This window comes from Bubalus kerabau, chromosome 8, assembly GCF_029407905.1.
Source record: "Bubalus kerabau isolate K-KA32 ecotype Philippines breed swamp buffalo chromosome 8, PCC_UOA_SB_1v2, whole genome shotgun sequence".
Taxonomy (NCBI): domain Eukaryota; kingdom Metazoa; phylum Chordata; class Mammalia; order Artiodactyla; family Bovidae; genus Bubalus; species Bubalus kerabau.
Genome location: NC_073631.1, coordinates 14,616,692 through 14,688,780, shown reverse-complemented (window position 1 = coordinate 14,688,780; position 72,089 = coordinate 14,616,692). Strand labels below are relative to the sequence as shown.

The following is a 72,089-nucleotide window of genomic DNA, read 5'->3' as shown; positions in this document are numbered from 1 at the left end:
CAACCACCAGTAATTTTATGCAATCAAAGAACTATTTTAATTGACCTGTCTTTTGAACCCTTCTCATGAGACATGTATTTTTTTCAATCACTGAAATAGCCTTACTAGAGTGATATATGTGTTTTAGTGAGAAATTTCCTTTATTACATTAATGAATCTGTGCATCTTTTGTGAATGAAGGAAAGTATTGTGTAATAGGTATTTTAATGATATTTTAAGGAAACGCATAAAGGGTAGGAATTTATGGACACTTCTGAGGTAATATACTGTAGACTATGTGTATTTATATAATCCATGTCTAGATAAAATCTTTCTTTTCCTTTGACAGGTATGTTTAAATGTCCAGTTCAATGTAAGGAGGCTGTTTTCGTGTTCAGTAGTCCCTAATAGCCCTGCTTTACTGAGGTAACCTAATAGAATTCTGTTGATTGAAATTCCTGCCTTATAAATGTGTCCGTGTGTTTCAGTCATGTTTAGCAGTAGTTTGTTTAACTAAATGCTTGTTCCCTAGACACAGAAATTACACACCAAAAACTACATATCGTTAAGCATTTGTAATAAAGCTTAGTTTTAAAGATATCATCTATATTTTTTAATATCACTTAAAATAATCAGTTTTCTTCTGGTAATAGAAATATTAAATGTTCACTTACATTTTTTTTTTGGAAAATTAAGAAGGATACAGGAAAGAAACCTGACAATACTCATTTCCCATTAAAGGTGATGGTTATTAAAATTTTTACATAGATCCTTTTTGGATTTTTTATGCATATGTTTGTAAAATTAAAAAATTTAAACAAACTTGAACTTTTATAATGATTTATGTAGACAGACATTACTTTTAACTTATGTGAATTTTATTCTGCATGTGTGTGTGTGAGAGAGAACAGTTTAAATAGATTTTTTAAATTTCCTGTTCATTTAGTTTGTGAGTACATGGAATAAGCATGAGAAAGGGGATAGGTATCTGCTGTTTCTTCAGTGCGTCTCAGTTTCTCTGTCTCTTATAGTATGTGCATCTTGCTACACTGACTATGATTCTAATGGTAAAAACACATATTTTTCCTACAACATGGTCAAAACTTAAGCCAACAGCTTTGATGCTCAGTCACAGAAACAGCTATCTATTCTAATACTAAAAAGAAAACCTGTCTTGAAGTTATGGTATTTGGTGTCCAAACTGGAGATTTTCATGGGCAGTCTTAGACATATGAGATTTTTTAAATCATGTGCTGATTTTAAAATCCAGTGCATGAGATGCAACTTCACTGTAATCAACGTGTTGTATCTAGTTATGAATTTTTTCTCATATCATTAAGTACTCTTTGAGAACATAACTGCTTTAACCAATCCACTATTTTTTAGATACTTGATTGCTTTCCAATGCTTGGCGTTAAGTAAGGCTAGGACAGCTGTTGCACCCAAGATATGACGTGATGATCAACCATTATTTTTGTACATGGTTGTCCAAGATGCTGTTGTGGTATCTTTCCTTCAGGCAATTTTTGACATTTCATACTCTTAAAGTATAGAAGCTAGGGGAATGTGACTTCACAATAACCAATGGGAGATTGCCTTTAATGGAAGAGGAGGCAATATGACATATATTTTAAATGCAATCTTTGATATTTTGGGGGGACTTCTTGCCACAACACCTCCTGTTCAAAGAGATTAGCACTTAGTCACATGAGCCGGTTCACAGAGTGTATTTGCTGTGACGTTTTTTGAGAGCTGCGGTGTTCTGGTTCTTTCTGTTGGCTTAATTCTGCAAACATCCTGGCATTTTCTCAGACTTCTGTGATTCACGTGCTTGTCCTTCAGACTGGCATGGCTGTCCTTCAAAGCTTAGGTTGCTCTAAACAGTTTCATTGGAGGATAGCTGTGTGTTGCTGTGACTTGGGCAGTAGAAAGAAAACCTGGGTTTCACAGCTTTTTGGGAAACTCTTCATGTAGACACTCATCCAAAAATGTTTAGGAAAATCAAGGATTCATCTCCTAGGATACATTCCTAGGTGAGGAATAGTAACTTGTCAAAAGTATAAACATTTTAAATTCTTTTGATACATACTGATCAACTGCCTTCCAGAAATTTTGTACCCATTTATGTATGAGACTATATGTCATAGTTATATAATGTCACTACACACACACACACACACACACACACACACACACACATCATGCCAACTATATATGGGGCTGATCTTTTGTCTAAAACATTATTTTCAAAAGAAGCCTAGCCATAGACTAGGTGAAGTTTTACTTCATATTTCTTTAATTGTTAGAGGAATTGAACTGTTTTTTGTCTGTTTAATGACCTTTCATTTTGTATTTTTTAATTTGTGTTCTTTGTCCCCTCTCTCACAAGGTTTTTGGTGCAAGCATTTTTAAAATAAAAGCTCATGTGTAAGAGCACTTGGTATTTAAAAATAATGCTCAAACCTGGTGAAATAAGACATGTATTTATCAAGAGAAAGATGGGATAGGAAGAGCGTGAGGACGAAGACAACATACATTTAGACGGAATGGCCTTTCATGGCCTTTAGGCTCTCACCCTCTTTAAAAATTGCCCCATCCATGGCTTCTGATGTCTAGGTGGCCACGTGTTATACCACATGACTTTAATGATCAGAGCTGATGGGATGTCGACTCAAAGGTCATGAGTTAATAGGCTGCCAAGGGATTTATGACTGCATTGCAAGGTCTCCCTAGGGAACTAGAATAGCAAGTTAAAAAAAAAAAGATTGCCAATTAATAGTAGATCTGAAAGGACAAACATGCAGAATATGAATGAACCAGATTAGTGGTGGAGCTGTAGAGAAAAGAGTCACAAATTCCTACTCCTGAGATCTCTAAATCCACCTTAAATAGCCACATTCCAGCTGCAGTTTCAGCAAAGCTGTTTACCTTTCCTGCTCTTATTCCCCTATACACCTCCCTGTCTCTTAAGCTTGCTTGAATGGACCTCTATTATTTACATTTAAGTGACCCTGAAGAAACAGAATGATTGAGGAAAAGTAACACAGATTTTAAAACTATCTTATTTCCTACAACTCTATATTTGTCCCAGCAGAGTTATTTGAATAGTCAACAATTCTTTCATTTAACAATTTGTTCAACATAAAATCATTGAGCACGCTGTCTATATCAGGTGTTGGGCTAGGTGGTAAAGGAGATGCAGAGACGAATCAGGCAATCTGTCGCCTAGAAGCACATAGTTCAATCATGCTTTTCTTTGTAGCATGCTCTTTCATTACTACAGATTGTCAGATCAGTGCTGACCAACTAGTTGCTAGGCAACTTGAAATACAGGAATATAGAACGGATGCAGCTTCATTATGATATGAATTCATCTCTGAAATGTTTGTCAAGAATTGTGAAGGGTCTGAAATTTTCCTCTCCTTTAAAGCTATGATATTACCCTGCCACAGTTTAATAGATGCTGGCAGAAGACACGTGACTTCTGAGTCAGAAAAGGACTTTATTACTCACATCAAGGCAAGTCACATGAGCTTTCTGTTTCCTTCTGGTCCTCTTGCCCCCAGGTCTCATGGGGGCATTGAGGGCAACTCCGTGAATGTGTCACAAATGAGGAACACCAAGTATAGGGAACCCCAATCTTTTACAGTGAATTGTAATCAAACCTGCCTGACATTTACCCTGTAGGGAAACATCTTTATTATACTGGACAGTAGCTTGCCCTCCACTGTGGAGGGAGACACTACCTCTGTCTTCCAAGGCTACTAAACAAACATCCTTGAAAAGATAGCCCAAAACATAGATAGTCAGTGTATGGCAACCCACTCCAGGATTCTTGCCATGGACAGAGTAGCCTGGCAGGTTACAGTCCAACAGGTCGCAAAGTGGCGGACACTACTGAGTGACTAACGTACTTTTGCTTGCAAGACATTTTACAGAAATTTTATAAATCCATAGAGAATTGTGTTCCAACAATATTCTTTCTCTGGATACTTTATAAAACAGTTCAAATGTTTGGTTCTTATTTCTGTTAACTCTAAGTATCTACTTATTCTGAAATTGTCCTGTATTTCCCCATTTTTAGTATATTCTTTGAAGTACGTGTATTTACCAAAACTGTATTTTTTTTTCGCTTCTTTTATTTAACAGAAACCAATTTTCTCTAACTTAAAAAAGAAAATTAGTAGAAGGACACTGGATTATTTCATAATTCAAAGAACAACCCCTAAGTAGTGCTATTCTGGCACCTCATCAACAGAAGTTCATTGTTGTCTCTGGAGTATTGTCATCAGCATGCCTCGACTTCAGTGGCTCTCAGTCTCTGTCATTCTCCACTCCAAGTTTTAAATTCTCAGAGGAGAGGAGTGGAATGGCCCAGCTTGGCTAAGACTGTGCCTCTATCTTTTCAATTATGCCCAAGGGGGAGGGACCTAAAAAAGCACACAAACCTAGTAAAATTTTGTTGTTCCCAAATCAGGAGAGAATTTTTTGGCAGCTTTGGAAACCTCCCGATTGCTTTCTTCTATATCTGAATTTGTTTTGATTGATATTCCACTGCTCATAGAAAAATACAGTTATTGTTTTATACCAGTTTTATACTAGTCATTGTTTTATTCTAGTTTTTAATCAAATATATTTTTGCTTTATTTTTGTCATTTTCTTGGTCATCTCCTGACGTTTCTCAATTTTGGGGACTGATCTAAGCCAATTTAGTGATTCAAGAGTTTGGAGTAAGTATAGATAGCGTTTGGTGGTTGAAAATAGATTGGACTAGATGTCTTTTCTTATCAATCTTCTTGTCAAGTGGTATGCAATAAGCAGAGCAAGGTTTAGCCCGAATTTTGTTAATATTAAATATTTATTAGTCAAAATATCAAGACCATTATGTCAACTATGAAAATTTATTTTTAACATCTTTCATGTTAATTAATATATATATTCTGGTGTCGATTTCAATAATGCTGTTTGAAATACCAGAGTAGCCACTCTCCAACTGTGAATTTTCATAATTAGGGTAATTCCAAGATTACTTATTTGGGCCTGGAATGTGGAGTAATGTTACCTTATTACATATATGCATATATATACATGAGCCCTCCTGTAGAAGTATTTTTAAAATAAATTAGCAGACAGACAATACAATAAGGTCAAGATATAGGCATTTAGTCATGCACTCGTGCTAATTTCCAAACTCCTTTGTAATTAACATTCTTCCTGACCAGATTAATTGGGTTTGCAATAAGTAATCACATTTGTAATATTGCAACTGTTCCCAAATTAATTGCTCGTGTGTTCAATGAGCCATTACATGTTCTCATTTAAAGCAGCTTAAAGAGCCCATGATTTTAAAGCTGTAGTCCTAAACATTCTGGGGAGAGGGGAACAGAATCATCTAAGAATACATCAATAATATGATGAGAGCAATAAACCAGTGGTTCCCGAACTTTGAGAGGACATGAGAATCACCTCACTACTCATTGAAAATACAGATACCTTGGCTTCACCCCCAGCAGTTCTGATTAGGGAGTTATTATGTGGGGTCTGGAAAAAACTTGGAGGAGCATTGCACACTTTCTTTCTAGAAAAAAGCACTTCCAACTTTACCAGTGATTTTACTGTGACTTTAGTACAAATTTTCTGGAGACTCATTACATATTACAATCACTGAGGGAGTTTTAAAACAATATTTCAGACCAATTAAATCATAATATGAGTGGTGTAGGGTGACTAAACTGTCTGCGTGGTTTTTTTTTTCCCAACTGAGAATGGAGACTAGAGATTTTCCCCAACATATTAATTTGTTTTGCTGAATTAGACTCACTTGACAGATACCTAGCAAAAATGATAATAAAAAGAGCTCAGTTATCCTATAAATCTTACAAAATACAGAGTTTAATTTGTGTATTGGTGAGAAGGCACATCATTTTTGGCATTGATTTGTCTTTCTCTCTTCACAGGTTCAAAGGATTTAGTGGGCTTTGTCGTCTGTTTTGATAGATAGTCTTCCTGAGCTTGAGAGAACAGCACAGCTCTTTTTATAATTTATGATGGCAAGGTGAGTGTTTATTGTATTATTTTAGTTGAAGAAAAAGCTAAGAAAACATATGGTGCTTCAAATTGACCGTAAGTTCACTGTATTTTAATAACATGCCCAAGGTAAATATTTGTTGTGAAAAATCTAGAAAAATGGTTAAATGGGCAATTTTCTAGATGTTATCTGAAGAGGGTTTTTAACAATTTTTTTTTTAATTAGGAGCATATCATAATGAACAAAGTGGTAGATGGAAACTTTAGCTACATTGATAAAGGTCTTGAAATTATTTTAGACTTCTGTATTACAAAGGAAAGGAGACTGATAATCAGTAATAGAAAAACCATGTTGGAAATAACTCTAATCAAAGCTTCTTCTATGTTTCTTTGAAGTGGATCTACTTATGATATTACTCACATAGACATTCAAAGCACTGGCAATAATAGGTGATTTGATGATGTTTAAAACCCTTGAATAAATTTATATAGGACAAGAAATTTCCCAGAGGACATGAATTTAATAATTACGATCATTTCTTGTACTGATTACTCTTGAGATAGGATTACTAGTGCCAGAGACAAAATTTTAAAAAATCAAATTGTGAAAATTAAGTATCAGAAGTCTAGATTATTCAAAATGTATGAATTATAGCCCATTTGTATAGAAAAACTGGCTTCCAAGTAAGCAAAAGGACCATTGCTATGCTCAGAAACTTTCTCTCAAAAGTTGGAAGCTCCTAATGGCATAGGGCAGAGACCAGTTAAGTGCAAATTTGTTCTATTTGTCAGAAATTTTCTTTTTTTTTTAACTGTCAAGGTGGAATCATTATTGTTTTTTGTTGTAAAAAATTGAAAAGATTTCCAAGCTTTTAATAAAAGCACTTCTTAAAGTTGGATTGTGGAGTGGTATTCACCAAAATTGTGAGGGTTTGGAAGTTTGCCAGAATCCATTTGTGGTAGAAAAAATGAAAGTGCAGTTGTACTGTTGTTTTAGGCTGCTGCTGTCACAGAAGATGGTACCTGTAGAAAGGTGATTGCTTTTGTTAGCAGTGTAGTTAAGGGCTTTCAGAGAAGATCCAGCCTTGTAGGATAACGGTAACAGTGGTTGCTGGGAACTTGCTCTACACCAACCTTACAAGCTGCTCTGCATTCGTATTTCCAACCCTGACAGTCCAGTGGGTGGTATCATCATTATCACCATTTTACGGATGATGAAATGGTGGAAACAGGATTTAAATCCAGACAGCTCTGCTTATGAAGCCCCTGTTCTTTCTCTCATACCATCTTCTCTCTGTCCATATAATCTTTAAACCCTCTTGCTTAAACCCTGAAGGGTTACTCACTGTACTGGGGGCAGAATTTGTAGCGTGGGACAGCTCTGCTTACCTAAAAGACCATTCTCCTTTTGAGCTTTATGTTTGTCTCCTTGGGATTTCCACTTATTAGCTCCAAGGGAGAGAGATTAAGGATAGATTAGAGGGGTAAATTGAATTTTATGCCAGCTTTTTCACTCTCCTCTTTTACCTTCATCAGGAGGCTCTTTAGATCCTCTTCATTTTCTGCCATTAGGGAGGCATCATCTGCATATCTGAAGTTATTGATATTTCTCCCAGCAATCTTGATTCCAGCTTGTGCTTCATCCAGCCCGGCATTTTGCATGATGTACTCTGCATATAAGTTAAATAAACAGGGTAACAATATACAGCCTTGACGTACTCCTTTCCCAGTTTTGAACTAGTCCATTGTTCCATGTCTAGTTCTAAGTGTTGCTTCTTGACTTGCAGACAGATTTCTCAGGAGGCAGGTAAGGTGGTCTGGTATTCCCATCTCTTTAAGATAGAGGGGAAGAAGGAAAAGAGAGCATTAAGGACATAAAGGTAGACCCCTATGGACACTGTCTCTCCACCATCTAGAGAGAAGGTTATGTGTCTGGGGCAGGCAGGAAATAAGTGCAGGAAGTTGTTCTATTTTCTCCCAAATCTGAGTGTTCATTCTCTGCTGATGTCCATGTGGCAGTGTTAAAAGGTTGGGATGTTCTGTTATCCCGTCAGCAGGGGGAGCAGCGAACTTGAAGTGACATCCCGTAGGGAGAGAAAGGCAATCCACTTAGCACAGTGGTGTGAATTAAGTGTTCTTATCCTGCCTGGCATTAATAGATTCCATGAAAAAAATTACTTCCATTTTCTTCCATGCTGTTTATGGGTAATTAAGTCATTGGACACCAACATCAATGCTGCAGCAGAAAAAAAAATTTGCTTTAGTAGAAAAATACATTTCATGTGTATGTTCAGTAGTAGAGAACATCTATAAATATGTAGTGAATTGCAGTTTTAAAGATATCTTTCTAGAATCCATTAGGATTGTTAATTCTGTCCAAGATTATTCTTATACCTTGGACTCAGAATAATATATCTGCTTGCGGACAGCCAGATGAAGAAGAGATATTTGGTTCTATGAGGTGACTTGAGGGTCCCTGAAAATCATGTTCCTATTATTGTCTTTACAACCTCTAACAGTGGCCAGGTTTTAATCCCTTTTAGGTTAAAACTTCTTTTTTTAAAAAAAATATATATAACCAGCATCTGCATATTTTACATAAAGAGAATAGCTCATTAATTGTTCTCCATGATTGACTTTGTTCTCATTTGAAGAGGTTTTGTGGACTGGTATATTCTGATGTTGCAGAGTATAAGGTAGGTCATAAAGCATATGCTGAGACTTGTTGAACATAGGCTAGAGGGTCTATAGGAGGAAAGCGGAAGAGTGAATGAAAAACCTCCATTTTAATTTGGGCCATTGGTTTGTTCTTTTGGGTCTTAGGATAGGAGAAGCAGCATGTTGAGTATGAGACCCAAGATGATATATGAAAGTCATAGTTCAGAAAAGTCCAAGTTTAATGAAGTGAGTAGTATTTCGTCTGGTTGGTGGTTTATGACATCATTTTAGGTCTTAGACCCCTTGGAGTAGCTGAAGAAAGTTGTGGACCCTTTTCCAATAAATATGCATATGTGCACAAAATTTAGCCCTCTGTTTCAGGAATTTATTGATATTCTGCCCTCCCCTAGAGCCTACCACAAATCCTTGTTTAGAACAATGGTCTCAGAGATGTGGAGTGGATAGGTGGTGCACACCAAGGGGTGTGCCAAATGATCTAGAGAAGTGTGGAATTTTCTCTTTGTTTTTATTTTTTCTCTAAAAATTTTTTCCATTTAGGTTTTACATTGCACATAATGTATTAGTACACATAATGTTATAGTATATATATAACAGTATATAAAGAGGCTAACAAAATTAATTGTAAGAACTTACATTTTTACCAATAGGAAGGCACAACTCAAAATTGATCGACTACCAATTTAGAGAATGGTGCTAACTAAATTTAAATTCTAATCTCTGCTCCCCCTAAATTGGAGGGCCACAGATAGGATCTTAAATCAAGAGGTGACTGCAAGTGACTGGAAGTTTTGAACATAATGATGACAAGTACTGTTCGTCTACACTTCATTAAACAGTTTCACACTTGCTCCGTTTGCTTCTCCCAGTGGTCCTGTGAGACAGGCAGAGTAGGTATGCTCATGGAAATCTCTGAGAGCAGAGATTCGTTAACCAAGTTCTCAGAAAACTTTAGAGACTCTCCAAAGGGCCCTTGGCTAGTCAGTAGTGGAACTGGTGCTCATGACCTTGGCTGCTGACTGCAAATTATGTGCTTGTTTGACTGAACTGTGGGGATAAGCCAGTCATTTGGGCTGCCTGTGGCCCCCTTGCTGCTGTTACTGGTGCTCCCTGAGGACACTGAGTTGTTGGCTCCCTGGCTGATCCAGGCATAGGCACACAAAGCCTATTTTAGTTGCTTGATCAGAGGGCCAGGAAGCTGAGCTCACAATTCAGCATTAGCTCTCTCCTGTTGGTATTGTAATACCAACATATTTCAAAACGGATAGAGGGCTCTGCAAGGGTTTAGATACATCTATGTACAAAGAAGATTTATGATGGGTTATTAAATGGGGGTTTTGAGGCTGGCTTCATGGGAAGTGCCAACCACTCTTTCTCCCAAATTTCCCCAGATGCCACTGTCAAAGGCAAAGCACTCATGTAGATGGATCATAGTTCTGACCCCAAATGACATTTCCAACTTTCCTTATATATAATTCAATTTCTGAACTTCCTTTTCAGTGATATTAAGTGGAATAGGTTAAAAAAGTCTTTGGGCATTAAAGATATAGATGTGTTCAGCATTGCTCAGGTGTCTCTGCTTTTTGCCCGTGCATTAGCTGTATTGATTTTAGAATTTTAAATGACACTTTTTACCAGACTTGATTAATATCTCTTCCCCTCTTCTTAGCTACCTAGCTCCTTCACTCTCTCCTGTGCCATCTTCTTTCCTCTCATACTGGCACAAATTTGAGGCGGCTGACCTTCGTATGACCAAAGGTCAGGAGATGTTGTGAGGAGGGTCCCTGGAGTCTGGTGATTAGCCTTTAAAGAGGCGATCTACTATCCAAGGGCCAAGCCTTCCGGACATTGCCCAGCACTGGGAACAGAAACAGTGGACCTCCTGGCTTGGTAAGTACCAGACTGTTCTACGGTGTGGCCTCCAGAGAAGAAACGTTTAGCCAGGCAGAGGCTAGAAGGTGAAGTGAGATCTCTGGCAAGAGCTAGCCGGCCAGTCCCAGTACCACTGTTGTTGCATGAGGCTAGGGTCAGTTTCTTGACACTTCATCTCATTAATTAATGGAGTCCTCTGCTACTGTTGGAGGACACTTCATTTAAAACTGTGTGCACACGTTATTTTATTCTCTCTCTGCAACTGAACTGCGAGATCCCTGAGGACGCTGCTGTGGTATGGCTTTGTACTCCTCTTCCCAGTGTCCCCCAGAGTGGCTGGGATGTGATGAATAATGACACTGTAGGTCAGGATTTTCCTTCTTTTTCAGAAGGTGGGGGGTGAGGGGGAAGATGACCACCCTTCCCCTGGGGTTGGTCACTCCTCAACCAGGATTGTTTTCACTTGTGACTGTGTATTTCTTTTCATGATATTTTAAATATGTTGTAAATGACAAAAGTGATATATAACTACATTGCAGCAAATTTGGATAATTTATAAATAAAATCATTTCTATTGTTAATACATGAATATACCTACTGTTAGTATTTTTATATGCATTTAAAATATTTTTAATGACAGTGTACCTGAATATATTTTAAAGACTGTGAAATTTTATTATCTTTTTACTTTTAATTATCCTCATAAATGTTACTGAGATATAAAATTTTATTTCACTATTTTCTTATTATTATCTGTTAGATATATCATTTTTTCCTCATTGGTATTTATTAGATATGCCATCATTTGTTTCCTTATTGTTATCTATCAGGTATACCATTATTTAACTATTTCACTATGCTAGTCACAGATAGATGAGTAAATGACTATTAAGTCATTAGGAAATCTCCTTATTTGGATATAGTTTGACCAGTCATTATCATATAGCGTAGTTTAGGCTCATAGTTGGTAGTCAATAAATGTTGGTTTTATTCCTGCTTCTTTCTCCCTTCTTTATGCTATCTTTATGGTTGTTTCTTATACTGCAAGCCTGAGCATAGCGTATTTTTAATCCAGAGATTTCTAACTGGTTATTATGTAAATTTACCTTTGTTATTTCAATTAGCAATTTGTGGGGAGTACTCATACTATGATCCCAAAGGTTCAGTTTTTCTTTATGTTACTTGGTCAAGGGTATTGATTCTTTCTTGCCAGACATAAAATGTTAAAGCTACAAAGGATTGTTTGAAATCACCTTATCCAATGGTATCCCAATTGGTGCACTGTCAGAAGTTTTCAAGGTGCTTAAAAGAATACTAATTCCTTACTAAGTCTTAATTTGGTGGCTGAGGATTGGGAATCTGCATTTCAATAAGCATCCCAGGGATCTGATTTTGGTGGTAGAGGGACCATAATTTGAAATTATCATTTGGTTAGTAGACCTTGCTAACTTTCCAGAGTTAATTTTAGATTTTTATCATGTTCAGTCTTTTGCTTTTAAAACTAATTGAATCTTGATGATTTTATAGCAGGAGGCAAATATTACAATCACAATTATGTTCTGCAACAGGAAATAAGTTCTAAATGAATCTTAACATTTTCCTTGACACGCTACTATGTTTAAGTGTATTAAAGATGTCATTGAAAGGTGCAGGGGAGGAGAACGAACTTGATTTGGCAGGTGGGTGTTCACGGTACTATTATCCACAAGTGTCTGTGCTGATTGAGAGCACACACGTTACCTCTTAACAGGCACTGTACTCAGCTGCAGCAGATTTAAGTGTATGGCATTTTTCACTGAATATTTGAAACTGTTTTAGTTAATAGTATTAATTGTGCATAGACCAACTTGCAGCCACTGTTTCAAAGTGCTTAATGGATAATAAACCAAAAGGTTCTATGGAGCTCTACTTAGCATAAACGTGGGTCAACCTCTGCCATGTTGCTTAAGTATTATGTATTTTGAGTAGGGCAAATGTTAGTTCAGAGAAGGAATCTTCCCTATACTATAGACAAATAGCGAAACTCAGAAAGGTGAAATGCCCAAGGTCAGTTACCTGGAAGGAGCTGAGCCAGAATTGGAGCTCAGATCTCCAGGGTCCTTGTTCTCTGCTCTTTCTACCATACCAAACTGCCCTTTTTGCAGAGTTTCTACCTAATGAGAAACACTTGGTATTATGGCTGGTGGAGCTGCTATAATCTATATTTATATTGAGAAGAGCACTGAAGCAAGGAATTCTACTCAATATTTTCTTTGGAAAACCAAACATGCTTTATTTCATTTTTTTCACAATTTATTTAAACATCTCACATATACAAAATAGGTACAATTTAATTTTTCTGCTTGTCCGAGAAACAAGACTTCTTTGGAACCGTGGGAGAGGATGAAAATGAGACTGGCAAAGAACAAATGCTGAATTTAAAGAAGAGGACAATGTTGGGCAAATGATCCACTTACTTTGTGGGAATACGATGTAAAGTACTGATGTTAAGTCAAATGAAAAAAAATACACAATACAGCTCAACAGCAGAGGAGTATCTCTCCTCAAATTCTCCTAGCACCATCAACATTCTTCAAGTATCTGAAATACTGTTAATTAGCACCTTCGTATTTTGAACAAAAAAACACAAATACCTCAGCTCATCTCTGGTCAGCACCTCACGGTGTGGATCACACTCACAGGACAGTGTTTTGAGGTAGTTTAAACCTTTGGAAGTTTGGGTTTTAAACTTCCCTCCGTGGAAGATATTCAAAGGCCACAAGTGGTGCAAATGTTCATGGTTTTTATTTTTCAATTTTTATTTTGGTTTTCTTACAAAGGTTGACATTTTCCACAACAGGTGTAAGAGTGTTGGAAAAAAAAAATTCCAAATCTTTTGGAGAGGGGGAAAGGGAGGGGGAGTGAATTAAATTGTATTGCACAATGCTCTGATCAATCCTTCTCCTCTTTTGCCCACAATTTAAGCAAGTAGATGTGCAGAAGAAACGGAAGGATTCAGCTTTCAGTTAGGAAAGAAGAAAAAGAAATGGCCAAGAGAAATGTTTCAGATTTCCTTTTTCTTTAATTTAGGTTGAGTTCGTTTATTTGAAACAGACTGGGCCAATGTTCAATCTGATTTCTTGGTCGGCGCCACCGATGTCCAAAGGTGCAATATCAAGGATAGGCAGGCGAGATGGCTTGTTTGTTTTATATTCAATGATTGTCTTCTTCCATTCATTTGTCTTTTTCTGTTTAAAAAGAGAAGACAGGAATATACATAAAGCAGCACTGTTATGGAATCTAATCATCTTGTATCATATTATAATTAGATATATTACATACAATTATATTGTATAATATATAACTATATAGAACACATATTTATATAGAAATATATATCAGATATTATTCATATAGAATTATTTTATTATGCATATGTGCTAAGTTGCTTCAGTCATGTCTGACTCTTTGCAACTCTATGGACCGTAGCCCTCCAGGCTCCTCTAGGTAAGAATACTGGAGTGGGTTGCCATGCCCTTCTCCGGGGATCTTCCCGACCCAGGGATCAAACCCACATCTCTTATGTCTCCTGCATAGGCAAGTGGGTTCTTTACCAGTAGCACCACCTGGGAAGCCCATTATGTACTATATTATAAATTACAGCCTGGGCCTTCTTAACCTCAAGTAATTGTAAGTTATGGCTTTATGTCATCATTTAAAAAACATGTTAAAAGAAAAATAATACATGGAACATAGTATATAGTTCAGTATTTCAGAGAATTTCAGAAGGCAAGATCTGATAAGAATGCTCTGGATTTACCATCTGAATTTAAACAAATGTATTTATGACAGATAAATAAGTTAGGTCTCTCATTCATCTGTTCATTAATGGTCTAAGCTCCACTATCCCACTTCCCAAATTAATGTTATTCCCATATTCCACTATTACTTACAGAGCAGCCATCTACAAGAACAGTGTAAGTGAATCTGCTGTTGCCCTCGGCAACAAGTTCGACATCATTGGATCCTTGCAGAATGACAGCCTTTTTCAGGTTGCCAGTTTCCTCATCCATGTATGCAATGCTGTTCTTGCAATGGTAGGTGATGTTCTGAGAGGCATGGTTGGCCAGCAGACGCATGAAGGCAAGTTGGGTAGCCATTTCCTTGGTGGTTACTCCTTCAACATTATATTCAAACTACAGAGAGTAAGATGGGAATTCCAGTTAAATGAAGAAGGACTCAGATATTAAAAGTCAAATTAAAATAGAGAAGAATAATGGACTCAGGTATGAACCTGAACTTTTAAAGGAGACTAAATTCACTTGTCTTTGAAGTAGCAGCTACCTAGAAGGAACACAGGAACTACCATGCCGAGGCAAGTCATCTCAAAAAGTGACCTATTTCAGATAAAGCTCCTCTCTCTCTACATATATGTTTCCTTTTAAAAATAACAGAGCAAGAAGGTAGAGATTTAGACCCTTTTATTTTCCACCAATAAAGTTAATGAAAACTTTTAATTAGAAATTCAGAAAAGCTCACATCTTGAAAACATGTTCATGGATACTGGACTAGATGATGGCTTGTACTCCTTCACACTATGTGACATTGTCACCTTCTCCATGACTACCAGTTAAGTCATATCTGAGTAATAACTTTTGGATTGTATGGACATGTCCAATCAATCTATCCATAATATGCAATCCAGGAAGTAACAGAACCCAAGAACAGAGCAGGTTCTTTTAAAAAGCCCATTTTGGTAAAAGGACAAAATGAAGATAATTAAAAAGCAAATAGTGCTAGATAGTATTTAGTAGGAAAAGGAATGTTTGTAAAATTCCTTACCTGGGTACCACCGTTGATAGTTTCTCCTACCCAGACATGCTTCTTGGCCTTGGAATTTCTGTACCAGTTCTTGACTGGGATGTCTTCAGGTTGAGCCCGGATGCAGGTTTCGCCAGTAGAGAAATCACAGTATACTTTGATAGCATCCATAGTACATCCTTGGTTAGGGTCAATCCAGTAGTAACCTTAAAAAGAAAAAGACCTAGATCATAAAACCTCTCATTGAGTGAGAGGAGCATAGGTTCTAAAAATTACTACTGAGAAATTCTGATTCCCAAAAGTAGCATTTTTGATCATACTGTTATATTGTCTACTCCACATCAATAGGAAGAGGGTGACTATTTTCAAAATTAGACAGTTCTTCCTCTCCTCTCCATGAAAATCAAAATCAGGGTTATGTATTACCATGAAAAGGGGAGAAATACGAATCAATACAATCTTGAAAATGGATGCTGGTTGGAAAAAGAAAATACTTTATTAACTGGGTAGGATTTCACATAATGCCATTTTGACTCAAATACCCTTTCATATCAGTGGGAGATGGCTTTGAAAGGCCTAACTTGTGAGAAGGGTCATTCTGATTGGATATCTCAACCTACCACTGCTCCATTCTGGGTGGCTGAGTCTCAAGTCTCGGCATGTGCGAGCTGGGTTCTTCCTAGAGCCTTCTGGAGTAAGAAGGGTCTCAATCTGGTTGTTGAGAGATTTCAGAGTAGCATCAACTTCATAATCCTTGGGTCTGAGAGAAGTTGGTGAGCGAGGCTGGTCAGCCCTGTAGAAGTCTCCATCAAAACCAAAGTCGTAACCACCACCACTTGGGCCAGGAGGTCCAGGAGGGCCGGGGGGACCAGGAGGGCCCTGCAGAGGTGGAAGTGAGAGACAAGAGGCTCTGGATTTGGTCACAGTGAGGGACACCAATGATAACAGGTTTTCCATGGAGATTCACACAAAAGCATGCCCTAACAAGTAAAACAGAATCAAATTCATGTAATAACAACTTGCTCCAAGGCATACTTGCAGGGATGGGCTTAAAGAGTTCATCAGGTACAGATAATTTGTATACATTTTAGAAAGCAGGGAAATGGGGGACTACTTTAATGTGTTGTTATCACTGTCTTGTATGCTTAGTCACTCAGTTGTTTCTGACTCTTTGCAACCACGTGGACTGTAGCTCATCAGGCTCCTCTGTCCAGGGAATTCTCCAGTCAAGAATGCTGGAGTGAGTTGCCATTTCCTCCTCCAGGGGATCTTCCCAATCCAGGGATCGAACCTAGGTCTCCTGCATTGCAGGCAGATTCTTTACCGCTCTGAGCCACCAAGGAAGCCCTTCAGTGTCTTGGTTTGGTCTAAAGAAGATATTCCCCTAGGTCAGTGATGTCCTTTATTATTTCCCCAAATCATACTTACAGCAGGACCTTGGCTACCCTGAGAGCCACGAATGCCAGCAGGTCCGACTGCACCAGGCTGTCCAATGCGACCGTCTTTGCCAGCGGGGCCAGAAGGACCAGCAGGGCCCTAGGAAAGAAGGACACCAAGTCTGTGTGTGCCAGTGAACACCCCACAAGGGAGAAGCGGTCTGGGACTCACTGTCTGCCATAGGGTCTTTTCAGAGATAAATATGTCTTAGATTTACCTACCCTGGGACCAGCGGGACCCACAGCACCAGGAGCACCTTGATCGCCATGATGACCCTTTAAAGAGAGAACAGGAAAATCACACCTTTAGAACATGTGTTGATGAACAGATTTTAAAAAACTGAACAGTAAATTTTACTTTCAGTGGACTCTGGATTGAGAAAATTTAAAATGTAAAATGGGCCTCTTTTCTTTCATTATGTCTATTCAATTATTTTTTTTTTCTACAAGCTATTTCACAGTGCAGTATTAGTCATTCCTCTAATTATATTTATTTAAGTGGGGCTGAAGGACATTGTTGCCAGGAGACCTTAGTATATGTACATTTCTACCTCCTCTAACCCCCACCTTTCCATGTTGGGATGAAACAGCATTATCTCTGAGCTATGGAGTTGGCCAGAGAACAGGAAATGAATACGATGTAGGACATTTTAGAACAATATCAGTGAACTTCAGAGGAAGTTCATTCTTAGCTGAAGGGCTTTAAGATCTGTACAGATATAAGCTGCTTCTCCATACTGTACTTACAGCAAGACCCGGGAGACCTTGCAACCCATTGTGTCCCTTTAAGCCAGGAAGACCTCTGGGACCCTTATCACCAGGCTCTCCCTTGTCACCTCGAATACCTTGTGGGCCCTATGAGGAAAAAGGACAGACAGGACATTTACCGTTAAAAAACAACGCTCAGGTCTTCACAAATATTGTTCAGTCTATTCACAAACATAACTCAATATGTGAAAGGTCTGAAAGCCGGGGGGTGATACTCCCACCGCTTTCCTTAGTCTTCTTTAGTTCAGCTGTCTGTTAAGTGGCTCATCTTTGTGACTGAAAGTCAAAGTGTTAGTCACTCAGTCATGTCCAACTCTTTGCGACCCTATGGACTGTAGCCCACCAGGCTTCTCTGTCCATGGAATTCTCCAGGCAAGAGCACTGGAGTGGCTGCCATTCCCGTCTCCAGGGTGATCTTCCCTGACCTAGGGATCGAACCCGGGTCTCCTGCAATGCAGGTGGATTCTTTACCCTCTGGGCCACTGAGGAAGTCCAATCTTTGTGATTATTTAATACCAATAAGAAGAGATTTGAAATACAAGAGATTAAAAGCTGTCTGTAGCAACTCTCAACATGGACTAAATTTTAAAAATATATATATAGTCTATGTATTATCTGTCTTCTTAATGGACAGTCTAGACTGATCCTCCCTAAACGCTGCACGGAAACCATCTCCATGTACATACACTGGGACCTCTTGGGCCAACGGCACCAGCAGGACCAACAGCACCGGCAGGACCCTGTGAACCAGAAAAGAAAAACACAGCTTAGCAGCCAAGCCCGAGATCCTCCTCCCCCGGCGCCCCTCCGCAGCTCCCAGGCGTGGGGAGGCCAGGGGTGGAGCCCGATAAGGATGGCAGCATTACGGGGTGTTGGCACACTTACCGGTTCACCACGGTTTCCGTGTTTACCAACGGGACCCACGGGGCCTTGAGGGCCAGGAGCACCGGCAGCACCAACAGGACCCGCGTTACCGGGGTAACCACGCTCCCCCTATGCAAGGCAAACAGGAAGCTCAGCATCAATCTGGCGTGTACTGTAGTCCCCTTTGAAGTCACAGAACAATGACGAGGCATACTGACCTTGTGCCCGGGTTGACCATCGCGGCCTGGGGGACCGTCATTCCCAGGGTTGCCCTGTGAAGACATCACACCAGCTAAGGCACTTAGAGAGACTGTAGCCCACCGGCCCCTTACAGTTGGGCTACCTGCCTTCATTACTCCCAGTGCCCAGTAGACAACCTGCTTTCAGGCTGTTCAAAAACCGGAACAAGAAACTTGCAAACCTAGATTTTTTTTTTTAGAGGTGTTTTAAATCTTTCGGCCACCTTGAAGTATGCTACTTAAACACTCATTCCAAGTTATCTTTAGTATTTTCAGTCCTGACAGTGGTTAGTACAACTAGACTTCAGCTCAGGCTACAAAGGTGCACACAGTGATGTACTGCTAAGTTCGATTTTACAAACCAAACGTTGGACTCACGTCACGACCGGCTTCACCAGGAGCACCATTGACGCCAGGATTACCGACATTACCAGGGGGACCACGGGCCCCAGGTGGGCCTGCGATGCCGAGGGGGCCAGGTTCACCCTAAAGAGGCAGAGAAGACAAAATTCTTTTCACTGCACGGAGGGCTAGTCTCACTCTCCCAAAGCCGTCCTAGTCAGGGGATTCCAGTTTTGAGAGAGGAGGTAAATGGAAAGTGAGGGCCACCTAATGGTAAGAAGTATCATTAGTGTTATCCTTGCCCTCTTCCTATACACTGAGATGGTCAGTTGTATGTACTTTGGGAATGTCCTAAACAAAGTGGGCATCATTTCATCTGATACTCCAGATACAATGAATTCATCAAGGTGAGAGAGTTTATGGAGATTAGATGGTTCCTAGTTACTGTCACATACTAGGTTTAATGGAATGACTCAGAACTTGCAGAGTTTCATTCTTGCTCCAGGATAAATGATGCTAGCATTTCGTACTACAAAGGAGTAAATGCAATTAGAGCTTATATTGTTGTTAAGCATGTTAAAAAGAACAAAAATTGTTCTGCATAACGTTAAGCTGTGTCTTTCTAACATGTGTCTAAAGGAGGTAGTATTAAAGCGTCTCAGTTAAGTGACATGTGATCTGTATAAAGACATGCCATGAATAAAAAATCTTAAGTGGAGTTATTCAGTGATCAATCTGTCACAGTTGAAGTGGCAGCTTTTAACATCTTTTATTATGTTAACGAGGATAAGAATGGTGTCAAACACTTACCACAGATCCAGCGACACCTGGTAGACCACGCTCACCTCTAGAGCCTGGGAGACCCAGAAAACCAGGAAGACCAAGAAGACCTTGTGGACCTGGGGTTCCAGGAGGCCCCTAAACAACAATAAAAATACTGAGTATTACTGTAAGACCCTACAGGATAATACAGGTTGGTTTGAGATTCTGAGAATGGGTTTATCCTTAGTGTAGAAAAAGGCTGTGCGCGTGCGAAGTCACTTCAGTCCTGTCTGACTCTTTGTGACCCCATGGAGTGTAAACCACCAGGCTCCTCTATCCATGGGATTCTCCAGGCAAGAATACTGGAGTGGGCTGCCATGCTCTCCTCCAGGGTATCTTCCCGACCCAGGGATCGAACCCATGTCTTTTAAGTCTCCTGCATATTGGCAGGTAGGTTCTTTACCCCTAGTGCCACCTGGGAAACCCAGAAAAAAGGCTAGTGACCTCCTATTAGTAGGACATATCTTTGGCTATCTTTTCTCTAGTGATGACAATTAGTTTCCATTTTGGCATGTGTATTTCTTTGTACCTGGTTTCTCCTTGAGACCAGTGGAATGACATTTAAAAACACGTGGTTGGGATTAATGAAGTCATCATAGAGTGAGGGAATAGAGTCATAGAATTTATGTTGGGAAGCAAAATTTTTGACCTTGGCCTCTAACTAAACCAGGTCTAGTAAAAATCACATTTCAGAGGTGGCAATAATACTGCACACTGCATGTTTTAAAAAATTGGTAGCTTACTGAGATTGATTAATTTACAGTAGGATGACCACAGCAATAGAATTTTGCTCTAATCCCAGTACCAGTAAGGTACCCTCAACAGCTTAAAAGGCTCTATTGATAAAACAGTGAGTTCACTCACTCATTGTTACCTCCACCCAGTGCCTTTTGAGTATCTACTGAAGCCCTGACACCTCAGTATCTGTTGGACAGATTTCCTGGCTCAACTGAGTTCTACTTGAGAACCTGCAATACTCATCAACCAATATATGCCATGTGAAGATTTGTATATGGGACTTATTTTAATTCAACATAAGGTATTAAGAAAGAAGAGTCTGAAATCACTTACAGCAGTACCAGGCTCTCCAGAGGGACCCTTCTCACCAACAAAGCCAGGAGGGCCAGAGGCACCTGTCTCTCCAGTGCGACCAACTGGACCTTGGTCACCACGAGGCCCACGAAGCCCTTCTTTGCCAGCAGGACCAGGGGGGCCAGGGGGGCCAGAGATACCCTGTGAGCAAACGTATGCAGTCATTGACTTTCTGTTAATCATCATGGAGCAGGGAGAGAGCAGCTGAGGTTTTAAATATTAAGATGTCAACAATTTGAAGCCACAAAATAATATCCTGGCCGTTTTGGAGAAAGGTTTAGACCTTTAAACAATCTTTCTTGTAGAAAGAAGCAATTTTCATCTGCCTTCCTGACGCTGTAACAAACTGAACAACTGAGGCAGAGGGTATGGTAAACATCTGTGCGGAAAAGCAATGCTGTACCACAGCAGCATGGAATCAGAGCTAAGTGGCTTATAAAAGTCAGTTGTAAACGAATGGGACTGTGGGTTTTGGAGGACTCCACTTGTTTCTTTTCGAAGAAAGCCAGTACCAGCATTTTGTTCATAACTGAGGAATCACATATGCTCTCAACTAGGTTTAATTACATGCCTACAGGGAATGAAGATTTTCCTGTTATGAACCTGTGAAAGGATTCCAAGAAATCAACATCTCTGCTATTTTTTTCCCCCAGAAACCTTAACCGGAAGACTTAATCCTTGGTAATTAATTAAATTCTCTTGAGTCCTGACAGGAGAGTCCGAATCAAAATTAAATTAGAGGCCAAACCACCTTTAAATTCAGGAACAATTATACTTTAACAATGGAGGCAGAATGTTGGCCATAAAGGGTAATTGGATATAGAAATAACTGATAAGTGACTAAAACTGTCTTGATTTTTATTTTACACAGAGACCATGCCCCTAAAAGGGGCAAGGGGACTTGTGTTCATATGAATAAAAGCCTCTTAAACTGATATTAGAAAATATAATTTCTGATGATTTTACCTTAATGATTCGGAACAAATGATTTCAGATTGGAAAAGTCATAGCAAAATACCTGTAGCATGTTTCTCCATAGAGAGTTTCTTAACAGGTTCCTACTAGAGGCTAGGGGTTTTGGCTAGAGTAAATAAATGAAGACACGTTTGGGAAGTGATTTACTCACAGCGGGTCCAGGGGGACCAGTCCGTCCAGCAGCACCAGGGAAACCAGTAGCCCCCTAAAAGCCAAGCACATTAAAATTCCACAGTCAGCACCAACTCCAGGAATCTGGGTAAGAAGGAAAATCCTCAATACATGTGACCAAGGACGGACCAAAGAGTAGGGAGTGACAGCCCTGGAGAGGGTTTTATTTTAACCAGGACCCCAGAGACCCTCCATCTCCGCACATCTTCCTGACCAGCATGGCCCAGATTGCAGTGCGCGTGTTTTGCATTAAGGCTCTGATAGTTCTTTCTGAAATGCTATCAGATTATATGATGTTTATAAAGGCAAGACACTATTCTATTATTATACATCAATGTGTATATATTAGTAACTCTTAACTACCTGGCTGGGTTCTAGGGGAATGGGCATGGAGTAAGTCATTTTGTTTTCAGAGGAAGGTACAGTAAAAGACCAAGGGTATTAACTGCTGTCCAATGAGAGGAAGAAGGAGTCAGTGGAGTTCATTCCTAGGGAGCTCTGGGTCTCTAGGGAGTCATTGTGACCCAGGGAAGGGACTTGGTCAGGCAGAAGAGGGGTGTATCAATAGAAGGACAAAAGGTACCAAAGACATATTTTACCCATTTCACAATGAAACTACCTGGGTTTAACCTTGTTATTACTACCTCAAGTGAAGTGTTAAGAATATACAGTGCACTGAGTTCCAGCTGGAATTTAAGTTAACATTTCAGGAACATGACCCTTAACTTCAGTATCAGAATTTCTCCAAACAGAGTTAGCTTGAGCCTCAAGACTCCCCTTATTATAGTCCAAATTGCCAAAAATTTCCAAACTCTCTAGTTGTCCCTAATAGCTTCTGAAGAAAGAAAAACGATACAAATCCACTGCAAGTACTCACAGGGGGCCCTCCATCACCACGACTTCCAGCAGGACCAGGTGGGCCATTTGGACCCTACATGGAAACAAAGAAAGATGGGGTCAAATCACAAAACAACCTTTATAAATGTTACTCTTTTCTTCCAATGGATTATTTCCATGTATATTAGAAGCAAATCTAGAGATTATCTTTGTTACATAAAATTCCCACTTCAATATTACCACCTTTAGGGGGTTATCCAATAAATGAGATAAAACAATATTTATGATACTTTTATAATATGTAAAGTGGGTACACAAGTTTTAACTCATTTTAAAAATAGTCTTCTATCTGATATGTTCCCTGATGGGTAGAAGGCACTTGATTGATATATGTTGTTACAAGATTTCATGGGTAACTGCCCAGGCTGTGTTGACCACTTGTGGATTCAACTTACAGACGGACCAGCAGCTCCAACGGGGCCTGTGGGACCAACAGGACCATTTTCACCCTTGGGTCCTTTGGTTCCTCTCTCTCCTTTAGCACCAGGTTGACCAGCAGCACCCTGTAGAAAGGAACAGTTACAGTTCAGGTGTTCCAATGCACTCTACTTGTTCACTTGGGGTGTTTCTGGATTAACTTTCATCACATGATACTCACAGCAGGACCAGCAAATCCGTTGGGGCCAGCGGGACCGACCTCACCACGTTCACCCTAGGTGGGAGAAGGGATTGCAAAATGTCTTAGCAAACCTCAGACTCATCAGTGTCTAAAAGTTATGAGTGTCCAAATTGATCCAGAATTGGTCTACTTACAGGGCTACCACGAGGACCAGCAGGGCCAGCAGGGCCAGCGGGACCAGCTTCACCCTACAAAGGGACCCAAAATGAGTGCATCAGTGCGCCTCCCACAGATGCTCAAAGAGGTAGGCAGGAAAGGAAACAGAGGTAGCCAGTGGGTTCTCGTCAGAGTTCACAACTGCATCCAAAGAGGCGACTAATCCACATCTCACAGATAGAAGTGAAATGGATTCTTACTCTGCCTAATGTATTCATTTTGGAGGTTGAAGGGGTATTGGTCATACACTTGTAGAAATATTATAAATCAGTGTCTGCAATACCAGAAGGAGGACGTTTTAATTTTTAGATGGACACGAGGTTGATCTACTTGTGGCAATTTGCACAATACAATAAATAATGTCTATTTTAAGTGGACTGTTCGATGTGAAATGGGAACACATGTATTTTATTGATTTTTTTTTTTCAGTTGAAAGCTTCAGCAAAGCTCAGTACATTAGGATATTGTTAATGGGCAACCCCAAAAGACTTTCAAACAAATGATAGGGATTAAAGTATAGCTCAGATACCGGGCACATGTATAGAAAAGGAAGAGAACTTTAACCACGTAGCATTTGTTCTTTGCTGCCCCACACTAACAGGTACGTTTTTAAATAGATGGGCTTTATACAAAGGCATAAAAATGAATTGCTGGGGCCCTATGGGGCCAGGGCAGCAGGGAATTTTCGATATTGCTATCAGTCAGAGAGTTGCAAGTCAGTGAAAATGCATGCTTACCCGGTCCCCATTGGCTCCAGCAGGGCCAGGAGCACCAACAGCACCGGGAGCACCCTAGACCCCAAAAGAGAAGTCTTGTTAATAACACCCAGTACCGTCAGAAGGGGCACTTACCCTCTCCCCTTGCTGTGCTTATTCAGTGGTGGAACACTTTCACTGGACACTCGGGATAGACATCAAGAAAGCCTCTGATGCATTTCAGTTCTAATTATCAAGGCATCAGAAGCCACTCCCAGGAGGAGAGTTACCGCAGCGGTGAAGGTCATGGAAATGTCTAGGTTATGGCCAGATTAGGAACTGCAGAGATCTGAACTCTCTGCCCTTTTAAAATTCCCTGGAGGGTAGCAAATGACTAGCCTTGTTAAGAAGAGTTAGGACTGTGTGATTCAGAGACAGGACTATGATGAATGTGTCACAGGGAGCTCCCAGCACTGAGGGAGAGGTGAGAAGAACCAAAGGGGCTTATGGCCCGGAAAAGCCATGAGGCCAGTATTCTAGAGTAGGATTATTATACCTTGATGGGACTATCATTGACACCTCCACGCCATTAACAGTTAATCTTGGGGCGGCTCTTGAATGATGAATTCTTAGGGTATATAGAACCTTGTTATAGGATATGGCTTCTTAAAATGCAAGAATTACTGCTTTTTTTTTTTTTTTTCTAAAGCCCTATGTTAGTTTAAACAATAATTTAATGTTCTGTTAAACCCAGAGATTTGGGATGGTAGTTTGCACTTGGTACAGTTAAAACTAAGGAAGGGAGAAAATTCATAATTTTCATAATTTTCAAGGGAGTAAGTCCTCTTTTGAATTTTTCTTTTGGAACATGTAAAATGATGTGATTGGAATACCCTTTTACTAACCCTGACTCTCTCTTTTGTCAGTTCCATTTTGGAAAGCTTCTCAACTCAAATGGAGTGAAATGTTTTAAAAAAAAAAAAAAAAACACCAATATAAGTACAAACAAAATTCTACTCACACGAGCACCATCTCTGCCAGGGCTACCAATGTCACCTCTGAGACCAGTTTCACCCTAAAATATAAAGCAAAAGCAACTTTTTATTTCCCAACCAAACTTTTGAATCAAAATTGAAGTTTGTTTTTTTTTTTTCTATAGAAGAAGCTATAATACCTTTATTCATTTAAGATCTTTAGTAATGTTTTGATTTCCTACCATCTTCTAAAAAATCGAATGGAAATACTCCTTTGATAGAAATACAGAAGGAAAAAATAACAACAAAAAAATTCAAGTCCCTTTCCAGATTAGTGTTAACTATTCTTTACTAATTTCCATGCACCCTCCTGAAGCATAATCAAGTGAAGTACTAACTCATGTGGACAGAATTATAAGGCAACATCACAATGGGCTTCCGCGGCCGATCCCTCTTATGGCATAACTAATGCAGCAGCACGGTTGACAGCTGTTCAATATAGCTTCTTCCCATTAATTAGGGCAGGCGGAGGCATTATTGTTAGTGGCATTAAAATGAGCCTCATGTATTACTCAACACCATCTGTTTGCGTGAAATTCCATGGTAGCAAGGAATTTTGCCAGATTGGTGAGTTTAGAAACACGTAGGTGCTAGGTGGCAGAGGGAAATGTATACAGACAGATATCAAAATGCTACCAGACCACCTGCCAAGAACTGTTTAAAAAAAAAAAAGTTAACCTTGTGCAGCCTTGTTTGCTAGAGTTCATCAATAGTATGTGTTAAGGCCCAGCGCCAAGACAGTACCTTTTCTCCCTTGCCTCCAGGAATGCCAGCCGCACCCCTCTCTCCTGGGAGTCCACTAGGACCAGATGGACCAGCAGTGCCTGGAGCACCAACCACACCCGGTTCGCCCTTGAATCAAACACATGCGAAATCAATTATTGCTGCGGTAAAAAGAAGAAAGTGGAGAGATGAACTCTTGAAGGCTTCCAATTTATACATTTAATGGATAGCATTCTCTCCTGCCTAGAGAGACACAAAGGAGGCCTACTGAAAGAGGGAGGCTCTAAGTGAGGGAGACGCTGTTAATGACCCGGGGACCAAGAGAAGTGGGGGGTGGGGATGGGTGCCCGCCAAGTTTTCTATAACCTGCTCTTAAAGGCAGGCAGGCCTGCAGGAGAAGAGAGGACGACAATGGGAGGCAGAAAGTGAAGAATGTGCGCCCACAAACATGTTTCAAGGTGAAGTCTCTTAGACTAGACAGGAAATGTGGAAAGAGACCTCATCAACCAGGGAGATGTTTACATTTTAATCTTCTTAAGAGTGGGGACTATAGCTTCCATTTTTCTATAACACCTTACAATTCCATGTACTTAAAATCTGTTGACTGGCTTCCGAGATAAAACCCTTTGAAAGTACTTTCTCAGAGAACCAATATTTCCATTCTTCCTTCCTCTCACCCTCTTACCTTATTGTTATTTTTTCCAATATCCTTCCATATACCAAAATAGCTTTTTACAGTGACTCTTTACCCCGTAAAGGTAAGAATCAGAAGTAGTATAAATTGCCTTCTTTTTACTGTGGTTGAAGTAATCTGTTTTTCAGAAATGTATAATTCCATCTATTTTAAGATCTAAATCACAGATTCTATTTTGAAACGCAAGTTTTCAGGCTTAGGTTTTGGAGATGAAAGTACTGTCCAGTTAGTTTTTATCATCACAAATTCTCTTATTGAGTTACTTTTTGAAATTTTACTCTAGGATGTTGGGAAAGTAAAGGTTCATTCTCTAAAAATTGTGTCCAGATATATATGGTGTTTCTAGATGAAGACAAAAGTATGAATAGTGTGATGAGAAAAGAGTAAAAACCCATACTAATTCATTTATGTGTGTACAACACTGGGGTTTTGCTTCCTTTGGAATAATTTGGGTCTACTAGAATCAGACTGTTATTTACTGAGGTGGAAATCATTACCAAACTGAAAGTAAATTTAAAAAATCTGAGAAATAATTCATTTACTATTGTAAAGGATTTTACTTATTCTAGAGCATACTGGGCCAAACCAGCAATATAGAAGAGCACATTTTACCTTGTTCCCATCAGGCCCTGGGGGTCCAGAAGGACCTCGGCTTCCAATAGGCCCAGTAGGCCCAGCAGCACCACTTTCACCTGGGGGCCCACGCTCCCCCTGTGGGAAGGAATCAGAAGAGGTGTTGTGCTGTTCATCATTTTCCGAGATATCATGTTATACATCAGAGTTCATGCTTGTTTAGCTTCTGAATCCCAGCTCTCCATTTACAAGTAAATTACAATTACTTTCCCATAATCTCTCTGCTAGTAAAACAAAAGGATGGGATGAGATAATCTCTAAGGTTTTATTCAGTTCTAGTGGTCTATGGCTACAACATCAAAATCTGTTGCCTCTCGAGTATAATGTTCAACTTTTAGAATTCATTTCCTCTTTTGGTCTTTTTCTGTGATATTAATAGATCCATAGGTAAAAACAGATGCCAGTTATACACAGTATTCAAAGGGAAAGATTGTATCATTTTCAGTGAAAAGCAATACCAGGTGTAAATAAGATTATATATCCTCATATCTATGCTCTCTTTTTACAATTGCACACAATAGGGATGTAACAGGTATAATATAAATATATATATGTGTATACATATATATAAAACAGAATATATATATGAAATGTGTATATTTGTATATATGTCTATCTATTTATTTTTCTACCTATCTAAACATGTCCCAATTTGCATGTAAATATCACTACAACATAGCATTCTATGGTTCAGAATATTTAACATGTAAGTCCACGCTGTAGCTGTTTCAAAGACCCTTGTTACAATTTGGTTCTATTGTCCTGAAGAAGTGAAGTTGCTCAGTCCTGTGAGACTCTTTGCAATCCTATGGACAGTAGCTTAGCAGGATCCTCCGTTCATGGAATTTTCCAGGCAAGAGGACTGGAGTGGCTTGCCATTTCATTCTCCAGGGGATCTTCCCAATGGTCCTATGTCACTACATTTGTGCGGGCATCCCAGCTCTATGGTAACTAGCTACATAACAGGATACTTTAGGGGCCAACCAATCTTTCCAGTTAGTCTAATGACCACAGACAAATTATATAAATTTATTTAATTTTTTAAATAAGAGTAGGCTCATGATTTCAGATTTTAGGCTTTGAGTACCAACAGGCATTGCAAAAATTGACTTTAAATCTTAATAGGATATTACTTTTTCTTAGCTCAGGTCAAGTCACTGTCATATAAACATACCTCACATGTGTGTATAAGTCACTGAATATAATACACATATTAGTTCACTTCTGTTTTTTATACCTTGTGGATTTTTAATAAGAAATATGAGCAATTAGATACAAAAGTCTATTATCAACTTAGAAATCGATTTGACTACAGAAGAGTATCAGAAATTTGTTGTTACAAGGTCATCAGTAGTTTTTAGAAGAAAGCACAATATTTGTTTTAAAAATATTGCCAGGAGTTTATGAAAGTAATACTTACTCTTACACCAGCAGGGCCAGGGAGACCAAATTCACCAGGGATACCCTAGGCAAAACATGGAAATAAATAAAGTATGACATTTACATATTTTCTCTAGATCCACTTATGTTTATGATGTTTAGAAAATTTTTGAAAGAGTAAAATAAAGCCAAATGGGCTCTACCTCCATGAGTGTATAAGTACACAGGCTGTTAGGAACAAGAAAACTTTCAGTGGTGTATGGAAAGATTAAAAAAAAAGTGAGAATTCCACTGATATGAAAGATAGATCTCCCCTAGAACCTGGGAGAAAATTTTAGTTTCTCATTATTTACTGTATTGCTTTTTTAAAGGTGACAAAAGACTCTTCTCCTTTGATAATATAATAAATAATGATGATGAACAGTATCAGACATTGCCTATTTTTAGTTATATAACAGACTGCTCTCTTAATAGAAACAATCATATTCTGCCCATTACCTAGTTAATTGTATACCCAAGTGTATCTGCTTTATTACTGACCAGCTGTCTCCTTAATGTGCCCCACTGTTGACAAAGGAGAGCAGGCCGCAGAATGTAGCTGAATTGAAGCACATTCATCACAATTATAGATAAAATGACTCAGAGCTCATGCCCTGATTGTGAATAGCGGTGTCATGTCTGAATGCCAAGAAAAACATTAAAAGCAATTTTTCAGGGCCTAGTTTGATGGAAAATCAGTGCATTTACTTCTTTTCTATGGAGAAGGAAATAATCTGTATTTTAACATTACCAAGAACAATACAAAAAAGTAAGGCTATTAAATGGAATGTTCATGATATATTTCACTTCCATAATGTGATGTTTCATTCAATCCTTAAAACAAAGTAATTTGAATGAAAATGAGTAACTTGGCTCATTCTCTCCAACAGTACCAACATACGTGGAACACTATCATTAACATATGAAATATGAAGTTTCCTTTTGTATATCATAATTGCATTGCAGTAGGATATTAAACAGAGGAAAAGTCCCAAGTTTAGGCAAATTTATGATCACTTGTTTTACTCACCCTTTCTCCTGGTTTGCCAGCTTCACCAGCTGTGCCTGCAGGGCCAGGCAGACCCTAGATGAAAAAAAACACAAACCTCCATCTTTATGACTATATTTGGGGGATTGTCTAATAATTGGTTTTGGGGGGAACTATCTAATATCAATATGATCACTAACCACTGTGTGTTATGAAGGGATTACAGAAAAGTTTGCCTTGAAAAACATGTACGCTTCTTTGCTTCAGTTCTTTTAAAAAGTTTTTAATTGGAGAATTGCTTTACAGTGCTGTGTTGGTTCCTGCCAACATTGTAAATCAGCCATAAGTATACATAAGTCTTCTCCCCCTTGAGCCACCCTGCCTCGCCCACCCCAATCCCACCCCTCTAGGTCATGAGAGCACCAGGCTGGGGGTCCCTGTGTTACACAGCAGCTTCTCACTTGCCCTCTATCTGCTTCAGTTCTGAAATCATGTTCTGTGTGGTGGGGGGAGAGTGGTGTAATGATTTACCAGTGGACAGTCTGACCAAAATAATCATATGGACCCCTAGTCTGAATGTTTTAGCTGAGTTACCTGGAATCCTGGAGGACCAGCAGGACCCTGTTCACCTTTTCCACCTTGGACACCCTGAAAGTGATAGGAAAGATTACATAGAGGCATATGCCACCCTTGCTTTCTAGCTACATAACTTTCAGGCTGAAGAAAAAACAGGGCCATTTTTGCGGGATTAGATTCATTTTAGGGCAGAATAGGACAAGAGTGGGAGAACACTCACCTGTAGTCCAGGGGGCCCCTGAGCACCATTGTTGCCATCAGGACCTGGAGCGCCCTGAAATGTTTAGCAGAAAGGCTCAGTGTTCGTCACTCCTAAGTCAGACAACATAAGGTTCTCTAAAGCACGTGTGACCTCCTCAAAACAAATCTTGACATTTTAGCATGAATTAAATATTGTGGGTCCCCAACCAAGGCCCAAATACTACCTACTGACTTTTTGATACGGCTCACGGGAAATCCATGGATGAAGGGCCAGAGACTGCTACTAGCATATTCATAGCTTTTAAATCACAAAATGAATTAAATAAAGGCCAAAAGCATCCATCAATATTTTTGACTTAGTATACATTCTAATTTGTTCTATAGCTCACTGCCTTCTAAGTGTGGTTAAAGAGAAAAGACATTTTTCGATTGTAAAAGGAACCTTGGGGGTACCATTGCAGAAAGAAAGCGATGGAATGATATGCAATGGCCTCAAAGATGTGTTGTGGTCGTTCAGTTGTTCAGTCATGTCTGACTCTTCGTGACCCCCATGGACTGCAGCACGCCAGGCCTCCCTGTCCTTCACTATCTCCCAGAGCTTGCTCAAACTCATGTCCATTGAGTCAGTGATGCCATCCAACCATCTCATCCTCTGTCGCCCCCTTCTCCTCTGCCCTCAATCTGTCCCGCCATCAGGGTCTTTTCCAAGGAGTGTGTATCCTACGTGAATAAATACCACATGGATAGAGTCACACAGAAATGAACACCTACCCGAGCGCCAGCAAGACCAGCATGACCTTTTTCACCAGCTTTGCCAGGATCACCCTATAATAAACATTTTAAAAACATACATTTAATGTCAAATTAACCATGACAATTCTGAATAGGAGTATCTTGGGATTTTGTTTTGTTTTGTTTTGTTTTTAGCTTCCTCATCCTTGAATTTTGTTATCTAAGGCATGACCCATCATTGTGCAGCTCTAGATTACAATAAGGTCCACCTGTGTCCGCAGAAGTAAGCAACTCAGGATGTGAGTTTTCACAATGACATACTGGAGGTCAACTTTTAATGTGGTAAGTGGTAAATTGCAGTTTTCTTGTGTTGAAAGGGACCCCTTGAGGTAGAGGGGACTGATGCCAGAGAGAAATGAGAGTTTTGATGAAATGTGATGCGAAGAAGTGCTGAGGGAGAGGAGGTGGTGGTGATTCTTACAGTGGGGCCTTTGGGTCCAGGGAATCCAATGTTGCCAGGCTCTCCTCTTGCTCCCGCTGGGCCAATGGGTCCAGGTCTGCCGTCAATACCAGGGAGACCCTGAAACCAGAGTTTATTTAGTGTTCACTCAGCATCTACAGGATCTCACAACCTCAAGCTTCTGATTCTGCCATGGGATGAAACAGAATCATCTTCTGAATGCATGGAACTTCTTCTAGAAGATGTCATGAATCCATTTTCCTTTTCCGAATAGGATGTCAGTACACACGCACCCAGGTCAGTCTCCTCTGTACACAATCCCCCCCTTCTCCTTCTTTTCCAAACCTTATCACCCTCTTCCATTTTCCCTGCCTTGTTTTTCTTTTTCCTTTTGCTCCTGTGCTCATTTGGACTCTGTAATACAATCTATTACTTTGCATTCCCAGACATAGGTGTGGCTGATATTTATTTTCAGTATAAACGTCTTCACGTGTAAATAAGCTACAGAATAGACTTGATAAGGGTGCAGTAAGTGTCCTTGAAAATATAAGTGATACTTACCACAGGACCTTCTTTACCAGCTGGGCCAATATTTCCAGGGGAACCTGGGAAACCCTGTAAAACAAATGAGGATGCCTTCCTATTGGCACTTTCCCACATGTACTCACGGTTCTAATGAATTGAAATGTCACAAAAGCACTTTTCTCCCAATGTTTGTTTGTTGCCTTAGGGCAAAAATTAGGGATATTAGCCCTAGCCAGAAGGTATGAAAAAGCTCTGAAAACTTTCTTCATTCTATTTTTAATGCCTTTCTTTTTATTGAATTTTCGTGCAACTGACCCATTTAAAGATATCTCAAGAAACTGTTGAGCAACACTGTATAGGCAAAACGTATATGTTTTTCTATCTTGTAATAGAAAAACAAATACTTTTAGTAAGCAGTTTTCAAAGTGAATTTTTTTTATTGCTATGTTTGGTGTCTTTATTACTTATTTATGGTACAATTACAGTTGATACCCATCCATAAGAGATAATGGAGGCAAAAAATTACTCTATTGCTATGGATTAGAGTGTCTACGGCTCTAAAGGTCATTTCTCCATGGCTAGTGTGATGCTGAATACATTATAGCACTTTGTGATTGCTAGAAAAATGACTCACTTATGAATGTAATAAACTGATAATGTATAGTCCTAATACATTTCGTGAACACCTTATATAAAACTCACAAATTGAGATAAAAGATTCATGCTGATAGGAGAACCAATCTAATTTGGATATATTAAAATAAATCTATTCTTCCAAAAACCTCACAGCCATTGTATCAAGTAATAAATAGGACATTTATGAACTAACTAAATTTGTCAAAATATCTACTGGGCTTTGATAAAGTTAAATTAAAAAAAGAACTGTCAGCAAGTTTACTAACAAATTAACTTTTGATTTTTTAAAAGTTACTGTTGTCTTCAAATATTAATCATCCCTTTAAAAAAGGAAACAGTGCCAGGTGTGACTTTCTCAGAATCCATCTGAAACTTACTCGGGGTCCCATGAGGCCAGGCTCTCCAGGGCGACCAGAATCTCCACTGGGACCTCGCACACCAGCAGGGCCAGTTGCACCGCGGCTACCAGCAGGGCCCTATTTAAAAGAAGAGGGAGGGGAGCTTGTTAAAGCCAATGTCATACCCACCACCAGAAGCATCAGGTTCCTTTCCAGGATATGAATAATGGACAACTTACCATGACACCAGCTCTGCCATCAGCTCCAGGTAGACCACGGGAGCCAGGATTTCCCTGTAAGAAAGTACACAAAACACAGAAGAAAATCAGAGAAAATTCTTCCATCAGGTAGAACAGAATTTATTGAAACATGACATGCATGCAAGAAATCTTGATGCCCTTCAGCGGGGGATACAATAACAAACCAAGCCAAAAAACTTCCTCCAAACCCCAAAGGAATGTGTGGGAGAAGCATTCTGCAAAAGTAGGTCAACCCTGTTTCCAGACCAATTTTATAACATATCAAATTGAGAGTCAGTGATTTAAGACAGCAGATGGAAAGCAGATGCCTCCTTCATCTAGAAAATGCACTTGGTAATTCTAACCAATTCCCAGTGAAGGAGTGCCTCTGGCGTGTCTGGGTGTCAAGAGTGTTTGGAACCTACCCTCAGCCCAGGAGGTCCTGGGGGGCCAGCGGGTCCGATTTCTCCAGTGGAGCCTCTCTTTCCTTCTTCACCACTGGGGCCAGGAGGACCTGGCTGCCCAACAGCACCCTAATTAAAAAAAAAAAAAAAAAGGAAACGCAGGAAAATAAAATTTGTCTTTACATCCAGCTAGAGAAAAAGCAATAACTTAAAAAAAAATAGTATTACTTTTTGGATTGAAAAAGTAGTAATTCCATAAAACCGTGACTACAGAACTACTCACAGGCTCGCCCTTGTTGCCGCTCTCTCCTTTCGAACCAGCTGGGCCGGGCTCACCCTAGGGTCCAATACAAAACAGTGGTCAAATGACAGACATCTGTCACAATCTTCTGGGAGACAAACATCAGGGACTGCTCATGAGTCAGGGTAACCGAGCTTTAGTTCTCTATGAAACACGCTCAGTTCACATGTAAACAACCTACAGGGGAATAGTCTTGACTTGAAAGGATGAGACTGGTGCAACAGAGATGTGCCTCCCTGACCTCTGGGGTGATGTTGCAGGAGAACAGGAGGGGTGGGTGTGTCTGCGTGTGTGTGTGTGTGTGTGTGTGAGAGAGAGAGAGGTGGGGAGATGGTATACATACAGGTGCCTGAACTTATAGGAAAAATACAAATTAAAAATGCTGGTGAAGAAAGAGAATGATTAGAAGGCAAGTGGAAGTCTAGACGGGGATGAAAGGATGGTAGGGACGGCATTTCAGAATGAGGGGAGCATCAGCCACGACCACTTACAACAAGTCCTCTGGCTCCAGTAGCACCAGCAGCGCCAACAGGGCCAGGAATACCCCGGGGTCCAGGGAGGCCGGGAGCCCCAGCAACACCGGGAAGGCCCTGGGGAAGAAAGGCATTAAGGTCCATCATGAGACAGTGAGAGACAGCGCCCATTAAACACATTGAAAGCCACAGCGGCGTATTTTAGCCATATACTCACAGCAGCACCTTTAGCACCAGGAAGCCCATTGGCTCCGGGGTTTCCCTGTAAGGAAAAGGAAGGGAGAAGGATACGGTTTATAGGAGTTATTTCTGTTCTATGATCCTGCCTTCACTCCTTTCGTTTCCTTCCTCCTGCTCAGTTAGATTAAGGACAATGGCTACTTACAGGAGGTCCAACAGGGCCAGAAAGGCCTGGAAGACCCACTTCACCACGGGGACCCGCGGGACCAGCAGGGCCAGGGTTACCAACAGGTCCAAGTTCACCCTAAAAGCAGGAATAGACACGGAGGCATTAGTCAGCAAAAAATGAGAGCAAATCTCTGCTTTTAGGTCACCAAGTTTTATGACATTTCTTCAGAATTGCAATAATTTCCCTTATGAGGTCTGGTGCCACAGATAATTCCAAGAACAGAGGAGCCTGGCAGGCTATAGTCCATGGGGTCGTGAAGAGCTGGACACAACTGAGTGACTGAGCACGCACCACAGTTGTGGATTTGCATTTCTATTTTCCTGGCCCGGTTTGACCATCTTGGCTATCTGCTATCTACGTCTGTCTCTCTTGGTAGAGACTCTGGTTCTCAACTAGTCAGTTCCAGCTCATCTGAGAGAGTACACCAGAGGAGCCCCATGGAGTCAGTTTCCATGCCAACATCTTTATCTATGCCCACTGTGCTCAGGGTACAGAAAGATAATCTATTTCAGGTTTAGAGAGAGAAAACCAGCAGTTCTGTATCCAGTTTGAAGGAAGGAGTAATTAAGCTGCTCTTCTGTAACTGGCTACCTGCAAACATAGTCCCTTTCTTTCATGTCACAATAAAAAGTTTTCAGGCAACGACAGCGGTCACCGGCATTCTTACCTTGGGGCCAGGAGCACCTGGGAAGCCTGGAGGGCCAGCAGACCCAATGGGACCCTGAAATCACAGGAGACGGTGGTGAGAAGTTTCCTCCCAGTAAATTCACAAAACAATAAGAGAAGACTGAAGTGGCTTAGAGTGGTGTGGTCACAGTTAATGTTGGCCAAGAGCAAACGGCCAGCCAGTCTGTCGTCAATGGTATATTATCAGAGGGAAGACATTCCAAGAATCCCAGGTGAGGTAGATTTTATTTTACATATCAATTACAAGCCTCGAGGATAGTAGTTCTTATAAACAGACCCTTCAGAGAACATTTGGTAAGGTGTCTAAAATGGCATTATTTCACAAGGAATTAATAAAGAAGACAGTTCCATCCCACACTCCCAATCCTTCCAAATTCTTCAGTGTCAAAACTTACAGCAGGGCCCACAGGACCCACACTTCCATCACTTCCACGGGCACCCTATGAAGAAAAGAGAGGGAAAAAAGTCAAGTGCAAAGTTAAATGGCATATATTAGAAGCTTTTAAGAAAGAATAAAAAAGAACCAAACTGGAAGCACTCACAGCTGGGCCAGGGGCACCAACACGTCCTCTCTCACCAGGAAGTCCACGGGCTCCCTGGAAGCAGAAATATTTCCAATGAAATCCAGAATTGCTAACTCAGGGAAAAGTCACAGGCATCATTTGCTTTTTTCCAATTTCTAACATGTGCAAGAATCCACTGGAAATAAATAGGTCTTGTTCTAATTCCAACTAAAAGGTAATGGATTTCAATTAACTAGGCAGAAGGCTATTAGAAAAATATCAAAGAATACAATGCCAAGGGAAATGGTAATTAGCAAAAACATTAAAGAAGTTCCAGCTTGCAAAGAGTGTACACATTTTTTATTTACAGTAAAGTAATCAATACTTACCGTTTGACCTGGAGTTCCATTTTCACCAGGGGCACCAGGTTCACCCTACATGGAAAAGAAGGATTGAGTTTTTATTCATTATATATATATATATATAGCTTTTTTCTGATTGGGTAATTTTTACACCATCACTTCAGTTTCAATCATTCATGTATTCATGTCACATTTCTTACATAGACTGTTTCTCAATTATGCCAATCACATCAGTTTTAAAAATTTATAAAATATGAGTTTTTATTCAGATAATATAAGATACCACAGTATTAGGGAGCTATGGTCGCATGTTATTTACCCTTTCCCCAGTTTTCCCCTTAGATTTTGGATATCATTTAGACGAGGCTTATATATTAGGAACGATAACATAAAAAGAGACAATAGGGTAAATTGCTTGCAACACATTTACCCTCTTTAAAGTTATTTTGAACATAATATTTTTACTTTTATAAAATATGCATGAAAATTTGAAGTTTCCTAATATTTTATAGAGCTGTATTATTTCCAAGCTACATTCTTGAGTTAAAAACCATGGTGGTGGTGGTGGTGGTAATTTAATACTATGGCACATGAAAAGGAACTTTCCTTCAAGATAATCTAATTTAGATATAGAAGAAACCTGGTCTGTGAGACCATTTAAGAGGCTTCACTTCCAGGATTTTTATCTGAAGTGTGTTCTTTGTGAGTAAGCCCTAGAGTGGGAGTCAGGAATTCTAGCCTGTGCCCTTCTACTAGACGTGTGACTTTGGGCAAGTCACTCACTCTCTTTAAGCCTCAGTTTCCCTCATCTGCAAAATGAGAGCGTCTCCAAGGCTCCTCGCAGCCCTAGCATTTGATGGTGCTGTGATTAGTAGTCGGAGCTATTATCTTAGGCTCCAGGGAGGGGAAGTTTGACCTTATCCATTTGTGTGGCAGCTGCAGAGTTAGAACATATTCTCCATATTCATGTTCATTTCTGGTCCCACTAGTATTCGTTACTCATTAATTTGTAATTACGTTGGTATTCACTTTAATATCACATTATCTCCTTAATAGGAGAGAGAACATTTTATAGTTGAAAACGCTGTCAGAGAAGAGCCCAGCCAAGAGATAACACACTTCTGAGACTTTAATTACCTAATTAAAATTTTTTTGAGTGTGCGCAGATAAATCACAGGAAAGAGGTTGAAAAGTGTATTGTGACATGAATGTACCTATCTAATTAGTGCATGGCAAAGGGGAATTTACAGTTTAAAATAACACAGTGTTCTAATATCTGATTATATGTTTATTTACTTTTATTTTGGCTGCAGAGAACAACTGAAATTACAGGAGGAAAGGAAATGGAAGAAGAAACTATTGACATTATTTTTATCTCAATCATTTAATAGGTATTAAATTAAATGAATATTATTAATAATTGGCCTTTTGTTATAGAATCCCATAGTCCTGACCATTGAGGGATTTAAAGTATTGAGGAGGAAATCAGATATACTTAAGAATATGAGTAGCCTTCAGTAAAACATATTTTTTTGATGGTGATAGGAAATTACAATCGTTTTAAAAACAGGACTTCTGATTTAGTATTTACCTTCACACCTGGAGCACCAGGCTGTCCCTTCAATCCATCCAGACCGTTGTGACCCTGAAAGGCAAATCCTCATTATTAAAATGCTATTTCATTACAGTGATTGGTCAACTCAAACATCTTTTATCTTCGCAGTTACTGTTTCTCTAAGAACCTTGTGACTGCTTCAGGAGAATAAGAAGTCCCAGTGCCCCAGCCCCCAACAAACTCCCTCTGTTGCCCTAGGTAAGTCACTAAACCTCCCTCACTTAAAAGAGAAGCATAAAGAACTAGATGCTCTCTCATGTACTTTCCATCATTAATCATTTTATGATCTTCGGACGGCTTTAAATACCTCTTAAGTTGCACCCATTTTATACAGTTTTCTCTGTAGGATCCTCATTTCTTGGAAGCTATGAACAGACTTAAAAAAAAAAAGCTACATTCCACTTTACTTTCTGGCCACCTTACTCTTTAACTCTGTCTCCACTTGGGCAAATTCCAGGAATTTTGAACCAATATGTGTTATCCAGAAGTTTAAAGGTACCTGAGGGGTTTACTAAAAGTAATCAACATTTTCTCTTTTGTGGGTAAAGACGGTGCTCACCCTAATGCCCTTGAAGCCAGGGAGTCCAGGAGTTCCAGGAAAGCCACGAGCACCCTAAAAAGAAACACAGATGACAGATGACATTTTTATCCTAAATAAAAAGATCCTGATTTCTTCCCTCCAAAGTGTTTCTTCTCATCAAAGTCCAAGCTTGGAATCAAAGACTAGCATATGTGTAAGCACAGAGAGGTGATTAAGATGCTATAATTTGAGTAACTAATCCTACGATACTCTTAGAACCCACAATTTAGTTGTTTACAGTAGGCTTACTGTCATTGCTGTTACATTATTAGCATTAATAAAAACTATGCATTCTTAACTAGGCTCCTTTATTTGTTGGATGCCCCCAGGGAGTGTCATAAGTACGACATCTACATTGCCACTTCGTCTGATTCTAGTTTTAGCAACTATTTTATACATGAGATACCTCTGATGTTTGGACTAAATGCTGTTATTACAAAAAAGAATCTTACCTGTGGTCCAACAACTCCTCTCTCACCAGGTCGTCCAGGTTTTCCAGGGTGACCCTAAGACATCAAAGCATCATAGGGTAAACCTTTTCTTAGTAAACTATCAGATCAAAGTGGGGACATCTTGGTTTTTACAACAGGGGGAAAAACGCATTATATAAAAAAATGGATCCAGATACGTATCTAATTACCAATGATATTTCCTTAAATGCAAGAAAATTAATCATTATTTCATTAAAACATTATTTTCCATATGGGGAGAATTACATCAGGCATATTCAGCTTTTGGCAGAATACTTCATTTGAATCTAGAAATTCTATTTGAGGCAGGAGTATTTAAATGGCACACTTGGAAATGCTTAAGAGTAAATACTTACATCCTCACCAGCCTTGCCAGGAGGGCCAGGTGGGCCACGAGCACCAGCAGGACCCTAGGAAAACAGAAGACCCCTCATTTTGTTAATGCTATATTAATAAACCTCTTGAAAAAAATACTTATCACACAGGGGGAAAAGTACTCACAGTCTGACCAGGTTCACCAGGCTCACCAGGAGGTCCCTGGAAACCTTGAGGGCCCTACAAGAAACACAGTAAGTCACACTCCAAGCCTTTATGTAATTCTCTGTCTTCTTTACATAAGAGAGACTACAGGCTCCTGGTACTTACAGGGGCTCCAGAGGCCCCAGGAGGGCCGCGAGGTCCCATCAGCCCCTGTGAAGAGGACAGACACAGTTAGCACTGGCAAGTCATCCTGGCTTCAGGGTGGGTTAGATAGGACTAGCTCGGCAGTGCCACGGTCTGTGATGCACCAATGAACAGAACTGTCCTGGTTTCATTTCATAAGTTTTTGTCCCTCCCAAGGAAGCATTTACCCACCCAAGTTTCTTCCACTGTTTCTCTGCCTTTGCTTTCACCTCTTCTCCTAACCTAGACCATAACTTGGTTAGATGGCGTGGCCACCAGTTCCTTAAATTCGTGTGTAATTGGGCATACTGAGATTCTTCTAATGAAATGAAGTGACGTGGTCTTTAGATGGTACAGAATATACAACTACCGTGCATTTGGCCAGTGAAGCATTTCCATCTGGATTTCCTTGATCATATGTCATCTCCTCATATCATACCTAGCTAGGAAACTGGTGTTTTTCTTGCCACAAGGGGCATAAATTGCAAAGGATCAAAAATCTTTCTTAATGATTAGAGGGAGGTTATAATCTTTTGTTTAATAATCTTATGTTGTAATCTTTGTTATAATCTTATGGCTCCATTAAAGGCTATTAGTGGCTGCTGAAAATGTCAAACAAAAGTGGTTGTAGTAAGGGGTGAAGGAAAAATAAAATACTATTGAAATGTCCTACTGGAAGAATCTATTATATGTTACTATTATTGAAAATATGGCCCACATGGCAGCAGACTGTTCTCCCCTTGGTTCTTCATTCTGTAGCACACAGAGTCAGACCAAGTGTCGCTGGTTTGGGAGCTGCATACGCCTGTGAGCCCCCTGTGCAAGGCCCATGGAATTTCTTCTGTAGGGGCCGTGCCTCTAACGCTGAAAATATTGCACAAACAAGCCTCAGGTAACTTGTCTATGGGGACTCTGCAGTCAAGTCTGCCCCACTGTATTAATGCCCAGAGTGAAACAATATGGATTTTATTAAAAGCACATCATTTTAATTATAAGAATTATTTTTTTTTTTGGTTTTAGAAATTGCTTCCATGTTAAAAGAAAAACTGTCACTATTCAATCAAAATAATATTTTCAGGGGTACATTAAAAAATAATTTTCCTTGACACCATGAATTTTTAATTATATTTATTCATTTTTCCATGTATTTGCAACAATTTCATTTCCATAAAAGGTAGTTTATTTTGTGGAGGCTGTTGGGTACAGGATGATTACTCATTAATTCAGAGAAGAACCCTTTGGGGTTTTATAGTTATTGATTTTCCAACATGGAAATTTATTTTAATGCTTTATTGCTGCCTATCTTGCCTGTTTGTGAAACAAATATCTGTTGATTACATATGTCTGTGAATGCCTGTCAATGTGCAAGCTTAAATTATATTTCACTGATATTTAAAAGTAAAACATAATGCTTTCTGCCCACCAGAAAGATGTTCCGAAGTCAGGGAAATCTGAAATCCATATTAACTTTCCAGACTTATGTAGGTGTTTTTGTTTTTCTTTTTTTAATTAATGAGTTACTTTTTTTTTTAGCTTCTTCTTGAGATATGGGTACTGCTTTTAATGTCCAGCATTAGCTGAAATGGCTAATTTCAAATATCCAATATAAACAAAGCCAAGAGAAAATCTCTACTTCCTCATTTCAGCTATGAATGCTTTAAATTACCAGCAAAATCAGGAAATTGGAAATCATCAATTAAAGGCCTACTACTTCTCAAGTGAGAGTTTTAATTTACAGAAAATATTGTCTTACCCTTACAGTGTATCAGCTTATTGCGGACTATTAGCTACAGCAGAACATCTTTTGAAGACAGAGCGTTGTATACATTGTCCAGGTAAAATTTATATTTTAAGGACTACCTTAACTTTGGGCAGATAAATACTTTTGTTTGCAAATAATCAATTAAAAAATCACTAAATTATGTGTGGATATGTACTAAACTTCAGTGTTTAATCAACTTAATGTTTTTACTTGTAGCAATTTTCCCCTCTGTTTTATACACCCGAGTATATATTTTGCATTTTCTTATCAGTTTTTTTTTTCCCCTAACGAAACTCACTAATGCTTGTGAGAAGGTTTACTTGTAAAAGATAGACTTTTATCACCACAGTCATATTCTCTCCTATACTGATTTATAATTAATCAGACTTTAAAAAGAACTTTTTATCAAAAATGGATAAAAAGAAACATTTCCTATGTTATTAATTCCTTGAGAGATGGTGAGAATCTGTCCCAGTCACTGTTTGTATCCCAAAGGCATAATAGAGTTTGGGTCTCATCGAAGATAACTGGTAAATACTTGTTGAATGATGTAATGTTTTATTCAAGTACTAGATACATAAGCCATGATGTTGAATATCAGACATCTTGCCTGACGTTCTGTCATTAACCACATGTATGTCCTTGGGAAAGACCTTCAACTCTCTAAATAGAAAATGAGCTTCCTCGGTGACTCAGATGGTAAAGACTCTACTTGCAGAGCGGGAGACCCGGGTTCGATCCCTCGATTGGAAAGATCCCCTGGAGAAGGGAATAGCAACCCACTCCAGTAATCTTGTCTGGAGAATTCCACGGACAGAGGAGCCTGATGGGCCCCAGTCCATTCGATCACAAAGAGTCAGACACGCCCGACTGACTAATACACACACACAGAGAAAATGAATGGGCTAGACTAGAACTTGCTGATCTAGACTAGAACTTGCTGATCCTTTCCAGCAAGTTCATAGAACTTAATAGTTCTGGGTCTCTATTGGTTGCCTAAAATTCTATGCAATATTAAAGGGCATAAGAAAGTTAATTAGAGTGATCACTCTTCTAAATTAAATTGGTTTGCTTAAATTATGGTTGTTATTTCCAGAGATTATTTCTTGGAAATAAACATCTGATCTATCATAAGGAAGCATGTTTGTAGAGAAAATGGAACCCCCTTACCTAAGCTTAGATTTTTATAGATTTGAATACAAAAATAGCTACTGCTTTTATCTGATCTGAGTACTATTAACCTAGGTAGCTAAATAAATGGCTATGTGAACTTTAAAAATAAAGTAAATTCCCTATTTAGTAATTTTTTGGCTAAGATAAAAATTAGAGATAAACATACCATTGGTCCAGGGCCACCTCCTTTTGCATCAAACTGAGCAGCAAAGTTCTAGATGGGAGAAAAAGAAAAAATATATATATAAAATAACTATTGGCCATACAGTTCATTTTTCTCATTCTACTTTTAAAGATTTTTCTGTTGATGTTTAAAAGGGAGCAGTATATTTTACATCATTCTTAATTTAGACTTCCCTACCGAGCTAAATTCCTAAAAAAATTCAAGAATTTAAAATTTAGGGCCACCCCTAGTTTGAAATAGGGAGCTTCCCTGCTTTATTTTGAAACTTTTCCTTCCCTGTTAACCCTCTAACTTCAGTCCCCACCCTCTACCTGTACATTGAGGAAGAGAGCTTTCTAAACTTTAAAAGTCAGTGGGGGCCCCTGATACATTAAGCAGAAACCAAGAGAACAACTTTGCATTTCCACCTGTTGCCCTGTTCCTCTGGAACTACACAAAACGACTAAGGGATCTTTTTCTTGCTGTAGTTTCAACAAGAGTATAAAGAGTATTCAAGTTTAGAGGAAAATTAAATTAAAATGCCCCTTGGAAGATTAAACTTTTAAAAAATAGTTCACAGTAATAGCTTTACTGTTAAAGATCTCTCTTATAGTGGTAGATCTATTAAAGAAGGTGCTTTTTAATGCACTCAGTAGATAAGCAATCATAATAAGATCTTTGGGGGAGAAAGGTCTTATTTTACTGGCATATAGTTGGGTATTAGAATCAGGCTTCTGATTCATAGTGCTAGCCAATTAAGCAAATATGTTTTCCTTCCTGCAGTGAGGCCATTTGGCGCTCATACCATTGTTAAAGCATAAAGCTAAAAGAAGATATTAATGAAAAAGGGAAATGTACTTTTCTCAAATTAGTTTCAAGCAAATTAAACCCAAAATGGCTTTGAATGTTGGTTCTGCAGACTTCAAGCCAAGGAGAATAAAAAGAGTACGATGTTTGTGAAATTGCTTAAGATCAGGGATTTCATTTATAATTCAATCTAATCAAACTTTTTAATAATGCAACACCTCTTATTTGTGCCCCATTGATAAAAGATATTAAATTCCCAAATTAAATAATGGTCGCGAGGGCTGCAGCTACCTTCCTTGAACACAAAGACCTGTCCTGTAATTGACAAGGGCGCACAAAGAGATCTGCTAAAGCAGAATCTTGAATGAAGAAACCAAAGAAATGAAATAAAATACTATACTAATATCCAAATAGCAGATTCTCCCTCAAAACCACTAAAAATAAATCCCCCAATGAGTCTTCTTCCAATACAGGTGTAAGAAACTGAAGTTAACGATACTTAAAGACACCTTACCCCGCCAAGACCAGGGGGGCCAGGAGGGCCAGGGGGGCCAGGAGGGCCTGGGATGCCGTCATCACCATCTCTGCCTGGTGGGCCTGGTGGACCCTGCGATGGAAAAAGTGAATTACATCAGGGTTAGACAAACTCCATGGAGACCTGTACTTCAAAAAGGAGCCCTCAGAATCCATGTGACAAGATCAGAAGCTGGTCAGAAGGTGCAAGTGGTGTGGACGTTTAAACTGCCTCATTTGTCCCTATTGACACGGGTCTGTTTTAGAAGGAGGTTTAGTAGCTGGTGTCCAAAGAAGACACAAGACAGGATAGTTCCTCTTGGAAGAGGACTATGTCAGCCATTTGTTATTGAAGCATAAAGGAGCTCCAGTATTCAAATAAAGCTAAAACTTATAGCCGTAAATTCATATGGTTAACAGTGCACAGTGATATACTATGTATGTGTGAAGTCGCTCAGTCGTGTCCGACTCTTTGCGAGCCCCTGGACTGTAGCCCGCCAGGCTCCTCTGTCCGTAGGATTCTCCAGGCAAGAGAATACTGGAGTGGGTTGCCATTTCCTTCTCCAGATATACTATGTATATTGACTGTCAATTTCTGATTGATGAATTTACTCAATTATTTTAGTATGTTATGTGTGAAAAGTAGATGAAATGATAATTAATAGTCATCACAGTATAGAAAATCCTGCAGTTTTCCTACCATTAATACTATTTATGTTAAAGTAATTTACTGACATAATCCTACCTGTAATAAATCGCTTGAGTGGAATACATTGAAGTCTGCACTTCTCAATGGATACAAGGTATGGGTATTTATATATTGATACCACATAAATATAGCAAGGAGATCTAAGAATACCATGAAAAAAATGCAAGCCTAACCTATACATTTATTAATTTAAACAGAAACATGTTGTTGACTGCTGGTTCACTATTACATTCAGCCTACATCAGAGATCTTACTTGAAAAGTAAACAAAGCATGTTGAAAAGGGAAGGGTCATGTTGTAGTGGGTAGGTACACCTCCCTCATGTATGTGTTGGCCATGTCAACTTCAAGCAAAGAAAGATAGACCATGCAAAGAATATGGCTGTCTATAATAGGTTTGCTTTCTTAAAGGATAATCTTGACCTAAAAATAATATTGATTATGTAGAATAATGCTCATTCACTTTCTGTAAGGCATTATCTGCTTAAAAGGTAGGCAATTATCTGGATACATAACATTTTTATAAACTGTCAGACTCCTGTAGTTTCTAATATGTAGTTATTAAAATACGGGCCAAAGCTCTTTAATAGTTCAAAAATTACACACCCTTTCTCCGCGTGGTCCTCTATCTCCACTTGGGCCCTATAAGGAAGATACAAACAGCACAATAATAAATGTCTAAGCAATTTCCAGTGAATGAGCAAAGCATTCTTGATAATGATTAGTCAGGAGGCTGATCTAACTATAATGTTATTAGATAGTAGCTATAAAAATAGCACAATACAATAGATAAAAGTATTTTGTTTTTATTATAATTACATGTAATTTTGTTTTACACTGGGAGATTGGAGGCTAGAGTCTCCAGCATTAGGGCCAATATTGTAACCACTGTTTTTAGAAAGATAATTTCTGTGGATAAAATTATCATTTTGTAACATCAATAACAGCATATTTATATAGTCAAAGCTCTTTAAAATAAACTTTTGTCTACTACCTATAATTAATATAATACTCAGTTCATCTCTAGAACAAAAATAAATCTTTTCTTTTCCTTTACTATGTAAGTCACCAGTTGTATAATAAAAATATAATTAGAGATGACTCTGGAAGATAATAAAACTTTGTTATCTTACATATCAAAGCTACTTCATTTTATGGTTTAGCTAATGCATATTCATATGCACAAAATCTTGACAAGGTATTTTCCTTCTGTAGTGTACCATAAGTTCAGTTAAACTATAAGTTATCTCTGATCATTTCAGATACAGAGAAGTATTAGATTCTTACCTTTCTTGCAGTTGCCTAGAAGAGAATAAGTAAAAGATTATTATGAGTAAAATTGTATAAATTTTAAAATGGCTCCCATTTCCATGTAGTATACAAATATACTTACAAAGTATACATACTGCACATTACTATTATCTTAATATTTCAAAGTACAATTTACATTTTACCAATAAAAAATATGTACAGATCTCAGATATATACTTATTTATAATTATACCTCAAATTCAGCTCATGAGCTAAGAATTTGCTCATAATAATCTTGCAGATGACTCCAGGGAGTGACAAAATTCTCTAGCTTGATGAAGTCTAGCTCCGGGGAAGCTGGTGCTAACACCCAACCTTCCACTGAATTATTTATTCTTCTTTTCTTATGGGTGTAGGTTTTAGGGTGGCCTTATTCAGTAGCCCCGCCCATTTTGGAAACTGGGGTGGGTACTTTCTAAGGCAACCAGAAAGGTTGGACTGCCTTAACTCTTAATTTTTTTGGAAATTCAGGTTGGTCAATACCAATATAGCTTCCTTTTCCTTCCCCAGAGACGACTACTGTGGCCAAGGCAATCAAAGTCTAAAATTAAAAATTCTAAAAATAATTTTACTCACCTCTTGTAAGGCTATAGAGAAAAGGGGAAAAAAGAAATAATTATTAGTATCATTTCACTGATCACCAGCAGTGATTAACAAATGGGTATACTTGTCTATAAAACTGACTTACCTAATTAAAGGACCAGTTATATTTTTTATTAAGAATATTCTAATGACTTGGAAATTATGCAGGTCAAAATTATGGCAGGGATCAACAGGACCATTTGTTTTAAATATTAATATGTAAATATATTTTGAATTAAATTGTTAATTATTTACTATTTTATAAATGCTGTGAAACATTAATGTGTCTAAAGGATACTTGTAATGTTTAGTAATTATGATGGTAAATTGCGCAGTGACTCACTGAATGTGAGCAAAACCAGCAGATTGATGAGGAATAATTTGTAGTTTAGATAATTTTTGATACTTAGAAATTTAAAAGGGGGGAAATTTAGGAAACTACATTACCTAAAGCAGATTTTGGTTTTTTATATAACATTAACATTACAGTGTTTGTACCATTCTTAATGTCCTTTTTCAAAAGGACTAATTTGTGAATTAGTCACCAGGAAAATGGATTCATTTGTACATCTGAAGTTTTGCTTTAAATAGGTTCACTTAAATTAGGTAAGGACATTTTACCAACATATATCACTTTTGGCCCTGAGAAAGAATTGCTCTGTATAAATGGAAAAACTGCATTAAAGATCTAGAAAAACAATGGGAAAAATACACCAACGTAGTATCCTCCCCCTTTGCCATAATTGCTTTAAGTCCTTAAAGACTGAATTCCGCTCCTACAGTATAAAAATTACAGGCTAACACAGGATATAAATGTGGCCAAGCTGGCAACAAAATGAATCACCCCCAAAATTGCTTTAATTCAGCGGCCAAGAAGTGTGTCATCTGAGTGAGAGCATCCGTTGCGGCAGTCACAGTTCAGCAGGGTGGACCACATCCAGCCCTGATATTTAAGGGCAATTTATGAGAATTACTTTTAAATTAGGAAAATGATATGTTTACTTCATTGTGTTCATCAGTAGGAAGAATAATTATGCCTGGGCTTGATTAACGGAAGTCCTCATGGTTTTGGAAATTTGCCTTCTAATTATTCAGACTGAGCCATTTTGAAGAATGTGTGTTGGGTAACTTTTATTCAGACTGGGGTTGGATATTGATCAGAAGTTGAATTGTCCTTTGTACCTTCAAACTTCCCTAGGTTTATTTCCATCTTTAGGAGAAGACCCTTTTCCCCCACCACTCTCAGATCTCATAAAAAATGAACCTGGTAATGTGAATTAGTTCAATGCAATTATTCCTTAGTATTCACAGTGTGTATACTAAAAGTGGATGAAGGGAGAAAACACACACACGCAAATGCATCAGTAATAACGCAATGGTAGACACCGTGGCATATGGGTGGAGCCAAGTTTTAGAGTGTTGGGTGTGGCCAGATACCCAATGGGGTCATAAAACCTACAGCTGGAAAGCAGCCTTGGAGTCCATCCAATTTCTATCCTGTGTTTTAGAAAAGGCTCAGTTTGACTTGCCCACAGTCACATGATAAATTATTGGCAGAGTCATGGGAAAAACCTGGGTCTCTTGAGACCCAGATCAGTGTTGATAATTTCCCAACTTGCTAAGTTCAGAATGCCTGTCACTGGGAACATGTTAAAGAGATAACTCTCAGGCTCAACAAAAGGCAGGGCAGATTTTAGCTAAATCATGTTACCATTTCCATGATCAGGTAATGAAATGAGAAGCTAATTACATTTCGGTAAGTATCAATTTTCCTTGCCGGGAAACACTGACTAGCTTTTGGGACTGGGTTCAAGGAGAAATGCAGACATTCTCTGTATAACCCTGTGGAGTCTTTAAATGGGGACTCCGCGAGCCTTAAGCCCTGGTCCCCTGTGCTCTCCTGGTCCTCCCTCCAGAGGGCGCCTCATGGTCATCACCATCCAGACCAGTCTTAAAACACCCAGAAAAGAAAAGTCTTTAGGGCGTGAGTTTTTTTTTTTTTTTTTAATAACTTACTTAAAAGGTTTTCTAAACCAGGCCTCAGGTTTCACAGAGGTGGGCATCAGTGCAGTTACGGGGCCTTTTAGGTGGAGGCCTTTGGCTTCCTTGGTCATGTCAGATAACATCTCATCCTTAAAGAAAAAGATTCTCTGATCCCTTTGAGCTTCACTAGCTGGAGGATCCAGATGAAGTTCACAGCCTCACTCCGAGTTAAGAGAAAAGTTCCCTAACTTTTGGCGAGAGTCGACAGCCTCTTTTGATTTTCATTTCTACAGTATTTTCCACGTTTCTCCTATATGCCAGCGTTTCTCCACATGCCAGAGAGCCTGCCCTCCTAGCTGTACCTGGAACTTGGCGAGGTTTTCCATTTCAGACCAGGTTTTCCTGCCCACCCCTCTAACCTCTTCCCCAGACTGCCCGAAACAAGCTGAAGGCACTTACATTGGCATGTTGCTAGGCACGAAGTTACTGCAAGCAGCAACAAAGTCCGCGTATCCACAAAGCTGAGCATGTCTACCACTCAGACATGCAGACTCCTTGTGTCGCAGAGCCCCTGGGTCACCGGCGGAGGTATCACCTGGCGGGCGCAGGCATGCAGTCGTGGCCAGTACCTCCAACTTAGCCGAAACCTCCTGCCGCCTTGGTGCTAAAATAATAAAGCCCGGATCTGCCCTATTTATATGGCCCAAGTTTCTCCGGCCCGAGGGTGCCTCCAAAAGCGCTTCCACCAATGGGAGGGCTGGGGCTGGGGGCCCGGGCAGCCACAGCTGGGAGGAGACTGCGGGGGCGCCGAGGAGGGAGTGCAGCGAGGGGAGGGACGTGGCCACGGGGGCTGGCTTCTTAAATTGGTTCCATTCTTTTTGAGGACGTGGACACTTTTGAGGCTTTCAAGGGGAAACTCTGACTCGCTGTCTGCATACCTCCGCCCTCCCCATCCCCCGCCCTGGCCTTCCTCCCCCCAACTCCCCCCACCTCCCCGCCCTTTCCAAGTTTGGAAACACTTATGGACACGTCGGAGGGCTCTGCTGACACGACGTGGGCAGTTTGCAGCTCTCGGGGGCAGCCCGGCAGCTGGAGAAGGGACGGGAGCCCAGAGATCAAAGCGGGAGCTGTCCAGCCCTGCCTACCTTGTGCCCTGCGGGCCACCGGCAGGGTGGAGGGCCCTGGGGGCAGAGGACCCAGAACGGGTCCGACAGCGTGGCGCACCCGGAGGCCGCCCTCCTTCCGCCCCCTCCACCCTGCCCCTCACCCCCGCCCCGCTTTTCTCCAACTCTGGGGCGTGTGTGCGCCCACTTTTTCAGAAGTAACGCTCCCTTTCTCTTCTGGCTCCGGGGAAGGATGAGAGGGGGGTTCCGTTTGTTGGAGGGTGGACTTGGAGTCCCGAGGAGACCCACTGTTGAAAGGGAGAGATGCGCGCTAGTGGCAGCGTGGCCTCCCGCACCGGGGAGGATGGGCTTTGCTAGCAGACCAGATCGACCACATCGGAGAAATCCTAGACCTCCTGGCCACTCTCTGCTGAGGCTGATCCTAAACCGAGGCTTTGGGGATTATCTGACCCTGCGAAGTGATTGTAACTGACTGACCTGGACTTCTCTCTCACTCGAAGTCTCTTCCTGAGGTTGCATGGAAAGTCCACCCTCTCCCTTTCAGGTTTCCAGCCTCCCCCTCCTCTTCTCCACAGACTCCTTGTCTGGATTTACCAGCTCCATCCCAAGCCCAAACTCAGAGTCCCCCAAACCCATCCATCCCTCTTACCCTCTCTGCCCATTCACTGACCCCACGCTGAACAGGAAACGCCCAAGCACCTCCCAGCTCCTCTCCACACCTTGGAGAAAAAGCCTAGGCCATCTAGAGGGACTTCTAATTTGAGTTTGGGATATAGGCTGTCTGCTGTGGTCACACCTCAAGCAAAGCTCCCACCAGCGTGGATGTTAGATCTCTCCCCCACACCCAACCCCTTTCACCCACAAGGGAGAGGAGGAGCTGGGACCTTGACCCTGAAGCAAGGTCCTTCAGGAAGTGAGACACCGGAACTCTTGAGAATCCAGAATACTGAGTGCAGTCAACGTCAGCAGACGGCCCTTTCCCCAGCCCTTTCGAGATTCATTTCAGGCCCAGAGGAAAGGCCATTGGTCTGGGGCTGCATCCCTGCTTGCTCAGCACCCCCAGTGAGACAACCATTCTCTCCCAGAAGGTAGCACAAAAGGGGCATCTTTAGGTCAATTCTGTCTCCACCAAACAGAAATGAGTAGGCTGTAGTTCCTTTCTAATCTTTTTTGCTTGCTTTCCCCCATCTTTTCTCTCCTTCCTCCACCCCTCTCCTATAAGGAAGAATTTCTGCCTAAGTTAACTCTATCTGCAGCTGCTATAAAATAAACTTTTCTTAAACTAGTTGCTTCCTCTAAACTTACAAAGTTAGTGGAAATAAAAGAGAAAAATCCCCAAACTAAAAAAAAAAAACAAAAAAAAAACCTCTTATTCTAATTAAGAGCACTGATGTGGGAGATAACTTTAGAAGACTTTTTGAAATTGCAGTAACTGTTTGGGAAATGTGATTATAATTTACCTTTTAGGATAACAAAATTCTCAGCAAGTTTTGGAGAATTCGAGAAATTCGAGCACACGTTTATAAACTAAAGGAAAAATCTCTCTGCAGAGTAAACTGATAACTGGAAAAGCATTCCTGGAACCTGATGCAAATAGCTAACGCTGCCCGGCTCCCTCCCTGTTGATGTGGCAGAGTTTGAAGCTGGCAGTCGTCAGCCATTTGGTGGGAGGCCGTGGATCCAGAGGAAACAATGAGGATGGAGAAAACTGAAAGGGAATTTTTAAAGAGGGAGACATTTTTGTTCCAGCAGTTTTTTACACATTATTTTGACCTTCTCTTTCTTGCCACTTAAATGAGGAAGATAGCTAATTAAATGTTTGTGTTATTGGAGGAGTTCTTTAATGCTTCTAAATGTAAGCATTTGTAATCTAAACGGATTTGTAATCTAAACAGATGTCTGTTAACTATTTTGTGCCTCCTAACAAAGGAGAATCTTTGTGAATGAATGGGAGTTGGGGGTGGGGGGGGGGTGGGGTGGGACAGGGGAAGAAAACTGACCCAAAGCTAAACTGAGAGTCTTGGGGATGGCTGTGATGATGTGGGTGAGTGAAGGGAAGCCTAGGTGACTGGGTGGGGGAGATTGGAGACCCAGTAGGAGGAAAAAAAAGAGTAAGAGACTAAAGCAGGGTCCAGGCAGAGAGCGGAGGAGGGGAGAGAAAGAAGAAAGGAGCTAGATAGCAAAGACTCTGGATTTTGCTGTTAGGCAGTTAACACCTGGGTTCCTATTCCTAAATTGTTCTCCACTGAAAATAAGATGATCCCTTCAGCGCCCTACAGCTCTCAGTTTACAAACCAGGCCACACCATAAAGTTTGGCAAGAGGAGGGTCAAGAGATCCACTGATTTAAAAAATCCAGAGCAGACCTAGAAGGGTAGGATGCGGGGAATGGAGGGAGGTGGTAGATGTATAATCATGGCTGATCCTGTTGTATGGCAGAAACCAACACAACACTGTACAGCAATTTTCTTACAATTAAAAATAATTTTAAAAACATGCAAAAAAAATGTAAAATAGCCTGATAAGACCATGCTGTCTTATGCTTTTATTCCTTTTTTTCCTTTGATCAAGCTTCAAACTGACATTGCCTTACAAACATTTCTGAGGATCCACTCTGTGGAAAGCACCAATACTACACTATCTTATTCTGTTTCTGGGTAGGATGGTCTTTTGCTAAGAAGGTATTAGCTGATCATTAAGGTGGCAGCTGAAGAGGTTTGAGGGCCGACTTCTCTCTGTGACATTTGTTTGGAAGACATGGAGGTTCCTGCCCTACATCTTATCAATTGGAACATTTGGTTATTTGCACAGGACCAGAGGATTATTCACTGAAATACTATTTAGTACTGGAACCAGGCATTGTGCTAACTGGTGGGTACAGAACACGGTCACTGCCCTCAGGGGCCATGACATCTGTTGGAGATCAAGAGACGAGTGCAGGGACTTCTGTGATGGAGAAGCACAGGGTGCTTCCGGGTGTTTATGGGAGGATTACATCGACACCTAATCTGGATTTAGGTGGTGGTTGTTTAGTTGCTCAGTCATGTCTGATTCTTTGACACCCATGGACTGCAGCATGCCAGGCTTCCCTGTCCTTCACCATCTCCGGGAGTTTGCTCAAACTCATGTCCACTGAGTCAGTGATGCCATCCAACCATCTCATCCATCTCGACCTTCTGTTGCCCCCTTCTCCTCCTGCCCTCAGTCTCCACCAGTGTCAGACTTAGGTGGGTGAAACCAAAGAGGGCTTCCTGGAGGATGCAAGAAGCTCAAGCCTTAAATATGAATAGGATCAGAAGAGATGAGTGAGAGACCCAGTCACAGAGGGATCAGCAAATTTGGCAGTTCTGAGGAATGGAAGCCTCTCAGCACAGTGGGTTTGTGAAGGGAGAGAGAGCAGAGGAAGCAATGAGACTGGTGGATTCAGCAGGAACTAGATCAGAAAGCACCCTTTCAGCTGTGTTCTGGAGTCTGTGTTTTCTCGACTATGCTATGGAGAGTGTTTGGATGATTTTAAGCAGAAAACTTGTGTAATTAGAGAGTGCTTTTAAGAAGGATGATTGTGGCTGCAGTGTAGGGAAATGATTAGAAAGAGAACTCAGTGGAGACAAAGAAGCCAGTTAGGAGGCTGCAGGAGGAGTTCTGAAGGATAGCCATGGTGGCCTGGGGTCGGGCTGGCAGAGTTGGAGAGAAGTTGGCAGGCTCTGTAAACATTTGGGCGTAGAAGAAAAAGACTGATGTCTGGTTGTGGGTAGTGAGGGAGAAGGACTTGGGGAGCATCAGATCTCTTGCCTGAGCAACTGCCTGCCTTGGAGGTACCAGCCATTGAGCAGGGAAGCATTTGAGGGGGGAGACTTGGAGTGAAGGAGGGGGAAGATAAAGAGGTCAAGTCTGTCTGTGTTCAGTTTTAGGTGATTATGTCCTATCCACAATGGTGCATAGGTCTCATAGTCGGTTAGATATCTAGGCCTGAAATCCAAAACTTGTACATGGCCTAGACTGATGAATAAGGGAGTCAGCAGATTACTGATGTCACAGGAGTGGATGAAATCCCTCAGGTTGTACATGCAAATGGAAGCTGAAATCAGTAAAACCTAGGACAAAAGCTTGAAGAGCTCCCGCACGTAAGTAGCCAACAGCAGAAGAGGAAAATCCATACAGGTGACTGAGAAGGAACATCCAGATAGGATGGAAGAAAACCATAGTGTCTCCATCACAGAAGGAAAGGAAACAGGTTGTCTCCTTTTAGGAGGAGGAGAGCAAGAAAGGTCAAGTAAGGCTAGAAAGACAACAAATTCACAAATTGGAGATCACTGGTGTCCTTGGTGAGGGTGGTTCCAATGGAATGAAATCCTACTGAGACAATGCTGGAAGAATGAGGAAATAAACACATCTAGATGGCACCCCACTCCAGTACTCTTGCCTTGAAAACCCCATGGACGGAGGAGCATGGTTGGCTGCAGTCCATGAGGTTACTAAGAGTCAGACACGACTGAGTGACTTCACTTTCACGCATTGGAGAAGGCAATGGCAACCCACTCCAGTGTTCTTGCCTGGAGAATCCCAGGGATGGGGGAGCCTGGTGGGCTGCTATCTACGGGGTCCCACAGAGTCAGACATGACTGAAGCGACTTAGCAGCAGCAGCAGAGTAGAATTTATGTTACATCAGGAGTATAAAAGAGTTGGGAGAGAGCTAGGGTATAGGTTAAAGGTGATGTTAGGATTAATGTGGAAGAGAATTTTTTGTGTTAGAATGATACTATCAAAGCAGATGTTAAATCTTGACACAAACCTCATTTTATTTTTTTCAAAGTTTTTTTGTTGTTGTGGACCATTTTTAAAGTCTTTGTTAAATCTGTTGCAATATTGCTTCTGTTTTAAGGTTTGGTGTTTTGGTCTACAGGCACATAGGATCTTCGCTCCCTGTCCAGGGATTGAACCCACCCCTGCATTGGAGGGTGAAGTCTTAATCACTGAACCACCAGGGAAGTCCTCAGACCCCATTCAAAGCCTTCCATTGAAATGTTCTTCTCCTTCCTTAGGTTTCTGACTTTGTATTCCTCCTTATTTGCTTCTTAGTGTTGAAGCAAAGAACACCTAAGAACTTGTGGGTTTTTTTTTTTTTTTAAACTTGGTAGTGAATCATTAGTTGTTTTTTGTTTTCCAGGAGATCCCTTTAAAATGTGTAGACAGAGTCAATTTATCATGGTTTTCGAATCCCACTTTAATCTGAGGGACTCATTTAGGATTTAGTGCCCTATTTTTCATGTTTGCTGCTGCTGCTGCTAAGTCGCTTCAGTTGTGTCCGACTCTGTGCAACCCCACAGACGGCAGCCCACCAGGCTCCCCCGTCCCTGGGATTCTCCAAGCAAGAACACTGGAGTGGGCTGCCATTTCTTTCTCCAATGCATGAAAGTGAAAAGTGACAGTGAAGTCACTCAGTTGTGTCCGACTCTTAGCGACCCCGTGGACTGCAGCCTACCAGGCTCCTCTGTCCATGGGGTTTTCAAGGCAAGAGTACTGGAGTGGGGTGCCATTGCCTTCTCCGATTTTTGGCGTTTAGAAATATGAAATAATCACTTCTTTACTGAAGCACAACTCATATTCTGGAATGCACAGATTGTGTGGCTGTAGGTGTTTTGTGGCATCTTGTTATTGACTATTCCAAGCCTGGTAATTCAGAGGGATATATAAGGCTACGTAAATTTCAGCTTTTAAGCCCACCTTTTTCTTTGAGGTGGTTTCTTATAAGCTATCAAGGAGAAATTAGGTGTTACATTTCTTCAGCTAGTTCCAAATCCATCCCTAATTTGAAGAGCACCATAATGCTGCTGCATTCCAAAAGTCCACTCTGGCTTTTTGGGACTTTGATTGTCTTGGTTTCCAGACTCAAATTTTTCAGGTCTTTTCTAGTGGCTGGAAGAAATAAGGAGACTTTAACTTCAGTTGCAGTGGAAGATTCTGGGTGTTGTTAATTGATTGATTCACCCATTAAGTTGAATTGAGACATATTACATACAGAAAAAGAATGATAAAGACTTAATTATACACGATACCACATTTAGAATTTATGTAATTTATATTTCATTAAAAAATAGCAAGTTAAGTTATTGGTATTACTGACAGACTCTTTATAGAGTCTAAACTTGATTTTGCCCTTTGGAATTCTATACTTGCATAGATAATCTTCTAGTTAATGTGACATTATAACCATCTATTATACAGTGCGTTAAGTACTGTGCTAGTAATTTTACATAAATTATCTCAAACCTCCAAAAATCATTATCTAAATCTTGGTGGGGTATGTTTTATTATTCCCACGTTTACGAGTAAAAAGAAATGAGATTTAGGTGAACAGACTTGTCTAAGCCTTCCCAGATATGCTAGAATGGGTCACATCCATTCTTGGGCTTGGATCCATTGCCTGTTGTATGTTTTCAAATGCCTTGAAATATACATTTGAAAAATGCAAATGAATTGGAGAATATGAAACTAAATGTAAATTCCAGTTGTTTTCTTCACTGATGGTTTGCCACTTAATCCACACACTTAAAATTTTATTTTTATTAATAGCTAAGAGTGGTAATCAACACACGAAATTTACTTGAATAATATATGAATATTTTATATTTATATTTTGGCCACCTCACCTGATAGTAACACCTAATTACTCCTTGATAGCTTATAAAATTTTTATTTAAGTCAGACTTATGAAGGACAAAGTTATTGAAGAATAGGAAAAAGCTAATTTTTTAAAATAATAAAGCCACCCAATTTTACAGTTGGAAGATAATTTAGATATCATCCAAATCATAATCATAATTATAGTGTGTGGAATCAGGACTTTTTTTTTTTAATTAATATTTATTGTAATTGGAGGGTAAGTACTTTACAATATTGTGGTGGTTTTTGCCAGGCTTCGCCATGAATCAGTGTACATGTGTCCCCCATCCTGAACCCCCCTCCCACCTTCCTCCCCACCCCATCCCTCTGGGTTGTCCCAGAGCACCGGCTTTGAGTGTCCTGCTTCATGCATCAAAATTGCCCTGGTCGTCTATTTTACATATGGTAATATACATGTTTCAGTGCTGTTCTCTCAAATTAAGGGATTTGTTTTTCTACCATATTTCTAATGTCTGGCAGATGTCAGTTACACAGTGGGTGTTCCATTAGTTTTAGTTATGTGAATTAACACATTTTGTAAGTAAGAAAACATGCCTAGAGAGGTTATGTGGCTGGCTAGCCTATGGTAGACCCATAACCAGGAGTCTCCTGCTTCACAGTCTCCTGCTCTTTTCTTCAGATTAAAATCACATTTAGCGTTTGTCTGGAATACTTTGCAATATTTAGCCATTACAACAATCTAAACGTTACTTTTTATTTTACAGAGTATAAATTGAGGCTCAAAAAAGAAAAAAATATTCTCCAGACTAGTGGTTCTCAAAGTGTGGTCCCTGGATCAACAATACTAACATCACCTTAGAACTTGTTAGAAAAATTGCATGCCTCATCTCAGATCTACCAAATCAGAAATTTGGGTTGTGGGTTAGCAGCAATCTGTGTTTTAATAGCCCTCCGGGTGATTTAGTATTGAGGAATGTGACTATTATGGTTAAACTAATTCAAGTTTAGTTCAGTTGCTAAGTCGTGTCCCACTCTTCTGTGAACCTATGGACTGTAGCCCACCAGGCTCCTCTGTCCATGGAATTTCCCACTCAAGAATACTGGAGTGGGTTGCCATTTCCTTTTCCAGGGTATCTTTCTGACCCAGGGATTGAACCTGTATCTCTTGCACTGGTAGGTGGATTCTTGACCACTGAGCCAGTAGGGAAGCCCCTAAACTTGAATTAGATAGTTCTGGTATTGTAGAGAACAGATGTGAGTATGACAGGAAAGTAAAGTAGGAAAGTCCAGTTAAGGAAAGTGGAAGTTGCTCAATTGTGTCCGACTTTTTGTGACCCCATAAACTATACAGTCCATGGAATTCTCCAGGCCAGAATACTAAAGTGGGTAGCCTTTCCCTTCTCCAGGGGATCTTCCCAACCCAGAATCAAACCAGGGTCTCCTGCATTGTAGACAGATTCCAAAGAGCTTCCACCACATCCTTTTTTAAAAAAAAATTTTAAATTAAATAACTTATTTTAATTGGAGGCTAATTACTTTACGACTTCCTTGGTGGCTCAGATGGTAAAGCATCTGCCTACAATGCGGGAGACCCGGGTTCAGTCCCTAGGTCAGGAAGATCTCCTGGAGAAGGAAATGGCAACCCACTCCAGTATTCTTGCCTGGAAAATCCCATGGATGGAGGAGCCTGGTGGGCTATAGTCCATGGGGTCGCAAAGAGTCGGACACAATTGAGCGACTTCACTCACTCAATTACTTTACAATATTGTAGTGGTTCTTGCCATACATTCACATGAATCAGCCACGGGTGTACATGTGTTCCCCATCCTGAACCCCCGCCCCACCTCCCTCCCCATCCCATCCCTCAGGGTCATCCCAGAGCACCGGCCCTGAGTGCTCTGTCTCATACATCAAACCTGGACTGGTGATCTATTTCACATATGATAATATACATGTTTCAATGCTATTCTCTCAAATCATCCCACCCTCACCTTCTCCCACAGAGTCCAAAAGTCTGTTCTTTACATCTGTGTCTCTTTTGCTGTCTCGCATATAGGGTCATTGTTACCATCTTTCTAAATTCCCTATATATGCGTTATTATACTGTATTCCACCACATCCATTTTTGCTCTCTAATATATCTGTTGACAGTGCATCTTTTCTTGATTCTCCTTGGTTCAAGAGGATGGGTATCTGAAAGGCTATTAATTGTTTTTTATTCACAATACTGTTAACATCAAAGGAGTACTGTGTTTAGCCTTTTTTTTCCTGCTCCAAACTTTATTTAAGGCTCTTTGGGTAACATAACATTTACAGTGGAAAAATTTGTGCTAAAGGATATATTACCTTAACGCAAGAAACCTGAGTGTGATTGGCCTAATGGTTAGAACATGATGTTCTCGTTTGTAACATCAGTTCATCTCTGGACCAATTAACTTCTCCTGTTATAGTACCTTGGAATTCACCACTCTGTGAACCTGGGGTGTAATCCCTTGGGTAATTAAATAGTTCAGGTGAGACAGGAAAGATTCATGGTTTACTGCAAATCCATTACTCATTCTAGAAAATGCTCCCCCAGACCCTGACAAAGCCCAGGTGATGTTTTGAAATGTTTGATTTCTATATTGACATCATAGACATATGCTTCTATTCCCTCTTTCCCATGTTATGCTTTGATACTTGAGTTAAAATGGCACTCCACAGCCTTGAAAAATGGACTTTCCTTCTGATGCATCCAAGAGAGTATCTAAGAGGATAGATCTCCCTATTCAGAATTTCAGAATGTGCAATATATTGGGCTAAAACAATCCCGGAAGTCATTGTTTTTGCCTGTGAGTCCCTGCTGGGTTTTCTGACAGATTCCTTATTTTACAGCTGTAGCCATTTAGGCACAACTGCAAAGCCAGTCCTGTCCAGACTCTGGAAACAGGCCCAGTCCCTGCACATGATGAATTGAAGAAGTTCCATTTCTAGCATTTTCTAACTACCATTCATTGGATTTGACTCTGTGGCACTCTTCTTTTAGCTGAGCTTCATGCATCTGAAACCCAGTCTCCATGGTAAGCCCATTCTGAGAACACCTCTTTTTATATTGTCTTCTTGCCCCTGATTTCCTCTCTGATTGGCTTTATTCACTCCATTCACTCATTTGTGCATTCAGTCACTCAAGAAACCTGTGGTCTATGCTTGGGAAGGCCATGTATACACTGCTGTATTCAAAATGGATAGTCAGCAAGAATCTATTATATAGCACATGGGACCCTACTCAGTGTTATGTGCCAGCCTGGATGGGAGTGGGGTTTGGAGGAGAATGTGTATGAATATATACACACATATACCTATATATGTATACCTTCACTCTTCACCTGAAACTACTGCACATTCTTAATCCGCTATACCCCAATACAAAATAAAAAGTTTAAAGTTGAAAGAAGAAAAAAAAATGACAAGTCTCTCAAAAAAAAAAAAAACAAAACACCAATTTTCTAGGCAAGATGCGGTGTTGGAAACTGGGCTTGGGCTAGGATCTTGGCAACCCGGCCTTTCCCGACACCCTGGAGACAGGAGTCTTGCCCCTGAACTTCAGAGCCATCTCCATGTTCATGTCTGTTACCGTGGCAAACCTGCTTGCCAGGCTCTGCTTCCTCGGGGCTCTCTACGTTAGCGCCTGTTGCAACACCCGCGTTCCTCCCCCTCGCGGTTGGTGCGCCTGGCTGGGCCCAGCACAGCCTAGTTACCTCCGTGCTTTCCCGCCTCCCAGCTTGCAGCTACTGCCTGCAGCTGAGTCCACTGCTGTCACGCCTGCTCCCAATCTCCGCTTTTCTCTTAGATCTCCATCTGAGAGAAGAGGGTGGGTTTTACCAACCACATCTTGATTTGGATCACATCCTCAATTATCAGTGATAGAGTTTCAGTTATGTGCCCCGTGCAGATACAGGGATAAAGGGATAAGCTGTAGATGCCAGTCTCAGGAAACATCACAAATAGAGTGGACCCTCCCCAGTTGTGAGGGGAGGGAGATATTTCCGTTGAGGTATTTAAGATTTTAGAGGGACAGTAAGGTTAAAGGCAAGACATTATAAACCTTTGTATCGTCTCTGAGACATCAAGTGAAAGTGAAGTCGCTCAGTCGTGTCCGACTCTTTGCGACCCCATGGACGGTAACCTACCAGGCTCCGCGGTCCATGGGATTTTCCAGGCAAGAATACTGGACTGGGCTGACAGCATGCTAAATGAAGAGAGTATCAGTGGATTCTTCACGTCTTAAATTACTAGTAAGGTTTATGATACAGTTGCTTTCCATTTACCATCTCTTGCTCAATAGAAATTTCTCAGGGTCTTTCTCCTCTGCCATTTCAATGAAACGCCCATACATTTGCTTTGCTTTGCTGAAGATAATATGCATATGAAAGGATATTCCCCACCCCCCCACCGCCCCTTATCTATTTCTGCATCCAAATGTGTGAGGCCTTTCAGATTTCATAATTTCGAATTGTTGACTCCTGCATTCTGGGTCCCAGGGATAGCTCTCCAGAGCACATGCCACCAGGCCCTTCACACACAGAGATCACTTCCTCCTCCTTGCAGTTGAAGGAGCACCATTTTAAGGTACTGCTTTATGTCTCCTCAGAGTCCCTTCTTTCCTAAAGCCTCTGGGCAAAAACTTCTGTGACTGTCATGCCATCTGCTTTACTTTACTTTTTTAGTCCCAACACCTAATTTCTCCTTTTTCTAATTATCCCCAACAGGAGTAACTCATAATTCTTATATACTGGAACTAACATTCTTGTGGTTGGGGAAAAGTATACAAAACTCAATCCATATCAACTGAAATCCCTTGTTTACTAAAATTTGGAGTAGGGGCAGTCTGCTCACAGGGAGGAATTACTTTATAACTGGAGAAAGTAAGGCATTATCTCATGAAAACAGAGATCTTTTACTGCATTTATTGCTTCACTGCGTTTATTCAGTGAACAACGCATTAGCAAGGTCTAAGAGGGGCGATAAGGAGGATCAAAGAGCATGAAGTAACTGATTCTACTTGGGAAGTTTGAGCAGGACAAGGAAATGTGGGCCCTGACTCTTCGAGAAATTGACCAGACAGAAAAGGAAGGAAAACCCTTTCCAGGGAGATGGTATAACATGTGTAGAGGTAAGTGACATTTATCATAATTTGTACTTAAAAGTAATTAATGTCATAACAATTAACAAGGTGTGGAGTGTGCTATTGGTACCTAGTGGATAGAGGCCAAGGATACTGTTAAATCTCCTATAGTACATAAGACAGATTCCATAACACGTAAACATCCACCTTAAATCATCATGGTCTCTTCTCTATAAGGTGAGTCCCATGAGAGCTGGGACCTAGCCTGTCTTATTCACCCCGTGACTACAGGACCTCGCATGATTTGAGGCAGAGTTGGTAATCCTTTAAATTTATTGAGTGAATGGAGGCATGAAAGAGAAGACAGAATGTCTAGGGAGGGAAAATACATATTCAGAGTTAGAAGCTTGAGTAGAGTTAAAGAGTATTGGAAAAATAAGGTTATAGATAAGATAAAGAGAAATTAGGAAGGGCATCTTGTGCTATCTGAAGGAGTCTTCTTTTAGTGTATAGTCTGCAGAGAACTGCTCCATGGAGGGTTTTCAGCAGAAGACTCACCATCTGATTTATGTTTTATTAGGAGGACCAAGCAGTGAGGAAAGAGCCTGGAGGCTGGACAGTCACTTAGAAAAGCATTGTTATAGGTCAGGGATGCTGGGGGCCTAATCACAGGCTGAAGCAGTGAAGACAGAAGAGGGCAAATTGAAGAGAGATTTAAGACTTAGAATCCTTAGCACTTGGTGATAAATTAAATATAGAAAATGGGGGAGGAGTTTCTGCTTTGGGCTGCGAAGTAGATGCTGGAATCATTTCCTGAGATGAGGAAGATAGGAGGAGAAGCAAGATTTGTGGTATACGTGTGTGTGAGCCTGTCTCTGTGTATCTATTAAAATATTAGCTTGTATTTGTGTACTCAACAGACTTTTGATTAACCAATTTCCCAGGCACTAAGGAAGTCATGGTGAAGAATTCCAGTTTTTAAGAAATGAACTTATTCATAGCGGCACTATTCACAATAGTTAAAAGGTGGTTGTTCCGTCACTTGGTGGTTTCTGACTGTGACCCCATGGACTGCAGCACTACAGGGTTCCCTGTCCTTCAGCATCTCCTGGAACTTGCTCAAACTCATGTCCATTGAGTCGATGATGCCACCCAACCATCTCATCCTCTGTCGCCCCTTCTCTCCCTGCTCTCAATCTTCCCCAGCATCAGGGTCTTTTCTAGGATTATTCCTAACCAAAATGATCACATGGATCAAACTCAATGAAACTGTGAGCCATGCCATATAGGGCCATCCAAGACAGATGCGTCAAAGTGGAGAGTTCTGACAAAACGTGGTCCACTAGAGAAGGGAATGCAAACCACTTCAGCACTCTTCAACAAAGATACACCTCAAAAATATGCTAAGTGAAGGAAGCCAGATACCAAAATTTGTAGAATGTCTGGTTACATTTATTTGAGATATCCGGCATAGGTAAATCCACAGAGGCCAGAAACACACTAGTGGTGTGGTAGCAACGGAGAATGATTTCTTAGCAGGTGTGGGGTCTCCTTTGATGATGATGAAAATATTCCAGAACTATGTAGTATATAGTTACAGTTACATAACACTGTGGCTATACTGGCTAAATTTTACACTCTAAGATGGTTGCTTTTACCTCGTGAATTTTACCTCGATAATTTTTTTTTTAAAGGAAGCTCACAGTCTCACGAGAAAGATAGACTAGTGAAAAAAAAATATGGCAAATAAATGTGAGCTATCTTTAATTGTCTCAAATGATACAAAATGTTCTTCAAGCTGACAAAACTGTCCAGAAAAAGCCTCAGTGGCTATGAAAGCCCATGGCAGGAGCAGGGAGCAAGGAGGGATTGAAGAGACCATTTGTCCTGTTTTTATAGTGCTGATTGCTGCATTTCGTGTAAGCCGTAATGGAGTTATTCCAGAGACATAAAGTGGTTCCATCAATGTCGCGTGGCCAGTCGGTGGCAAAGGTCTGAAATAGTACAGTTCATCAGTTCTTAGAACTTTAATCTTCTCTTTCTATAGACTTCATCTCCAAAATATTTGTAGAAAATAAAGCTAGAAAATGACAGTGGTAAGTCGAAGGATTACAAATAAGAAAATAATTGTTCAAGAGAGTTTAATGGAGACTCATGACACACAAAAGTCAAATGGCCTTTAAAACATTTTAGACCAGTTTTCCAAAGAACATTAAGGAATCTCCACTACTTAAGTTGTTTTTAAAAATAAAGAGTGGGCTCAGAGATGTACTGTAGTGAACGATAAAGACTTGGCAGAGTGATCTCACAATCAACTGAAGGTATTTTCCTAATGCAAAATTACTATATTTATACTCTTATTTCCTGCACACCTTTTAAAAAATAGTATGTTGTTTCATATATATTTACAGTAACTCCCAAGTATGGTAATGGAGAATTAGAATCACGTAATAGGATAGACAGCTCCATGGGGAGGGGTGGGGCTTGGAGGAGTAGTGTGTTTGAGAAAGCTCAATCCTGCTATTCAAAGGGCGTAATTATTAAACCTGAAAAAAATCCAAAACTCAACATAAATACATTATTAGAAACATGAAAGCAAATACACAATGGAAAAGTGAAAGAGGTGAAAGTAATTATCACTGGGAGCAAGAGTTGGGGGCAATTATTTCTTAAATGAACAACTTTTATAGAAATACTTCATTTAAAAATTAGGTATATACATCTTTTTTAAGAAATAAACTTTTTATTTTGTTTTGAAGTATAGCCAATTAGCAATGTCATGATAGTTTTGGGTGAACAGTGAAGGGACTCAGTCATATGTATACACAAATGCATTCCCCCTAAACTCCCCTGTCATCTAGCCAGCTGCCTCATGTTGAGCAGAGCTCCCTATGCTATACAGTGGGTCCTTGTTGGTTACCTATTTTATTTTATTTTTTTTATTTTTTTTTTTTTTATTTTTTTTTTTATTTTATTTATTTATTTTTTTTTAATTTTATTTTATTTTTAAACTTTACATAACTGTATTAGATTTGCCAAATATCAAAATGAATCCGCCACAGGTTTACATGTGTTCCCCATCCTGAACCCTCCTCCCTCCTCCCTCCCCATTCTATCCCTCTGGGTCGTCCCAGTGCACCAGCCCCAAGCATCCAGTATCGTGCATCGAACCTGGACTGGCAACTCATTTCATACATGATATTTTACATGTTTCAATGCCATTCTCCCAAATCTTCCCACCCTCTCCCTCTCCCACAGAGTCCATAAGACTGTTCTATACATCAGTGTCTCTTTTGCTGTCTCGTATTCAGGGTTATTGTTACCATCTTTCTAAATTCCATATATATGCGTTAGTATACTGTATTGGTGTTTTTCTTTCTGGCTTACTTCACTCTGTATAATAGGCTCCAGTTTCATCCACCTCATTAGAACTGATTCAAATGTATTCTTTTTAATGGCTGAATAATACTCCATTGTGTATATGTACCACAGCTTTCTTATCCATTCATCTGCTGATGGACATCTAGGTTGCTTCCATGTCCTGGCTATTATAAACAGTGCTGCGATGAACATTGGGGTACTCGTGTCTCTTTCCCTTCTGGTTTTCTCAGTGTGTATGCCCAGCAGTGGGATTGCTGGATCATAAGGCATGTCTATTTCCAGTTTTTTAAGGAATCTCCACACTGTTCTCCATAGTGGCTGTACTAGTTTGCATTCCCACCAACAGTGTAAGAGGGTTCCCTTTTCTCCACACCCTCTCCAGCATTTATTACTTGTAGACTTTTGGATTGCAGCCATTCTGACTGGTGTGAAATGGTACCTCATAGTGGTTTTGATTTGCATTTCTCTGATAATGAGTGATGTTGAGCATCTTTTCATGTGTTTGTTAGCCATCTGTATGTCTTCTTTGGAGAAATGTCTATTTAGTTCTTTGGCCCATTTTTTGATTGGGTCATTTATTTTTCTGGAGTTGAGCTGTAGGAGTTGCTTGTATATTCTGGAGATTAGTTGTTTGTCAGTTGCTTCATTTGCTATTATCTTCTCCCATTCTGAAGGCTGTCTTTTCACCTTGCTAATAGTTTCCTTTGATGTGCAGAAGCTTTTAAGGTTAATTAGGTCCCATTTGTTTATTTTTGCTTTTATTTCCAATGTTCTGGGAGGTGGGTCATAGAGGATCCTGCTGTGATGTATGTCAGAGAGTGTTTTGCCTATGTTCTCCTCTAGGAGTTTTATAGTTTCTGGTCTTACGTTGAGATCTTTAATCCATTTTGAGTTTATTTTTGTGTATGGTGTTAGAAAGTGTTCTAGTTTCATTCTTTTACAAGTGGTTGACCAGAGTTCCCAGCACCACTTGTTAAAGAGATTGTCTTTAATCCATTGTATATTCTTGCCTCCTTTGTCGAAGATAAGGTGTCCATATGTGCGTGGATTTATCTCTGGGCTTTCTATTTTGTTCCATTGATCTATATTTCTGTCTTTGTGCCAGTACCATACTGTCTTGATAACTGTGGCTTTGTAGTAGAGCCTGAAGTCAGGTAGGTTGATTCCTCCTGTTCCATTCTTCTTTCTCAAGATCGCTTTGGCTATTCGAGGTTTTTTGTTTTTCCATACAAATTGTGAAATTATTTCTTCTAGCTCTGTGAAGAATGCTGTTGGTAGCTTGATAGGGATTGCATTGAATCTATAGATTGCTTTGGGTAGTATACTCATTTTCACTACATTGATTCTTCCAATCCATGAACATGGTATATTTCTCCATCTGTTAGTGTCCTCTTTGATTTCTTTCACCAGTGTTTTATAGTTTTCTATATATAGGTCTTTAGTTTCTTTAGGTAGATATATTCCTAAGTATTTTATTCTTTCCGTTGCAATGGTGAATGGAATTGTTTCCTTAATTTCTCTTTCTGTTTTCTCATTATTAGTGTATAGGAATGCAAGGGATTTCTGTGTGTTGATTTTATATCCTGCAACTTTACTATAGTCATTGATTAGTTCTAGTAATTTTCTGGTAGAGTCTTTAGGGTTTTCTATGTAGAGGATCATGTCATCTGCAAACAGTGAGAGCTTTACTTCTTCTTTTCCAATTTGGATTCCTTTTATTTCTTTTTCTGCTCTGATTGCTGTGGCCAAAACTTCCAAAACTATGTTGAATAGTAATGGTGAAAGTGGGCACCCTTGTCTTGTTCCTGACTTTAGAGGAAATGCTTTCAATTTTTCACCATTGAGGATAATGTTTGCTGTGGGTTTGTCATATATAGCTTTGATTATGTTGAGGTATGTTCCTTCTATTCCTGCTTTCTGGAGAGTTTTTATCATGAATGGATGTTGAATTTTGTCAAAGGCTTTCTCTGCATCTATTGAGATAATCATATGGTTTTTATTTTTCAATTTGTTAATGTGGTGTATTACATTGATTGATTTGCGGATATTGAAGAATCCTTGCATCCCTGGGATAAAGCCCACTTGGTCATGGTGTATGATCTTTTTAATGTGTTGTTGGATTCTGATTGCTAGAATTTTGTTAAGGATTTTTGCATCTATGTTCATCAGTGATATTGGCCTGTAGTTTTCTTTTTTTGTGGGATCTTTGTCAGGTTTTGGTATTAGGGTGATGGTGGCCTCATAGAATGAGTTTGGAAGTTTACCATCCTCTGCAATTTTCTGGAAGAGTTTGAGCAGGATAGGTGTTAGCTCTTCTCTAAATTTTTGGTAGAATTCAGCTGTGAAGCCGTCTGGACCTGGGCTTTTGTTTGCTGGAAGATTTTTTATTACAGTTTCAATTTCCGTGCTTGTGATGGGTCTGTTAAGATTTTCTATTTCTTCCTGATCGAGTTTTGGAAAGTTGTACTTTTCTAAGAATTTGTCCATTTCTTCCTCGTTGTCCATTTTATTGGCATATAATTGTTGATAGTAGTCTCTTATGATCCTTTGTATTTCTGTGTTGTCTGTTGTGATCTCTCCATTTTCATTTCTAATTTTATTGATTTGATTTTTCTCCCTTTGTTTCTTGATGAGTCTGGCTAATGGTTTGTCAATTTTATTTATCCTTTCAAAAAACCAGCTTTTGGTTTTGTTGATTTTTGCTATGGTCTCTTTTGTTTCTTTTGCATTTATTTCTGCTCTAATTTTTAAGATTTCTTTCCTTCTACTAACCCTGGGGTTCTTCATTTCTTCCTTTTCTAGTTGCTTTAGGTGTAGAGTTAGGTTATTTATTTGACTTTTTTCTTGTTTCTTGAGGTGTGCCTGTATTGCTATGAACTTTCCCCTTAGGACTGCTTTTACCGTGTCCCACAGGTTTTGGGTTGTTGTGTTTTCATTTTCATTCGTTTCTATGCAAATTTTGATTTCTTTTTTGATTTCTTCTGTGATTTGTTGGTTATTCAGCAGCGTGTTGTTCAGCCTCCATATGTTGGATTTTTTAATAGTTTTTCTCCTGTAATTGAGATCTAATCTTACTGCATTGTGGTCAGAAAAGATGCTTGGAATGATTTCTATTTTTTTGAATTTACCAAGGCTAGCTTTATGGCCCAGGATGTGATCTATCCTGGAGAAGGTTCCATGTGCGCTTGAGAAGAAGGTGAAATTCATTGTTTTGGGATGAAATGTCCTATAGATATCAATTAGGTCTAACTGGTCTATTGTATCGTTTAAAGTTTGTGTTTCCTTGTTAATTTTCTGTTTAGTTGATCTATCCATAGGTGTGAGTGGGGTATTAAAGTCTCCCACTATTATTGTGTTATTGTTAATTTCTTCTTTCATACTTGTTAGCATTTGTCTTACATACTGCGGTGCTCCCGTGTTGGGTGCATATATATTTATAATTGTTATATCTTCTTCTTGGATTGATCCTTTGATCATTATGTAGTGACCATCTTTGTCTCTTTTCACAGTCTTTGTTTTAAAGTCTATTTTATCTGATATGAGTATTGCTACTCCTGCTTTCTTTTGGTCCCTATTCGCATGGAAAATCTTTTTCCAGCCCTTCACTTTCAGTCTGTATGTGTCCCCTGTTTTGAGGTGGGTCTCTTGTAGACAACATATGCAGGGGTCTTGTTTTTGTATCCATTCAGCCAGTCTTTGTCGGTTACCTATTTTAAATATAGCAGTGTGTGCATGTCCATCCCAAACTCCCTAACTATCCCTTCCCGCTATCCTTCCCCCCACAACCAAAGTTTGTTCTCTAAGAGTCTCTTTCTGTTTTGTAAGTTCATAGAAATTATGTATACATCTTGATTGAAAATAAAAATTGCTACTAGAAAAGTATCACTCCATCTGTCAATATTGGAAGAAATATTGACCTACTTCCTTCTCAAGGGAATCATTTGTCCATTCATTCAACAAACATGTATTGAATCATAAGCACTGAGGGGAGAAGGCTGCTTAAGATGATCATTGCCTTCCAGTTGCTCAAAATGTAGTGGGGACGTGTGAGAGAGAGACAAAACAATGTGATAGAGGTCTTTTTGTGGGAAAACCAAAATGAGGTATCTAACTTTGCCTGAGAATATTAAGGTGAACCCCCCCAAAGGAGATGATGAGTCTTGATGGGTTAGGTTTTTTAGGTTGACACTGCATGAAATAAAAAGGAATATGAAATTCCCTTTCAGGCATGTTGTGTTTGAAATAGCTGAGTATAATTTCCCATGGCTGGCATATGTGGGCTGATTATGATAAAGGTTCAGAAGAGAGGGGGAGCAATAGGCAGTATCCACATCATAGAGGCAATGCCAAAGGCAATGCCAAAGATGCTCAGACTACTGCACCATTGCACTCATCTCACACGCTAGCAAAGTAATGCTCAAAATTCTCCAAGCCAGGCTTCAACAGGATGTGAACTGTGAACTTCCAGATGTTCAAGTTGGATTTAGAAAAGGAAGAGGAACCAGAGATCAAATTGCCAACATCTGTTGGATCATCAAAAAAGCAAGAGAGTTCCAGAAAAACATCTATTTCTGCTTTATTGACTATGCCAAAGCCTTTGACTGTGTGGATCACAATAAACTGTGGAAAATTCTTTAAGAGATGGAAATACCAGACCACCTGACTTGCTTCTTGAGAAATCTGTATGCAGGTCAGGAAGCAACAGTTAGAACTGGACATGGAACAACAGACTGGTTCCAAATAGGAAAAGGAGTACGTCAAGGCTGTATATTGTCACCCTGGTTATTTAACTTATATGCAGAGTACATCATGAGAAACGCTGGGCTGGAATAAGCACAAGCTGGAATCAAGGTTGCTGGGAGAAATATCAATAACATCAGATATGCAGATGACACCACACTTATGGCAAAAAGCAAAGAACTAAAGAGCCTCTTGATGAAAATGAAAGAGGAGAGGGAAAAAGTTGGCTTAAAACTCAACATTCAGAAAACTAAGATCATGGGATCCAGCCCCATCACTCCATGGCAAATAGATGGGGAAAAAATGGAAACAGTGACAGACTTTACTTTTTTGGGCTCCAAAAATCACTGCAGATAGTGATTGCAGCCATGAAATTAAAAGACACTTGCTCCTTGGAAGAAAAGTTATGACCAACCTAGAGAGCATATTCAAAAGCAGAGACGTTACTTTGCCAACAAAGGTCCATCTAGTCAAAGCTTTGGTTTTTCCAGTAGTCATGTATGGATGTGAGAGTTGGACTATAAAGAAAGCTGAGTGCTGAAGAATTGATGCTTTTGAACTGCGGTGTTGGAGAAGACTCTTGAGAGCCCCTTGGACTGCAAGGACATCCAACCATTCTATCCTAAAGGAAATCAGTCCTGAATATTCATTGGAAGGACTGATGAAGTTGAAACTCCAATACTTTGGCCACCTGATGTGAAGAACTGACTCATGTGAAAAGACCCTGATGCTGGGAAAGATTGAGGACAGGAGGAGAAGGGGACAACAGAGAATGAGGTGGTTGGATGGCATCACTGATCAATGGACAGGAGTTTGAGTAAACTCCAGGAGTTGGTTATGGACAGGGAGGCCTGGCGTGCTACAGTCCATGGGGTCACAAAGAGTTGGGCATGACTGAGCGACTGAACTGAACTGAACTGATGTCATGGAGGAGAAAAGGTATCTCTTATAAGAAATGGAGAATCTTTGGATTCTCAGTAGGGCACTTTTGTGTCTGAGAACAGTTATTCTGACAATGGGAAGGATGAATTATAAGGAGTTGATACTGGAGGCAGGTAGTTAAAAAGCACCTGTATCACATGACACAGTGGTGGTCAGTTGGTTAGGAGAAAGAAGAAAGGAATCATATTTCAGGGACAGGTGCATAGAACTTGTTTCGAGAATATCAGGATTGAGGGAAGAATTGTGAATAATTCGTAAATGTCTGTTGGAACACTGAGTGGATGGTGATGTCATTAACAGAGACGGGGAAAGAACAGGAAAGGCAGAGCTATGGATCTGATGTTAGATTTGCACGTGGTATCTTTGAGAATGAGGCAGGATGTCCGTCTGCTGCCGACTGGCAGGCAACAGCTGCTGGTTTCAGTGACATCACTCCCGGTAGCCTTATTAATACTGGCTCATTTCAGGTTCCCTCTGTAACTCCTTTCCTTCCCTTGGTTCGCAAAGATGAGCCCCTTCTTCTACTTCTCTGAGAAGACCTTTCATCCAAGAAATAACCAAATATCATCACTCTAACCACTAAAGCTTGACTCTTCCTCCAGGAACTCAACATTAGCTTTATATATACAACTAGTTCTAGATATTTCCATCTGGATATTTTGTCATTTTTTTCAATTCAGCATACTCACATCTAAAAGCTTTCCAAAGTTCTCTAATTGCATCCAGAACCCGTATAATGTTTCCTGAATCTCTTTGTATACCAGTGTTCTCCTAGTCATATCTCAGGATCAATCCTGGCGCTTCCATAGTCTTCATTCACCAAATTCAGTCAATCACAAACTCCTATTTTTTTGCTGTTGCTACTTGTTTCAATCTTTCCTATATTGTTATCCTCAATGTTCTAGTTGATAAAAAGAAAAGAAAAATATGTATTAAGACCCTACGTATGTCAGGTAATCAGAGGTGCTGAGTGTAGTACCACTGGACCAGGTGAATATATAAAGCAGCAAATACCATTTAATAGCATACGGAGTTATTGCTGAGCGCGATGTATAGTGGAGGCTCTTATAATGAATT

At 39.9% G+C, this 72,089-nt stretch overlaps 1 protein-coding gene and 1 long non-coding RNA gene across 2 annotated transcripts; one reads left to right on the top strand and one right to left on the bottom strand.

The window, feature by feature from the left end:
* Window positions 1-12,800: 12,800 nt before the first annotated feature.
* Window positions 12,801-49,880, bottom strand: COL1A2 (collagen type I alpha 2 chain). Its single transcript, XM_055589739.1, has 52 exons — window positions 49,557-49,880; window positions 47,109-47,119; window positions 46,509-46,523; window positions 45,828-45,863; window positions 44,515-44,607; window positions 43,197-43,244; window positions 40,078-40,122; window positions 39,934-39,987; window positions 39,789-39,842; window positions 39,415-39,468; window positions 38,942-38,995; window positions 38,359-38,412; window positions 36,795-36,839; window positions 36,445-36,498; window positions 36,298-36,342; window positions 35,883-35,936; window positions 35,192-35,290; window positions 35,024-35,068; window positions 34,825-34,923; window positions 34,316-34,369; window positions 34,054-34,161; window positions 33,629-33,682; window positions 33,429-33,527; window positions 32,452-32,505; window positions 31,912-32,010; window positions 31,470-31,523; window positions 30,718-30,771; window positions 30,516-30,569; window positions 29,964-30,017; window positions 28,935-28,979; window positions 27,494-27,592; window positions 26,209-26,316; window positions 25,452-25,505; window positions 24,473-24,526; window positions 23,714-23,767; window positions 23,559-23,612; window positions 23,356-23,463; window positions 22,941-22,994; window positions 22,044-22,097; window positions 20,897-21,058; window positions 19,814-19,921; window positions 19,040-19,147; window positions 18,641-18,694; window positions 18,444-18,551; window positions 18,245-18,298; window positions 17,538-17,645; window positions 17,013-17,066; window positions 16,783-16,890; window positions 15,975-16,233; window positions 15,376-15,560; window positions 14,487-14,729; window positions 12,801-13,781 (listed from the first exon to the last, which is right to left on the bottom strand). Exons 1-52 carry the CDS (start codon window positions 49,624-49,626, stop codon window positions 13,635-13,637), a joined length of 4,095 nt encoding a protein of 1,364 aa, XP_055445714.1. The 5' UTR covers window positions 49,627-49,880; the 3' UTR covers window positions 12,801-13,634.
* LOC129658895 (uncharacterized) lies at window positions 37,424-60,623 on the top strand. Its single transcript, XR_008717564.1, has 7 exons — window positions 37,424-37,469; window positions 38,081-38,158; window positions 38,491-38,580; window positions 39,918-40,001; window positions 40,855-40,987; window positions 41,857-41,930; window positions 59,720-60,623. It is a non-coding gene; the product is annotated as an uncharacterized LOC129658895 (long non-coding RNA).
* The last annotated feature ends 11,466 nt before the right edge of the window (window positions 60,624-72,089 follow it).

Bases quoted from the DNA above. Each gene is read 5' to 3' on its own strand.
- COL1A2 (XM_055589739.1), bottom strand. From the start codon at position 49,626: ATGCTCAGCTTTGTGGATACGCGGACTTTGTTGCTGCTTGCAGTAACT. The intron at 30,772-31,469 runs GTAGGTGTTCAT...TAAACATTTCAG, and splicing joins CTGGTCTTGCTGGCGCTCGG to GGCGCTCCAGGTCCTGATGG. The intron at 13,782-14,486 runs GTAAGTAATAGT...CTTTTTAAACAG, and splicing joins TTCTTGTAGATGGCTGCTCT to AAAAAGACAAATGAATGGAA.